Below are 72,089 nucleotides of genomic sequence, written 5' to 3'. Positions count from 1 at the left end.
AAAAACATTCCGGGCTTCAAACACTTGGAAGGACAAAGCATGAAGCAGATTGTGTTTCATTGGATAAAGGCTCAAGGGGCTCGTTACTTTGTGGCCGAGTTTGTATCATAACCAAGGAAACCCCATACTATTGCAGAAACCTTAATTGTGAATTGTATAAAATCTTGGCCACTATCCCATTTGTTCACTCTTTTGTGTGCTGAGACACTGAGGTGTATAATATTCTCTGCAATGTCCATGAGAAATGAACAGAGTTTTCAACAACGCATGAGTTGCCTCATAAACAGTGAGGATCTGATAATTACTCATGGGCTAAGCTTGGATATCTAGCAAACATTTCCAGCCATCTGAATGAGCTGGATACTAAAATACAGGGGAAATCAAGTTAATCCTAATTATTACAGATAAACTTCAGGGTTTCAGGTCAGAACAGGGCCTCTGGCAAGAGATGGTGACAGGGGGTCACTGGAGATCTTTTCACTAGTATCATCAGCAACAGACACAGCTGTGAAGACTCACAAGCCCAGGTTCCAGCATCTCACAATTCTTCCAGAGAAGGCTGAATGCTTCTTTCTCTCTGCAAGTATGAGTAAGACTTTGACTGGAAATGCAATTGTTCAGTTCACTTTATTCGACCCATCATAAAAACTGACAGTATGGATTTTCAACACTGGCATATGAAAGCCAAACAACATTAGGAAATGCTTGTCAGCAGAGCAAGCATTTACACAGCCTTTGCACATGGGCCTCTCATTGATTCCTCTCCAGGGCTTTTATTTTTGCATGCTATACACACTTTAGTAAGACAGTGACCAAAGGACTGTAAATATAACTTGTATGGGCTGGAAATGCGGGTGTCCTATGGAATGGTCTCATTGAGATGTGCCAGGTTACAACACTGCTGTAGATACCTAATCAGCCAACGAAGGAGAAAGTCCACACACAGAGGGAGCTCATCACAAAAATCTGTAGACTCAATCTATTTGAGTATCATCTGTCAATTGTTGCACCCGTGATCAGGAATTTTTAACCTTCTTTCACCTTAATAATAATTAATTCCCTTTCAGCACTAATTAGAATGTGTGGCTCTTTGTAATTATTGCTTATATATCATACAGATAAAGTATTTTAAACAAACCTCTCTCTCTTCACAACTCAAATTTACTTGAGTTTGGCAAATGTGTTAGAACTAATGTTTGGCAGTCTAAAGTTTCTTTTTCTAAATTCTGGGCCTAGATAATTAGTTTCTCCTGGAATTATTGAAAATGACAAGCTTGATCATATTTCTTGTTAATCATGAAATGAGAGTTTCAGACTCTTTCGTTTAAAATTCCACTTTTCCGCTGTTGAGCCTACATTGGAGATATTTTTCTATATTTCATCTCCCAAAACATTCACCTTTTTTATTATTTTTGATCACAATTCTCATCCTGGGTGACATTAAAACTAATTTTTTATCCCCTCTCCACTCTGTTAATTCTCCTACTTACTCTATGTGGAATATTGGAAAAATATGGAAATAAAGGGAAAAGTAGGTAAATAATGCAAATTATGCATAATGATTTATTATGAAAAATGAAATGTCAAATGGCTAAATTTTCTGACTTTTTTTCAGGATATTGCAGCAACATGTACCCTTTTTCTAAATAAAAATAAATTAAAACTTTAAATAATAAAACTTCAAAGAGAATATTATATTTTACAGCCCCCATATATGAATAATTGTTAATTAGAATTTGAAGTCCAAATCTCAGTGAAAAAAAAAAACTAAATAAGGAAACAGGATGTACAGTTACAGTATGAGAAGGATTGACTTGCATGTTAGAGGGATGCTGAGATTTTTGGCAAATAGTGGAGCCTCAAGAATATGTATCCCACCGCTGCTTAGTGTATATTTTAAGTCCCCAGTTTTTTTAGAAATCTACTATAAAAATTATGATTGAACTCTATATTACGCAAATCCAACTCTTTTCTCATCTCATTAATAACCACAGTCAGTTAATTTTTTTCATCAGTCTAGAAACCCATGCTTGCCTTAAAAATTAGGAAGAAATATATCATGCTTGCCTTTCATAAAGTGAGTTTGAGTGTGGGTGATGACTTCTGAAATAGTCCAGTTACATTCCTCTTGATACCCATCCCACTCCATTGGGATAGAGTTCATCTATAAAGATGAGAAAGGAGCTCGAAGCTCATTTTCTTTTATATCAATAATTGCACCAAAAAAAGATGTTCTTAATAATGCTTAATCATGGCTGTCTTCTCATCTGACTTATTACTTTTTCATTATTTCTTCTACCATTTGCTTAGTGACAGGCCACGCTTATCAGCCAATAGCCACGGTTGACACTGGTTAGGATAAGGATCTACAGTGCAGACAGGGCCAGCCATTCTTTCCACAATATGGACTGAGTTATGGACTGTCTCTCTTTATGTGATTTACCAATTTATAGCGGTATGACATGACAGGCCTCCCTCACTATCTATTCTCTGCGTCTAGAACCATTCACTGACAGGCCTGTTGCCACTCCTGACTCCGATGTGGTGTTTCAAGGCTGCCATTGTTGCCGTGGGAACTGCTCGAGGTCTGTCAATTTCAGCCAGTGCCAGCTTGTAAAATAAACAAAAGCAGGCCTTTACACTCATTTAAACTGTTCCATTAATCTCTTTCTCCAGGACAAATTTCTAGTTATTATCTGGATTTTGAATTTGCTCCTCTTATAACTTTTATAAGGTTTTATTTTTATTGTTTTCACTTGTGATATGAGGGACATGCGAGTGTAGATATTTTTTATTGCTTTTTCTTTCAGCAATTGCTAGTTATTTTCTTTTCATTCTGTGGCCACCCAGTTTGGAACTGCCAAATTGCTGAGAACAAATGCGCTTGGTTCTGATAATGGATGGATAGCTTACATACAAAATGTTATAAATTTGAGTAGAGTATAAATTTGAAATCATGTTTAAATAATGCTGAAGTGTATAATGTATCGGAAAAAAGGACCACATGATGAAACCAGGAAAGATAATACTGTATGCTGTGTTATTTTGGTTAAGTAGGAGACCTTACATTACCTACAGTATGTTCTTTAGGCATCTGTATAAGTGATTTGGCTGCTGTCTATATAGAGAAGTCCTCTTGACTACTAAAGTATCCAGGAGGTACTTTAGTCTAATTGCTCCAATCTACCCAGCACTCTAAATAGGAATAATAACCTTTGTCGGGTCTGGAACCCATTTTCAGTGTCTGACACTGTCAGTTTAACACCACAAGACCCACGATAATCTCCAGTCTGATGAACTTATGGACTTAATATTTACTTATGTAGTGAACTTTTAATCTTGGGCCTCTAGTCCTAGTTAAAATATTAAAATTAATTGATTTCACCAAAGCATGGATGGAAATTTGTTCATATCGTGGATATTTTTAATGACTCATGTAGGCTGGTCCATAAATAATCTACAGTACACTAAATACATAATACATGACAAAACATGGTTTGCTTTTGAGTAATGAGTCCATTGTTGGCAAACATTAAATGTGAATTATTTAAACTTATTTTGAAAAATTGAATTTTAATTCTCACATAACACCATAAATTGTTGATTTCTATTCCTTCTTAATATACTTTCTTTGGAAAAGAGACGCTATTTATCAAGAAATGTATCCAATATGCCTGTTGTCTCTCAACATATCATTCATAAGTATAGTGTATTCTGGGCTGCTCACGTTTCATGGTAACATCATATTTGTTTGTTTTCGGATTGTACAGTACATGCTGTAATAGATAATCACTCAAAACTCTTAAAGTCAACATGATTGTGCTTTAGAAATTCCATATCCAATATAAATGTAAGCTGTATCTTCCTTTTTAATCTTCTTAACGAGGAAACACCACTATACTGAAAAGAACAGCTTTGACACAACATATAAACATTAACAAAACTGTGATGATTATGGTCTTTGCTTATCACAAAATAATCAGGAGTCATCACAGCACCAGACTGATAGAAAGCAGCTGTGTCAACAGAAATAGCATTTCCATCAACTACATTTTTACCTTTGATAAAAAAGCATAAAAATACTAATAATCAAATGTGAACTGTTTTGGCACCAAGAGAACCTTGCAGTTTCCACTGCTACAAAATAATGTCTTTAAAACTTTAAATACAACAAAATAATGTCTTTAAAACTTCAAATACAACAAAGTACACTCAAAATAGTAAATTATTTCATTTTTTCACACCTCACCAAGGTTCATTAGTTCTAAAATTTAATTCACTCAGGTTGTCTGGTTGTCTCATTTTCTCAAAGGTTAAAACATGCCACAAACACAGTGAATTAAAATAATATGAAAATATGACCACAAATGGTAAGGTGCATGAGACTGCAGTGTTAGTCATCATCAGAAAAGTAAATTGACTCAGGGATTAGCCTAAGTACTAAATACTATTTGTGTACTAATGCTAATTAACATGGCAAGAATCTAATTCGGGCAGAACATGTATTTTAAGAATACGAAAGTGTTTTATCTTTTGGTTCCACATTAGGCAATCAGCCAAACTTATCATTTTAACATGAGCTTTAATAATACCTTTCTTTTTTTTTTCATGAGATTCGAATACATTGCACTTTACTGTACAATAGAAGTTGTACATACAGTATTATCTTTAAAAGCTTGTTGTGCATTGAGTCTTACACTACAGACAGAAGGGGCATGCCTATTGTCATGCCAGTGTATACAATTACTGTAAGCAGTTTCAAGTGCTTAGTGGGTTCAAAATACCTCCTATCTCCACTCCCCATAATAAACACACAATGAATGACACGAGGAATCATGAAAGCATAGAGAAATATGAACAATGGAGAGATATCTATCAATGCTATTAAAACAGATGAGGCAACAGGTGTTCTAATAGGGAATGTTAACATTTTTCAAGAATGTTGCAATTTTTTTAAGCGAAAAGGTTTTACATACTACATCAAATTAAGTTGAGACCGTAGATGGGCTGCTGACCTTTAGGAAACTGCTTCAAGGGATTTTGAGCAAATTAAAAACCCACCAAGGCCTCCTCAATCAAGTATTTTTCAAAAGTCACTACTGTTAAGATATTATTCTTTGTACACATGCTTAGAACAAAATATGTCCTATACAGAAGAAAATATGGTTTATCATTACACAGACATCACAATTTATCATGGCAATTTACTTTGTTATTGTACTCTGATCATTTGTCTGTTATGGTTCATGGTTTATCTGTAAAGCACTATATTAAACTGTGTCCAAGTAGTTTTTAATGACATTTCTCCTCAGACAACCTCTTTAATAGAATGGATTCAGGATTCAGATGATATTCTGGAAATGTGACAGAAATGCAGCATTTCTTTAACTGTGCACAGCAAAATCACACATAACCTGAGCAACTTGTGTGTCTTTCCTGTAACTAGTTTTCATGCAGTTCTCATTAACCTCTGAGTATGCTGGGTTAAAACCTATTTGATCACACTCACAGTGACAATATGTGTGTGTGGCACACGGATTTGCTACTTTCAATCACACTGCAATGATGCCAGAGAGAAAGAAGGAATGCAATCTGAGAACTTTGCTGGAAGGAGTGTCACAAGGTGAAGTCATTGGGGCATTCGAGATCAATTTATGAACCATTACCAGACACTTTCAGCAATATTAACTCACAGATAGCACGAGGGATCAACTCAGATCTATTCTTTTTTGATTATCACAGCAACCCATCAATTTTGTCTCTCTCTTGTCAACAACTACAGCATCTTACATGGCCAGCAGTTTTGGAAGACCCAAAAACCAGATTGCAGGCATCCAAGAACAGTAGATTGGGTGTGCATGTCAGCCATCAAAGCCCTTGGTAACAAGTGGTGTTTTGTGAGGAACTTTGATACTTAGGTGGTGGTTCAACACATGTGTATTATAGAAACTACAACAGGTCCTGTTTGATCTATTTGTGGCTGTACTCACCAAAGCTGACTTATTGTTGTCACTGTTGATCTCACTGTTTTTGTTAAATGGATCACACTTTGTGTGCCCATGCTGATCCATTGTTACAGTAACGTAAAATCCTTGCATAATCCTTGCGTTTTTTAGCTTGATCACAGTAATCGGCACAGAACAAGGCTCACTTACTGTAAGTCTTTCGCTGTCTGTAATTAAATACTGGCATGTTATATTGCCTTATTGTCACCCAATCAAGTGATTACAGGATAGACTAGGTAGACAAGTACATCAGTTACCAGCAAATAATGACACTTATCTGATAGTTGCTTTTTAATGATGAGATACAACTCTGGTGCATACAGTATGCAATGTCTCTGCTAGTGACTGTCATACAATCTGCATGCTTGTGCTCAAGCTGAAGGTGCACACACCAGGCATTGATCACGTACACAGAAACGTGTTTAAGAATTATGAAATGATGTTACCGCCAAAACTAATATTTATCTGGAATCTTAAACTGCATTACTTAATTGTTTCAGTGTGTTTTCTTCCAGGATGGAAGGATCTATAAACAGTTGAAGAATCCAATTTAACATATACTGTACAGTACCAAGTCAGAAAATAATTCATAAGAGCCATCAAAGTTGAATTCAGTACAATCAACACATTTTCATTTCTCAAAAATTGATTGTTTGCAATTTGGGTTTGGCCTAGACACCACAAAACTAAATCTCAGTAAAAATATAAATAAATTAACTGAGGTCCTAAAAGGACAGCATAGGAATCATTATTTCACAATTTGAAATGCATTCTCTCCAAAGTAACTGTAAATTGTGACAAATCCAAATTAACAATAAAGCTGATAATACGAATAAGGGCTGTTTATAGTTCAGATTAAAAGCAAGTGGGTGTAGATTTAAAGCTAAGGAGCACTTTCATAATTCGTTCAAATATATGCTGTACAGTATATATCCATGACTGTGGTTCACTCAGAAAAATAAAAAAACGGATGTTTTTTCAACATTGGTGCTTTGAAAATTAGGATTCAGGATTCATTTAATAACATTTCATTTAAAACCATTCGAATGAGCTACTGTGTGGGTAGCATCCCTGTTAAAATACAGTTCCTCCTTCTATGTCACAAGGGTGACACCTAGCTAATTTGGTTTAGGATAAAAAAACATGAGGACTTGCCATGTCACAGCAGGATGAATCATTCCTGCCATATTTAACTAAATGAACAGAATGACTCATCACTGCCATATTAGGTTATACAGTAGCTTGGCATATCACTTGTATTTTAAAACTAAGTGGATATTTTGGCTGTAAAAAGTGGCTGTTATTTAAAGTTTGCACATGGAAATATCTCTGCAATTCAATTCTGTTCCATTTCTTAATTTCAAGCTTATCTAAAGTTTCTGGGAATCTTAGAAACCAAACTCATCAGCTCTCACCATTGTTGTATACAAAAAGAACTGAACAGTGGATTTAACTGTAAAAATTGAAAAACCCAAGTAAGATGAACTACAATTTTAACTCTATAAATGTATCACATATACAGTACAGTAGATTCTCATCAGTACCACAGACAGTGTACTGTATAGCAACAATACTGCACAACTTATTGGTAAGAGTCCAGAAATTAATCTTTAATGATTTATATGCAAGATGGAACATGCAGAGCAATGAACATGAAAATTACATTCTTAAAGCATATTTCTAATGAGAAAATCCTGTTAATGATCATCTGGCCATTATGTTTCATTAAAGGACAGCTTCTGCTTTCTTTGTGTATCTGCGTAGGTTTTCCCCCATGTAATGGCACAGCTGGATCAGGGACAAACAGCTGTCAGTACTTGTCTCAGGGACAATCTAGAACAGTAGATTCTAGGATGGACGATCTTGGCACCCTGGAGCTGCTTGCACCACTCCTGGAGGTGTGAGAGGCCCTTTCTGGGGGTGCAAGACACGCCGGATGTTTTAATAAGTAAATCAGTTTATACACACGTATAAACACAAATTAGGCCCAGGCATGAAGGTACAATATAACTACTTTGTTTAATCCAATCTTTGTGTTTCAAGGTAATCTTAAAAAAGGGTGTAATTTTTCATGTATTCTTAATTTTACTTGCAATATTAAAATACATAATTTCATCTCTTTCATTCTGTAGTTCTAAGGTTTAAAGAACTAATCTTATTCATTGATTTTTGATAAGGGGTACAAGAACGTATTTTGAGAACACAAGGGGTGCTGGCTGCAGTAAAAGTTAAGAGCCGATCTTCTAGAGAACAAAGGGCACTCGTTAGCACGAGATGGTTAGAGGAATGAAATTCTGCTGATACTCAGATTCCTCTATAAAAAGGTTCGTCACACAGGAAAGGTTATCTTTTCTTTTCACGGAAATAGATTGTGGGGGAACAAAGCATGGATGGTTAAAAGGTTCAGTCTCGTGGTGAGACCAAAATGACACAAAGTTAAGAGACCGAAATAGTTACCCAGCTGCTGCTGTGTCGGGTGCACAGATATTGGTTCCCTGGCCAAACAGGACTGGCTGGTTGGTTTAGTTTTCAGGTTAAACGGCAGTCAGAAAGGCCAGCGGGTCACAGACTATAATAGGAAAGTTATTACAACAGGTGTAGTCCAGCTTCAGGCTTGGTTGTTTTTAGGCTTTGGGGGACCTGACACCTTGCTAGCTTTCTTCCCACAGTCTAAAAACATGCTGTCCAGGTTGACCAACCATCTCTTAGTTGTGGCCCATATGAAGTGGTGCTGTACGCCTGCCGAGCAAGACTCGTTCTCACTACTCCTGTGATCGGGAGGGTAAACACCAGGATAAAATGGATACTGAAAATAGGCGCTTGATTTAATTTACATTTTTCTGCTTTCTCCATACAGGAGAGCTCAAAACAAAAGCACTACAGGAAATGACACATAAACAACACTGTGCCCGAAAACATCTCCAATTCCCCACTTTGTGGTGCCTACAGTACGCTGTGTTCAGTCAGGCAGGTAGAAATTTTCTGAAGAGAATCAGTGGTGTGCCTACGTAATGTAATGGGAGAAAAATACAAATATCTTGTATTTGGCTCTGACTTGATGTGACTACTGTATGTGCTTACCTGTACTTAAAGGGCACTGAACTCGGAGGCTCGTTGACCCTGCCTTATTGTGCTGTGGGAAATGTCTAGGAGCTGTATTATCCATTACACTACTATGTCTCCCTCCGGAGATGCTACATCAGGCATGAATAAAGTGTAAATAAATATTTGGCAGAAGGTTTGAAATTGTTGTGAGCTGACCTACCTACGTTTTATCAAGTAACTTGTTTTTAGTGTTACGTGCAGAATATGTTATAATCATAAGTGAACATAAGAAAAAGTTCTGCTAGTTGCCTTCCGGTGTCTAATAGCCAAGGGAACATGGCACAGTCTCTTGCAGTCAGGGTAAATATCGCTTTCAGAAAAAAGAGAAACAGGTACAACTAAGAACAGGAGAAAATCACAGGGTCCTAATCTGGGTACAGAAGGAAACAAAACGCACACTACATTTAAAAAGAGGAAAATCAGTATTTATCTCAGATCAGACAACAAACAGGACTGCATGAATACTGTCTGCAAATAAATAAAAAAACACAAATGCCACACAATACTTCTGCCTTAAAATAATCACAACTCCAACGATGATTATCTAATATAAATTCAGCAATCTATGAGAAATTGATTTAATCAAGTCTCTTCAACTGTGCAACACCTCAATGAACAAACATTATTAACCTCCCTTCCAAAAAAAAGGAACCTTGAATAAAACTAATTTTCGCTTATGTTAGCGATATTGATGCTGTAAAGGACCTTTTCATGCATGCCTCCCAAGTTGCTTATAAGATTAGAATAAAATATCACATGAAATACACCGGTACAAGGAGAAAGGTACTGAATGTGTCTTTGTACATTATGGGCATGTAAAGGAAAGAAGGCTCTCACTCCAGCAACTGACGTTAAAAGGGTGAGACAAACAAGCATTAAGAAACATGAGCTTCTTATGTACCGGTTTTAGTTTTACTTTATTCATAATTCCATTAAAAAAACATTTCCCATGTTAAGAACCTGTCCAAGGCAAAATTGCAACAATTTCTATTTCATGAAATATTCTGTTGAGGGATCAGTGCCCTAAGTGGGAAATAATACTACCTTAATAATAAATATCTGTCCTTTGACAAACTATGTATTTTTCCAAATGTGTTGATAAGAACGGTTTAACAAACTCATTGGAATAAAGTAAAGTAAAGTGCATTTACAATTGTGTTAAATTAAATTTTCACACAGTTGTACAGGAAAAGTTAAATAAACACCTATCGGTATCTACAGCACTATTTATCTATATTTTCAACAATGGGAAAATTAATTATAACACAATGTTATGGTGCCTAGGTTAAAGAACTTGTTGTGAAAACACATACTTGAGCTTATAAAAATAAAATTGTTTATAATATTATTGTTATGCTGCACAATTTACGTAATTTAGATTTCTGATCACAAATGAACAGCTATATACATGTATCACTTCAGGAAAATCTAATTGAAGAGGAGGGTTTTTCAACAAAGTAGGTTAGAAGACTTCTAACAACCAACAAGAGGTCTCAACAGGTCTGAGCCCACATGAACTTGCCATCTGTCTGTGGTAATACTAAGCATGAGTTTAAAGTTGGGTGGCCTTTTCCAGATATTGTCAAAATTCATTTTCTGCATGCGAAGAGCACAACATTGGTTCAAATTCATCGCTAAGTCGTGGAGGTTGACAGACCACAAATCATATCATGGCCACAGGTGCCGGCATTCTGCAGTCCCTTCAATAATGGCAGGAGGAAAATTCAAGATGCTTGATAGGCCAGGTATCTAACCATACAGTAGGTCAGTATTAATTCAACATACTGTTATGAGTAAATGTGTGGATTTTCTTTGTGAAGTATACTGTAGATGCCTATAACCTGGGGATGGAGTGGTGGCTCTGTGGCTAAGGATCTGCGCCTGTGGCTGGAAAGTTGCTGGCTCAAATCCCACAGCTGGCAGAGGAATCCTACTCTGTTGGGCCCCTGAGCCAGGCCCTTAATCCCAACTATTCCAGGGGTTCTGTACAATTGCTGACCTTGTGCTCTGACCCCACATGTGTGCCACATGGAGAGCAAGCTGGTGTATGTGCAAAGACAAATTCCTAATGCAAGAAATTGTAAAGGGTTAATAAAGTGATGTTATTATTATTATAACTTACAAATCAGGCAGTGCAAAATCTATATGCAAGATTCCTCATACTGCCCAAGCATTGTTCACAACAAATATTGAAATGAATTTTAATGCTATCATGGTTACACTTACAGAATCTACTATTATCCCTAAAGGAATTCCAAGCCAGTACACAGAGATTAGGCTGTGACATATGCAAGACCCGCTGCTCCAGAGACTGTGGGCAATAATGGTTAAATAATAATGCTTGGAACTCTGATCAAATCCAGGCGCTCATGTGTCATATTCATCCTTGTGCACTTCCATCGAAATTTCACGAAGGCTGAGATTTGTTTAGAAGCAAAGCCACCTTGTCATATAAAACGTGCTTATATATGAGATTGCAGAACTCTTATTCTTGTTATCATTATCAGATCAGCAACTAACAGACCATGTTATGGGTTTTAAATTACTTGTAAAACTGAATTGATCCATCTGAATTGAATTAGTTTAGAAAGACTCCCAAATGTATATAGAAAATAAGTACTTTCTACTGCTTTTGAAGCACATTTATATAACCTGCACTTTCTCCATTGTGAATACTACTACTACCACTACTTCTACTAATAATTGCTTACATTGTGTTTTTCTTTGCTTATATAGTGCTTTTCTGGACACTCCACTCAAAGTGCTTTACAGGTAATGGAGACTCCCCTCCACCACCACCAGTGTATAGACAGCCATAGTGCACCAGTACACTCCCCACACACCAGCTATCATTTGGAAGAAGAACAGTGTGATGAAGCCAATTCATAGATGGGGATTACTGTATTAGGAAGCCATGATTGGTAAAGGCCAATGGGAAATTTGGCCAGGACACTGGGATAACACCCTACTCTTTTCGATTAACACCCGTGGATTTTTAATGACTACAGAGAGTCAGGGCCTCGGTTTTACGTCCCATTTTTGACAGTATAGTGCCCGTGTCACTATACTGGGGCATAAGGATCCACACTAACTGCAGCGTTAGCGCCCTCTACTGGCCTCACTAACACACTTCCAGCAGCAACCTTAGTTTTTCCCAGGCAGTCTCCCATCCAGGTACTGACCAGGCCCACACCTGCTGAGCTTCAGTGGGCTAATACTGTCAGTATGAAAAAAAAAAGTAGTAGTTACTATGATAATTTGGTTTCTTATGAATTTAACATATTTCATCATAGATTCTGGGTATGATCAGGTTTAAAGCAATATGTAAATATGGTCTTCACCTCCCTTTTCTATTTTGCTCTCAATTTGCAAAATAATTAATTGAGTTTCAGTGTCTTCTCTCCCCTGGTCTCCATTAATCAGCAGCTTTTCACAATTTATATAATTCTTCAGCATAGCTGCCCTGATTCACACATTCCCCAAAGCAAAAAAAAAACTGAGCTCCAGGTTTTTATTCTGCATATAACCCTCCCACAATGAATCAGCTTCTCAGGCAGCTGTGGGGTAGTACTGTATTTTCCTGCCTACGAAATGTATTTCACTAGTACCACACATAACTCAACTATTTTTCTTTACATTTTTAAAAAAGTTGTGTAAGGAGATATATTTCATAGAAAATATTTCAACATGCCAAGGGTGTTGAAACATTCCCTTTCGGTTCATGTGTTTCCTCTCCCTTTTCTTTAATGTTTAATAAATCCATTCTGTAGAGGAAGACACTGGTGCATTCTGAAAAGTAGATCTCCAAACAAAATATGCTCTCGTAGATGTAATATCTTCCTATTTAGAATTATGCAGAATATTTGTTATGTACTGAAGCGTGCCAGATACATGAAAACAATGATTACATAAAAATCTAACATAACAAAAGGTTAAAGTACAAACATAACATTTGAAATAAAATCTAGAGATATATAAATACAAGTACAATAAAACCTGCTCGGCTTTCATTAGGTGGAACACGTAAAATGTTTTAAAATGTGTGTCTCTTCTTCCTGTCCAAAACAGTTGAACAAGCTGCATTTAAGGAGCTGTCCATGTTTCTCTCTCAGAAAGACCTCCTTGATCCCAATCAGCCCAGATTCAAGCCAGGCCACTCCACAGAGACTTCTGTCAGTCAAAGAGGCCTCCTACTGTGACAGAACTGCCGCTTTCTCCCCTGTGGTGATCCCTCTCAACTCTGTGAATCTCCAGATCCTCCTCCCTTTGTCCTTACCTCTCAGGAAGGTCCTACCAGGTATAATGGAAAGGTGTCGTATGGTTTCTGCATCACAGACTTTTTCAACAGGCCTGTGCTCTCTCCTGGTTTCCTGCTATAGAAGTGTTCATTTATTCTGCTTGTGTGAAAGTGGTAGTACTATATGTATATATCTTTAATGTTTTATTTATATTTGACTTGTGAAAAAGATGTAATATTATTATATGTCTGAAGTCCTGAATTTAAATTAGAAGTACTGTACAAGCATTTCGTTTTAAACAAGAAAAAGGGATATGAGCAACTTTTACAATCTGTAACAAATCTGAAAAATGTTTTAACCCAACACATTAATATATTTCCACAGGAGTGAAACAATTGCAAAAGGATATTAATTGTGTGAAGAGCTAGGAAATTATTTTGATTTCGTTCTTTGGTATTTTTTCCCCATGTGCAGTATTCCAGCCGGGATGGACTTACAAACCTGGGTTAAAAATCATGGTCAGAAAGGTGAAGATGCAGGTAAACTGTGAACTGAAGCATGTAAAGAAATTAGACTAAGTACTGTATGAAAGCAAACAAAAATACTGAGACCTGTGTAGTACAGTAGGATTTACATTGTATAGGGGGTTGTCATGACAATTGAAAAAATATAAGGTTTAATCATTTACAAAACAGATAACCTATTGTATTTCTTACTTTAAATCAATGTTGCTTTGCATTTTTATCATTTACTTAAATTTTTGTCAGACTTTTCTATAATAGGACTTTCTCTATCGGGGCACATAAAAAGGCATCACTTTCTATGTCCAAATGTATAAATAAAATCTATACAAACTCAAAAAAAGTGAAAAGTGAAAACCATAAAATAAAATAAATTAAAATGTGTCGATTTAAATTAATTGAAAAAAGCATTATAGATATGTAATATAAATAAGCACAGTACTAGCATTAATTATACTTTTAAATCATGTAATATTAATTTGGAAAACTTTCATTTTGCAAAATAAGGTAAAATCCACATAAGGCTTGGTGTTTTTAAAACGTGACAAACCGAATCTGAAATCATGCATCCTGGTGTAATATTACAGTGACAGACAACTATCTTGTAGTACTTCACAAAGATACTTCACAATCAGTGTTTGACCTTCCACATCTTTCAGTAAGTGTTCGCAACTGAGTCAGACATAAGTTCATCTCTGCCTCCTTCCATTCTTGAAACCAGCTTAGATGAGAAGAGCCACAGACTAGCTGTTAAAACCTTTAATGGGTTTTATTGCTGTTAGAATACAGTATATTCATCTGCATAACGACACAAAGCTCCACACTGAAGCGACTGCAGGGTGGAGCTTTATTTAGAAACTTTGCATGCATCTAAGAAAAGGCAGAGGGCAATTTTAAATCAGTGACACAACCCCTAATTTGCCTTTGTTCCTGCCCATTCCCAAAATAGCTTAATCTGTCCACCTGCAATCATTAACACTTCGGCTGAGCTGATAGAAGCTGTCTTGGCAATCATTCAAACAACTGTTTGACACCCACCTTCACGAAACGAAATGGGTACATACTGTATACTGCAATTTAAGGTAGTAGTGGGAGTCACTGACATTTTAAAAATACAAGTTTGTGTATGCCTTCACAAAATAATGTTCAAGAGCAGTGAACAGTATTTCTGTGCCTGTTTTATACTTCAGAAGCTCACACTTTGACTTACAGGATTATTCATTATAGGGTTATTAATTGACTAGTGGGGTCATTATTAATTTGTTATTAGTAGCTGTCTCATAATTCTTGCCTGTATGAAATACAGAGAAACAATGTAATTTTAGGTTTATTAGTGTTGTTGTTATAAAGAGAGTCTTGGCACTCCACACCAAGGTGGCTGTATTTCTCTCATTCTGTCTTGGTACAGTATGCCAGGTCCAGTCATCTGTAAGCATTTTCAAAACACTGTTGTCTCACTGTGATGTTGATCTGTCACCCACACTGGAACTTGAGCGGTTGTACTAAACGGGGTGGGGATTGTAGCATAGAGACGAAATACTTTTACAGTATTTGTCCATCCATTTTCTAAACCCTGTCGAGTACAGGGTTGTGGGGAAGCCAGAGCCTAATTGGGTAAGCAAGGGGCACCAGGAGGGTCCATTCGAAGTCAGTTAACCGACCAGTATGTTTTTGGACTGTGGGAGGAAGCAGGGGCACATAACGTGAAACTCAAGGGAATGCCTTGTTAGAGCGCACGAGAACATGCACCACTCCATTACAACTCCACATCTCATTGTATCCTTCACAAGGTCTGGTGTTCATTTTGTTTCAAACAGTACCTGATTTATTTATGGTCAGCTTGTTGGTTTTCACAAAGGAAAACATATTTCTCCACTTCACTGATCTTCTAGATTTTTCTGACGAATGTATTGGCGCCAAATGTCAGCTTACTGCGTCACGTTGGCTGAATGGAGCTCTTGAGTCCATTTTAGGCACATAAGGCTTCTTTCAATATAAAGCACTACCACAGATCATACTAAAGTCAGAAAGAATGACCGCCACTTTGTAATTAAAGAATTACTCATTCTTATTTTCAATTCAGTTTATTTTTATGTATGTTTAAAACTGTCACTCATTGCCTTAAGAAAGACAATCCACTTTCCCACTGGAAAAACCCTGTTCTGCACCTACCCAGATAAATTCTATGCAAACTCCAACATGTAAGGAAGAGCACACACTGTGTAATTATTAGCTATTTTAATATTGATTGTACATTTTACATTTCTAATGAAGAGGAAGGCATTTGGATTGTGCTGGTGAAGTTAGTCCATTGATAACATGTCTTTTAGATTTCTAATCCATTGACCAAGACATCACTGTTCAATTTAAAATCTGTATTACAGGAAAAATAATCTGTTTTATGAAATTACAAAAATTTCAGAAAGGTGCAAATTCTAATTAAAAAAGCTGACCAAGTGCAATGTAATCAATCTTCCATATCTGGGAAATTCCAGTTCTCAACCAGAATTATTTGCAGCTCAAATGCAGTACAGTACAAGTAAATTATGTTCTCAGTCCATTTACCGATTTCAGAAAAAAAAATTGAGATAGCAAATAATTTTCTGTCAAATTTGATAGCTCTTTCACTGGCAAAACCATAGTTCACCTACAGAGCTCTCAAAAACTGACTTTTCAGTCTGACAGGTTAGTGCTGCTGTTGACAGACTTAGATTTTTCAAACACATGCTTGAATTATACTCCCATCTAGTGTCTGCACTCTTTAGAATAAATGTAATTGTTCTGGGCATTATGTTAATGCTGAAATAGGTTTAGTTGTGAAAAATATTCAGTATGGTACTGTAGATCTTTCATACGCTCAAAATTTTTAGCACTTTTTAGGAAATATGTTGATAATTACTGTACTGTATGTCTTTCAGAGAATAGAGCTGAGCTATACATAAACACTAGTTTCACATGGTGGAAAAATTCATCATTCATTTCTAGGGAGGACCAGAAATTGTGTACATATTTTTGCTTCTCTTTCGGTTGTACTCCAGTTGGTCTTTGATACATCTTTTTAAAGCCAAATAAAGTAAAATATATACCTACAGCGAGGACAGACAATTCTTGAGCAAAGTCACCACTTAATGTAGCCACTACCCTCAAACTGTGGCCCTGCTGAGATGATGTTTCTCTTCTCATGTATGTTTACACAATACGTTCAATGTAATGTCATGATTCACAAATATGAAAGAGAAATGTAATAACCTTTTTATCTGTGGTAGTGTGCATGAACTTTTAGGACATGGAAAAATAATCCTGTTTTTTTAACTCCTATGTATAATACAGGTGTATGTTAAAGTACAAATACGGCACTGAAGATTTCACGAAAACCCTCTTTCAGCCAATACAATATTCAATCCTAGAATAAATATTCTGTGAAATCCCCAGTGTCTTATTGTAACACATATGCCACCTATATAGAAAACAATTTAAGATCTTAGTTTCAAATAAATGCATCGGAGCATGATGTAGCTAAATAAAGGTGATAACATGTGATCACATTCACAGCAAGCTAATTCTTCTTTTTGTAACTTTTTATGATGAAAGTTACTGTACCCTGACTAGACATTTAGAGATTTAAACTAGAAATTTAAGCTGCAGCCAATTTCAAATTATTATCTAAATGAAAGCTAAATGTTCTGGTTGGCATAATATGGTGAGAATATATGAGAATACGATGACAACGACAGAATAAATTACATCAGATATAATGTAATGTCCAAATCGTGTGAAACCATTCTCTTTTATAACCTCATACAATGAAAAATATTATCTCACATGCTCTCTTAATATGTCATTTATGAGTCATAAAATCTCGATTTTAGTCCTTCTACAATGACATTCCATAATTAAAATAATGACCAAATATGATAATATTATATAATATATTGTAACGCAACGGGGGCTCAGGTGGGCGCCCTTGCCGCATTACAGTAGGTCGGCCCCATCCCGGCTGAGGCTCGAACCCGGGACTCCCGCGTCTCTCTGCAGTGAGATCTCTCTTTAGCTCACAGGGCTAGGTCACTGCAGAGAGACACGGGAGTCCCGGGTTCGAGCCTCAGTCGGGATGGGGCTGACCTAATGCGGCAAGGGCGCCCGCCTGAGCCCCCATTGCATTACAATATATTATACTATTTTATAACACTACAAATATGACATTAGTAGCAGTATCATTATATCATACTACAGTATATTTTACTTAATGTACATAAGCTACAGTACTTGTGACAATGTGATTTTATAAGGCGATTTTCATCTTCTAAGATAAAAAGGAGAGATAATGACAACACAACCTGCCAGGCCATCCAATTTCTGCTTATCCAGTCAGTGTGTATCAGTGTACATATGAAAGTACAGATTTGTGGAATGTTGTAATAAGATACTTTCCTTAAAAATAAGAAAAAGATACTGAAAATGTACAACTGAGAAAAATCAGTTATGGCATAGAAGAGCAGAAAAAGTATAGTTTGAAAAAGCCAGCAAAGTGAAAACATCAGAACAGTACTTTATAAGTCAAGGGGACTGAAAATGAACACTTATCTGCACAATTAGTATTCATTCCACAGGGACATTAATACAATGGTTATAAAGTCTAATTTTATTCAGTTTGGATTTGTTTAGAGTGCAGAGCAGTGAAGCTCAGTAGTGTTTGTAGGTTTTCTAACCAACTTTTTATACCCACTGGTAAAAACCAACATTAAAGAGCAAATGTTTTTCTGACATCCATTATTTTCACAGGATGCTTTAAAACACAACTAGAACTGGTTTGTTTTTAAATAGAAATATTATATCTGCTGGAACCAATGATATTTTGTTAATCATACCTGTTCAGAATAAAGATGATAGAATGAAGGACTCTACTTGTATATACTGTACAAGTATTTTACACACAGTCACCCTCACCACCTAAATACACACATGTACTTTCACATACCCAAGTCACTTTCAAGGCAGCTAAAAACATTTAAGCTGTTAATGAACGGAATTGTCACTCAATCTCTGTTGAGTGTATTTTCCCGTGTCTAGTTCAGTCATAGTAGGTTTCATTTCCTCAGTCCCTGATGACGTCTTTTGATAACATACTTATTGAAGTAAATTGTGAAGCTGTTGCATAATTTAACTACTGTTTTTCATCCTTTGTGGTGCCCCTGCCCTAAAAAATAACTCATTGATCCCAGGCCTGCCTCTGTATCACCAAGGGTAGCTGCTGATTTCACTGTCAGATGAAGATAAAGAGGCTGAAGAGGAGGAAATTAATGTAAATGCACAGCAGGCTTGATTGTTGGAGGAACCTTTAAATATCCTTTCTTTGCCATTCGTGATCACTAGCTACTGAGGCAGATGATAATGGTGATACATGTAGTAAGTGGGAGTCAGACAGATCATAAATGATACCGAATGTTTGTAATAGGTCTGAGTGGGTTTCCTATCTTGAGGAATTGATTGATTGGTTTCTCTATACAAGTAAAAATTAGGCTAGTGAAAAGAAAGTGATCTTTTCTTTTTTTAAAACTTATTCCAGGCATCTCAGGCATACATCAGTCTTCTGTTCAGTTTTGGTTATTGATCTTTAATGTTAGATTTTTATTAGGTGCCACCACTTTTAAGGAATATTTTCAAACTTTTCAGCTCCTCACTTCGGATTTTCTGAAAGTTTAATATTGCAAACCATTAGAGCAAATGTACATAGGAGCAAATTTTGTATTTTGCGCCTGAAGAGGACAGCACTAAAACTCACCCTGTTGGTCTGTTATGTGTTACTCATTTCTAGGCTGTGCAACTGAATTATACATTTAAGTAGAAGCATACTGAGTAGTTACTTTAAATACCCCAGAGGCACTGTGGCAATTAATTCATATTTTGCCACAGAAATTAGTGAAAAGAGTTTTCCATTACTTTACCATTAGTGCAGGTTTCAAGAAGCAACACTTATCATAATGTGACTGCCCAAATCCTCCTTTATCTTCATTAAATTCCTTAGGGTTTTTTTTCCTTATAATGCACAAATTACTACACAGTGGTAAAACAACTGCTTGAAAAAAAAAACACAACAAAATCCTGCCAGAGCACTAAGAAATGTTCCAGTATTTACTGGACAGCTACTGTATGTTCTTTTCTCCCACTAATTTGTCATTGACTTAGAGTGTTTTAGACACTAGAATATTTCATCTTGTCCGTTTCAGTCAGAAGGGGAAAGTAGATGGCTGGGCAGCATTCCCTGGGGGGAATTCCCTAGCCTGCAAATGCAGGGGTTAATCTCAGGTGCAGGCCATGCCTGTCCCTGCACAGAGCTGTACTGTATCTCCTCAACAACATGGCAGCCAATCGGATTGCCGTTGTGAGACAGGGCTGGGGCTGCCCAGCACAATCTGTTCCTTAGAGGGAATCTGGAGCCTAGCAACAGATATCAGTTCCAGGAGGCCAACACAAGAGGCCTGGGTGCAAACGTGCGATATGGCTACGAGGCAGCACGAGTGGCTGATAAGAAATGGAAAAAAATGAACACAAAACCCATCCATTCTTGTAATGAGAGTACTCAACCAATGTGCACATTTGTTCAAAGTATGGCATGAACACCCTCATCTCTAATCAAATCTCTTCTGATCCACTAATGAACCTCTTTGTGTATGTGAGTTTCAAATGAAGTTTGAAGAACAAAGCACAGAAAAAAATGCACCATACTGCATGATGATGTACGGCACAACAGGAGCCTCAATAACTGATCTGGAGTCATGGTAACTGGGGTGAGCTTTGCTTTTATTGATTAAAATGCATCTGCTCATCCATGCTGTGCTCACACCACCTTGCTGGAGGCAAACTGTACTGGACTTACACAAGCTCTCTTCCTGCTGACAACACAAGCAAAAGCTCATACCATAATTAACTGTTTACACATCTGGAGTGACATTTAACTTTGCATGCATACATACAAGGATGTGCTCAGACTTCATTTCAGTCAAAAAAAAATGCTCACGAGAAGACATTTATCATCAACGGACAATAGATGTTTTTGTTTTTACAGTTGCATCATTGGTCTTTGGTCCTGCCCAATGACGTATCCTCTGGGCACCCTGAAATTTCACTTTCCTGACCAGTATAAAACTCCAGGAGGGAGGCAGTGTGGACAGAGCTGGGTAAGCATGTAGAGGCTGGGAGAAGAGGAAGTAAGTTTAAGTGCATCAAGGTTACAGGATGTTAGTGAAATTGATTGTTCACATTTGTTCATTATTGTTTAGGGTACTATGTACTGTAATATGCTTTCTTTTTCCTGAAAAAAATAAAAATTTTTAAGCCCACTTTAAAATAAGCCACCCTGACATTTACTGTAGATATATGAAAGCAACTCATCAAAAAAATGAAGCATTCACGAACACAGAATGCCATACCTTCCTTTAAAGACAAATCGCAGTAATTGTGTTTTTCACTAGAATGCAATTTAACAAAACATGTTCATGTGCCTTCTGGGTGTAGGATGTTTTCTATTGCCATCACTAGAATCATTTAAATATTGCAGTTATTATGGTAGTACGTTACATGCATCTCCATTCCGTTGAAAGAATTGTTATCAGGATGTCTCATTAAATATGAAGTGAAAATAAACGTTCAACAAGCCAAATAATAAACCAGGACTGGGTTAAATGGAGTCTGGAATTAGTGAGCAATGTTACAAAACAGCCGGTGGTTGAGACATGAAGCAAAAAGCAATCTGCCTTGTTTCCTCAGACCTTTAGTTTTTTTTTTAAATGGGAAACAGAAGTATGAGACAAAGACACATTATCTCCGGAGATGAATTCCGTAGGGGTAAGTGCAAATTGCACCATAGATTCTCTGACCTTTTTTTGGCTAAGGGATCATTCGTGGGGAGACCACCGCTCAGAAGGTTCCCAGTTTAACCACAGTCATCAAATTGAAAAATCAAACTTGCATGTCAACAGATTTATTGTAAGCATTTTCAGATCCAATACCTTGGAGTATTGATTTTGCATACTACTTGGGCTGCTAATACAAAACAATCCATGCATTTCCAAGGAGCCATGAACAATTTCAAAGGATTCCCTGGTGTCTGAAAACCATTTTTGGGAATGACGATGCGAGGGTAATACAGTATATCAACTCATTGACTAACTGCTTTATGCAATTAAGGGTTGCAGGGGAGCCAGAACCTATCCCAGCAAGCAACAGGTGCAAGGCAAGATATGACTTGGTCCCCCACTGACTATATATATATAAATATTACCACCATAAAAATTAATATCATAAACACTCAGCGCAGTAACACACTGAAAAGATGGGAACCTATTGGAGATCAAAGTAGTAAGTGGAGCAAAGTCATTTTAAACTTTTAGGAACAATCATGGTTAATATTTGTAAATATGGTTGGTGCTGCTGGACCAGAATTTCAAAGACCTGAAGCTCCAGTATGGTAAACAGAGACATTGTGTTGCAGGAGATCTGTTCTTCAAACGAGATATTAAAGATCCAGACTGCTTTGCCATTGAAGGTCTAATGGCACTATTCGTGGAGGCTTGAATTCCACTGGGATTGCACATCCTGGCCTACTTACAGTACATTTCCCCTTTATTTAACTTGAGAAGCAGTTTCTCACTTCTCATCTGACGTTTTGAGCCGTGTCAGTGCTGGTGAATAATGGCTATTGCACATCATCCAGGTGGGTGTTCCAATCCAACAGGCATCATCCTGGGGAAAAAACATTCAATTGGTCCAATTACAGAAATACATTTATTAATTGGGGTGTCATGAGTAAAAAGAGCTTTTAGCTTTTAAGGAGAAGAGCTGAGAATACCTGGTATGGTTGGTTAAGTCCTAAATTTTCAACCCCTCTATCTTACCCTATATTTGGAATTTTAAATGCCAGATTTCATTAAAAGGATATGAAATGGCTTATTTTACAAATTTAAACATGATAAAATTATTTTGAGTAAGTCCACTTCTATATCATGCAGAAATTTAACCCCAAGGGAAGAGAGGAGACTCACATCAATCCCTGAACCACGTACAGAATATACAATGTGTGAATTAAACAATATCCACTACCTAAGTAAATGGAAACCTGCCTGAAATGTCATGATCCGTAAAAGTCTATCAATGTAGGATTCCTAATTATTTTAACTGGATTTACGTATGGAGGAGGAGGATAGAAAGTGGAGAATAAGACATTCTCTTATCACCACAGAAACCCAGCACTTTAAAAATAGCTTGGAAAGGCAAAAGTGTCCATGACTTTTGTCAAAATAAGAATGTTTTATAAAGGGAAAAATGTTACTCCGCCATTCCAAACAACAGCCATCGTAAAGTAAGTTATGGTCTTAAAGACTTGACTATCAACGGTTTCAAAATAAAAGCAAAAAAAAAGTTTTATTACTGCTTTATTGGGATGTGTTCATAGAAAAGACAAATAAAAATTCCTATTGCTCTACAAAAGCAGTTTCAAAAGAGTTTCACATGTCTGCACACATACAGCACACTTGCACAAAACAACAACTATAATCACATTTGTCTGGCTTTGAAAGAAAAAGAAAAATAGTGATTTGACGCTGAAGGCTGTACTAGGTAGCGTAGGTTTAAAAGGTTTAAATAAACAAACCTTATGAGAGGAAATAAAGCTGGTACTCATGCAGTAATTAATGAATATTAAAAACAGAAAGGAAGGAAAGATTGTAATTTTGCCCAAAGTGTCTAGAAATGTGCCACACAGTCCCAATATAATTCTCTTGAGTGCAATCAAAGTCATCTTGTATTCAGCATAGAAAATCAATACACTTCAACACACACAGTACCTTTGTCTGCTTAGTGCATGTTTGCTCAGAAAACTAATTTGGTAATATCCAAACGCTCTCAACTTCAGTGACAGTCATGATAAGGAAACTTTCAGAATTTAAATGTGTTTTGTAAGTGAAGGGCTCTTGACTCTCCGCCGTGATCTCACCGCTTTATGGAGATCTTATTAGTGTATGTCTGTGCTCCCAAAAAAATTGAAATGGATTAAAAAATAATGCAGATCCAGTCTTTGTTTTTTAAATTCACTTCTTCTAAAAAACTAATTAAAACAATGCAGTAAGGCACATCCCAGGAAAACTTTTACACTCTTTGCACCAGGTCACAATTTATGTCCTTCAACCACATACAGTATATTAGTCTTAAAATATTTATGTGAAGCTTTTGTTGACGGTAAGGGACAGCTCTTTTAGTGACACTTCGGTTTCTCAATTCAGTGATTAATTATTTATGAAACTCCTCTTTTATTTTACCTGCCTTCACTTTCATCGATGTCCTTCCCTTGTGACAGGGGTGTGATTTGCGTGCTTTTGCAGTTGGCTCTCTACTGCCTTTGAAAGGTTACACTTGCAGTCTCAAGAAATAATTTCTATTCTTTAAAGACAGTCTGCAATTCTAAGTCATTTTGCATGATAGGCGATAGAAATGAATAAACAATGCACTTAAATTTCCATGGTGCCTTTATTTATAGTAGCCCTAACCCTCACATTGCCAGTTCTGCCAAATATACTCTAGACTACTATCTTTAATGCTACCTGCAGTAGCAATCATTTGTCAGTTCGAGACACTCTTAAGCCATGGCAATAGTCACAAAAAGAGACAGACAAACATCCAAAATGATTAGAACCCATCCCTACTGGAAACTACTTATGAAACAAATGAGATCTTCCAAACAGTCTAGATGTTGTCTCTAAAACTAGTTGACAGAAACAATCCTTTTGGAAAATACACAAAAATAACTAGCTTAAGCATAGTTAAATAACCTGTGTTTGAAGACAATCAAGAAAGGAGCCACTTAAGTTATGTGTGCACTTGAGACTGCAGTAATTGTCGAAAGAAGGTATCTACTTCTGCGCCCCCATTTAGGGTCATCACAAATTAATAAAACCACATCCCTGTAGCAACTCTATGACAAGTGCTTACAAAATGTCTCCTGAACTGGATGAGAGTGATTCATAAGGGTGTGTAGCCACTGGGAGAATTCTTCCAGGATTACCAGGTTTTTATTCATGGCATATGTTTAAACAATGTTTATTATTGTGTCTCTTATTAAAATAAATCTCATGGGTCTCTAATGGCTATGGGCGACTTGTTAATATATTTTGGTGGCTTTTTATCCCAGGTATAAAAAATATATATAAATCGATGCAAAAAAATGACAAAACAGTTCAAAATACACTTTGGCACAAAGGTCTAGTCTTACTTTCTGGTAACATTTAACAATTTGGATTTTTAAATAAAATAACATTAACAAGCGCAGTGAAGAGTTGAAAGCCAGGGAAGAAGAAATGGGTCATCCTAAAAGGAAAATGGCCCTTTTTTTCTCTTAAATCTATATTTAAACCTCCCCTCATGCAGGTGCCGCTGCCTGGGTCCAACATTTTTAAAATGGTGTTCCATCCCGGTGAGCCCATCTTGAGGACTTTTTCTTTCTTGACTCTTCCTTTTGTCGCAGCTTCTTCCTCTTGTTATCAAAGTGGCCTGGGGAAAAGATGGCTGATGAAAATACTGTTTGGAGCTCATTACAATGCAGGCTGTCCAACACTGTTTTCGTGGCAAAGAGTATTTTTAAGGCAACTGCTTGATAAAAAAAGTGGTACAATCTTTTTAGGCAGCTAGAGGAAAACACAGAATTCAACCTAGTAATTGTTTTCAATTACATATTCTTTACACCAGATTTATAGATGGGCTGGAGTGGGTATTATAATGTTTCTCTTAGGTAAAAAAAAAAGAATTGGTTAAATTTAGTGAAATTAGTGATTGTGTAAGTGTGGTAAGAATACAAAACTGTCGGTTCAATACTTAACCAGCAGCCGTATCACCCTGCAGCTCACAACTGGCAACCCACAGAAGCTAAGCAATATCTGATTTTTAGTGAGTCAAAACTCAGAGTACTATACATTCCGGAGTTAAAACAAAGCTTCACAGAACATGACTGATATCAACATGATACGTATAGGAGAAATTCAAGAGTTTAAGACAGGGAAAGCTGAACAACAAAGAAATGTTGGACACTGCAATGAAACCATTTCTTGTAATTGCCTTTTCTCTGCTGTACTTTGGTGAAAACAACTGGCTGACCTTCCTGACATGACATGTATTCCAATTATACAGTGCCTATGTAACTGGTATAATAAATTAGGCAGCTGTCAACAACAAGAAAAAATGTATATCACACATTCATTGTCATTCCCCTCTCATTTTAGGAGATAAAAAGGCAACACAGAAAGCACAGATATTGAAAACTGAAAATGTGGAAAGCTAAAATATCTGTTACCATCAACATATCCTTGAATGCTGAACTCAAGACAATTGGAGGAGGTATTTTAAAACCTGTTTCTGTACTCTGTTCTTATACTTGATACCTCTTCTGGCACCCACAAACAACTCTTCCTGCTTGGCCTACATGTGACAGCCTTGGTACACTATCCCATTGGCTGGTGCTTACTCTTCTAAATGAAAGATGACAGATTATTCCAGAAACCTTGTTTTCTTGAAAAAAAAAGTGTACCCTTAGATTCACCCTGTGGCAGAAGGTGAACAGGACTCATGCCAGGACAATATTTCCTTGGGGGGCAGAGATAGGGCACTGCACTCCTGACGTGCCTGTTGTCAGCAGTGCTGGTATACTGTAATTACTCAGTCCACCCAGGGGGACTGGTCTAACTGGCTGGTGTTCTGGTCTGTTTCAGGGAACCACATTATTGGAGTAGCCTAACAGTTCTTTGGATAGTTCTGTTGGTTTTGTGTTGCACTACTGCATCATACTTATTTGCATTAGCAGAAACTTGTAATCCACCCTGTCCTGGTTTAGTATCTCCAGCCCAGAACTTTAAGCGGATATATGGATATATCTCAATTCCTTTTCAGAAAGTTTGCCATTTACCTTCACCTCTTCATGTTACCTTGTGACCAAAACAGTAATTAGATTATCAGACCATACAGGTATATACTATCATATATCCTAACTATATCCGAATATATCCGAATGTGTGAGCCGTCTGTTTAGCACAGTTGTCATTACAGAACTCACCAACCGGACTGGTTTGTTTAAGTGCAGACGAGGGGGGTAAGAGCGATAAAAATCAGAGTAAGCTCAAGAATGTGTCTGGCTGTGAGACTGTCATGAACGTCTGTTGCCCTAAAGCTCTACACAGCAGTCGGGGTCTCTGTGCGCTGGGCTCTCGGCTCCTGCTCTTTCTTCTTCAGGCACGAACGCAACACAGCGCCGGGTTTCACACCTCTGGCGGCTCCGGAGACGATGCCCTGAGCTCCCCGCCCTTCCTCCCCCTCTGTGTGGCCCGAGGTGGTGTTTCTCAGGTAGCCGGGCGCGGAGGCCTGGGCCGGCAGGGCGTTTTGCCTCCGGCGTCTGCGTTCTTGTTCCAGTGCCTCCTCGTTAGCCACTCCTGGGGGATCGACAATAATAAGGGAAACAGATTTTTTAAACTGTAACTTTACTCCAAAAAATGTTCATTATATTAAATGGCTATTCATAATAATTCATATAATATCATAATTAATATGAATACAGCGTATTAATTATATGAATTAACATTTCTATTATTCCACGGTATTTAGTGCTGAGGTTGCATTTTTTGGTTTTAAGGCATTCCAGACCTTATGAAATGTAACTACACTTAGAGAAACCTACCATTTTAAACTTTCACGGTAATTGCACAATCTCACGTTTCACACTCATCCTTGTTTGACCTTGACCTTGTTTGACTGTTTCCTTGACAATGTCAAGCTCTTATTTTGTGTCTCAAATCTACACTGTATACTGAGCATCAAAAGAAATGACATATTCACCAAGCTATGGGGAAAAATTACAATCTTGATGTCCTGTTATTCTTATGTGTAAATTTATTGTGCTAATTACATTTCTCCTCATCAGAGGGTCTACTGTGAAATTTACAGGCTACTAGTATGTGTGGCCTAGAAGCAACACAAGCTGCACGTCTGTGACACTGCTTTGCCAAGGGCTGCATGTGGGTTGTGGGATTCTCTCACATGCCTCTGGTACTGTAGGTCACTGGTCTCTGAGCAGTAGATACCACATGTCATCCAAATAATATAATAATCTGGAGGATCCTTCATGCCATAATAGTTTTCCAGTATGGTAAATAGGGCATCCACAGCACAACAGCACACCTGTCAGATTCTAGTTCCACTGTTACATGGATGACACAAGAAAGGACACTGTCCTGCTGGAAGGTTACCTGTAAGAGCCCATGGGCAGTGTATCAAGTGCGTTTTCAAGTCCTGCGCAGTCAGGTGGCTCTCAGTTATTACAGGTGAAGTTCTGCTGCAACTCCACACTCCTACCAAGGTCACTCTGCACACCCAGACCTATTCACATTCACTAGAGTGATTTACACAAAACCTTAATCAGCTGCTAATGAGAATTTGTCTACTGCTGATAAGTGCAACTGGGGTGTTGCTCCAATGCCACAAAGACATTTTTCCCTAGATAAATGGAGCATATTAATTCCTTCCTGTTTTTCTTCCTAGATTTTCACCAGATTTGAAATTCAACAGGCTACCTCAATGACCTGTGCCCAGTCTGTCACTAATGAAGTTATTTAGTGTTTATGCAACAGGTGCTCTTGCGCATCACAGCCAGTCATGAATGATCCACTAATTACAATGACGCCAAAAAAGAATTAATAAAGATCCCAAATCCTTATTTACTGTATCTCTACAGACATACATAAGTTTCTTTGATGCTCAGTACATGTTTATAATCCTTGTAAAAACATGTTTATTAAGATACATTGTTGTTAATTACAGTAAAGTAGGTTTGAGAGTTAGGAAAGTGAAGGTTGTATTTTGATTTACAAAATAATAGAATAAAACCACCGTTCAAGTGCAAAATTGCCTTGCAAATTGACCATGGTAAATGTAATGGTACAGGCACATATGAAACAAAAAGTAACACTTTATTCAAGCAACATCCACATATACCACAACTGAAAAATACAAGCAAAAAGATATTTTGATACTGTACCTTTTTAGTAGAAAAACAAAATCCAGTAATACGCACTTAAAAAAGCATGATAAAACACATGGAACTTGTTAGTGTCAACATTTCATACAATGCATCTCTATTCAGTTGCTTAACGGCATATTATAAAAGTGCCGACATATAATTCAACATTAAAATTCTACTAACATTTGAAGTGTCCCTTAACCCCCCTATCAGCGCAATACCTTGGCGTGCCCTTGATGTACGGAAATTGAAATGAGAGGCCGTTCAATCATATTCTACACTCTTCAGAAAGCATGTGCATATTTAATATGTGTACCAGTGCACAACACCAAAAAGAAAAGAGTTCGAATGTTGCCTCCATCCACTTTGGTGGCTTTTTTTCATATAGGAATCTTATATATACCATTCATATTTCATATGGTAACATCTCATTGCGATTAGTCATGTAAATAAAAATGAGATTTCTTTATTCCCCTTTTGGTTGGTAATTTACATTTATATTGAATTAGCAGAGGTAGAAAAAAGGAGACTGATTACACTACAAGATTACAGGCAGATAATATCTGCATTGTGTTGTGTAATTAAAGAGGGAAGAGAGAAGAAAGCAGTCCAGATGCTCCCTATCTTGAGCCTGTTTCATTTAGAAAAGGTCTCAGACATCTTTTAAGAATCCTGTAAATATTTAACAGTCAAGTCTTTCAGGAGACATGGATCATTAGAAACAAAGATCAAAAAATGATTTGAGCGTCCATGAATATGGGTCTCAGTGAACACTGAAAGGCAAGAGTGATTATTCTCAATATTTATTCATTTATCTGACATTCCCTAAATCCTTCATATTAAAATATTTCCAAGACAAATAGCAGTTACCCGTTACGCTTGAACTTTTATTTATTTTATTTAACCAACGCAAACAAATTTCCCATCCCACTACAATGACGTGTTAATTCGTATTAATTTTATAGACTTATTTAGATATATCAGTTGAGAAATCAACTGTGATGTCCCTGAGACCTGTTTATGCAGTGGGACATCTACTAGATTAATCTAATATACCTTGTTCGAGGGTACAATATGCATCTCTGTTGTACCCACGATCCTCTCCTGACTCCAGGTCAGGAGTCCTAACCATTCCACACTGCTGCCTTCAAAAGTTTGTTCCTGCTCTAGCGAAGCCAAAATACCCATATCAGTTCATTAACCTGTAACTGATCACTTGAAATTCTTAAACATCTTAAATATTGATGATTAATTTGATTACAGATGTTTCAGGTTATTACTATTTAATTCTGCAGCTTTTTCTGATAATTGTTGGACAGAATGCTTAATAAAGCAATGTGGCCATTCATTTTTTTAAAGACATCAGGTTCAGTCTTACAGTGCAAATCACACACTGTAAGAAACGTCCCACTTAAATCCTCAGAACTAAGGAAGGTAATCTAGACTGCCAAAAACAGTTTGGATCTGAAGGACAAAGGAAATGACAAACAACAAAGGCTGATGGCTGAACACACAACTCTAAAAGTATTTAAAAATGTGTCAATCCCATGTGTTGGTTTTAGAGGTAGCCATTTTAGTAAGGCAAGCAACACACAGAAGTGTTAAAGGCTTTTCTGTGTATCCTGGAAGTTTGTTAAAATAGTAAACCAGAGCAATCTGCCTCTTTTATTTATGAATGCTAACAATGAAAAGCAGTAAAGAAATGGACACCCCTCATTTTAGTCCCCTTTTCACTTTGAATTGCAAATAGCGGTTAATCATGCTTGAAAAGCAACACTGAAGATAGAGATACACAATATTAATTTAAAACACACAAAAGTAATTCTCAGTTGCTTGCTACTGCGATGAGACGAGATGCTTGGCTGTATTCACATTGCTAAAACAGCTCAGCTTTTCCAATCAATATGCAGTTTCTATTATAAGGCCGTTACCTGAGCGATAAGACTAATGCCCCCAAAACAACACAAAAAAGCAGCATAATCCATTATCATTTAATTACTTTAAACAAAAAAGGAATTCAAAGTGCGATCCATGATAATGAGATCTTTTAATACTCATAAAAAGGCTGCCTTTTATTTTCTAGATCAAAGACCGTTTTAATTTAAACTACAAAATGCAGGCTAATATCCAAGCATCATTATCCATGCATGAATTTAGAGCCATTGTTGTGATTTGTCTCAATTTTTATTTCCTAAATGAACATGCATTAGAGTAGAATGAGAAGTGTTATTTAGGGTTATATATAGGCTTGGGCCACATGTTTTTGGGTAAATGTGCCCCTTCATTTTAGTGAATGGCTCTGAAGAATGACTCGCGTTCTTTTATACTGAGCACTTCAACCACACTAAAGTAAATGTATTTTTCAGGAGAGGACAAAACCTACCAGCGCAGTTTAGTACTCTCGTATATACTGAATGGTGGCCCTAGACGTTTAGCTCAAAGGGTGAACAAAGTCTGCACAAACCTGAACAGGAATTTAAACAGTAGTGCAGAATGCAAAAGTAAATGGCATTTAAGAAAATACTTAAGTTTATTTTAGGTCTGGTTGCGATTTGGTTCGGTCTTCAGCAGGAATGACAGAACGCGTGTATTGTGTTTCACATCAGTTACTATTCTCATCTACAGTGGTTCCATGTATACCTTGCCTCTAGAAACATTCCTTGTATGTTTTACACACATTTGTCACTTAATAGCAAAACGAAACAATAGCAGCACATTGATATCAATGACAGCCATGGACTAGTCTGTCTTTTTCCACTGTCTTACATTAATTCTATCATTCTTCCCAGGTTTGTAATAGTGTACTGTAGTTGTGTAAACATTTAATGTTAACAGCGATAATGTCTTCACAAATTACAGTACATTCTATTGACTTTGAGCTTGTATCCCCCACACTCAGCAAAAAACACTGACAGATTTAAAAACTTGTTTTAATGTAAGAAATATTAGTTTAAGCCACAGAAGAGCTTATCCCGAGAAGAAGAAGAATGAAAGCTTCCGGTTAATCAGAGTTGTTTTCCTGACAAAATCATTTTGGTGGCCCCCCCTTTCAAATAATTAAAAAATGTAATTGCTCCGTGTTCGTCAACTACCTTCTTGCTTCACTGCAAACTGTCCATCTTCTCAGCTCATCACTGCCACCCTCGCAGCAGCACAATAACATGAGAACTGCAAATGCTTTTCTCCATAATGCCCACTTGTTAGAGCCATTCGCCATCTTAGTCCAATGCAGTGCATCAGGAATTAACTCATGTCCACCCAAACCCAGTAGTGATTGATGAATTCTGGTCACAGCCAAGTAAGGAAACCAGCTTCAAACCAGTACTATAGGTGTCTGACTATAAGCTGTACTTGTTAAGCCATTCCAGAAATCCTGTATATACATTTATTTGTATGTACAATATGCAATTCATGCACAGTTACCTAAAGGTAGCATACATTTTTTATAGACCGAATTATGATCTGTGGACAACGCATGAGATAAACATTTTTAGCAGGCCTGTTAATGTAGCATGGTAATTAAGCTCTCATCCTGTCTGATCACAATGTGCTAAAAATGCCTCTGCGGTAGTGGAAGACAGTTTGACATCCAGAGCATGTAATTACTACAGTAAAAGGACAAATCAATGAGAGATTAGGCAAACCTCTTCACACACAGTATTCATCGGTTTATTTTCTTTTATTAAACTAGTTCAAAGGTTCTGCAAGGCGAAATTTTAGAACGTAATATACGAAATATTAAAATATGATTTGCTGACAATGTTTAGAACAGCTAATTCACTAATCCTGGAGCCTCCCTTACCTACCCAGAGGTTTGATGAAGCCAGCACCTAGTTTTGCACCTCTTACAAAAAAATTTAGATTTAAAGATTAAAAAGCAGGTTCCGGTTACATCAAAATCCTTTACAACTGGCAAGATGATCGTGAAGAGACTTGGGAAAAATGAGTTTCATCATATACAGTATGACTTACAGCTATGCCAATCCTGTAACATCAGTCCAGCAATAAGTATACGGCCAACAATTTGGATGGTACTGTATAACTGAAATGTTGCTCCTGTAGGAAGGGAGCAATAAGGAATTGCTTGCTTCAGTTTGCAGTTTACATAAAGTAGAGCATAGAACAGCACAGCTTTTCAGGTAACTCTTAACCTTTGGGAAGCTTAGACTTGAAACAGTAGATCAGATCTGCAAAATGAACTCTAATCTAATGAGCTTAATGGCCTGGAAGCAGCAGAAATGTAAGGAGGCTAAGAAAAGTGTCGAATGCACAGTGTTTGTGCTGCATTACTTAATGATGTGTAACAGTTTTTACCAAAATGGCCACAAGGGGGTAAGAGGGAGGTGCTGTTTTATAAGATAGCAAGTCATTGACGAGCACTCCACTGCTCACGTCACCAACAGCATAGAACACTTTCCCTAAATTAAGAACAGGGAAAAAAAACATTTTGAAAGATGTGAGGGGCAGCATGTGGGTGGGTTCACACAACTATCTCTAATCTGCCACTTTCAACCGCTGCCACAGCACATGAATCAAATGAATGGGCCCTTTCTAAATTTGGGAATAGCGAAGGCTGTCTTTTCAAATGTTGTTGGCTGGACTTTTAATACCTAGCATGAATGTACACTAACGCCTACAGATATTTTTTCAGCATAACAACGTAAAAGCATTAACTGATGTTTCCTGAGGGGTGAAAGAAAAGAGCAAACTTTACATTTTTCACAGGTAGATTTTGTACTCCTTAAAACATCTCTTAACTTTATTTTACCAGAGGGTTTTCTATATTCATGTGTTAAGACGTAGGGCCCACACAAACAGGAGTGAGTGGTGGGATAAAAGTTTCTTTTAAAAATAGTGAAACTTCTGTGCAACTTTTACAAATGAACATGTGTGTGAAAAATGAATGAATGGAATGATGTAGTAGAAAATGTGTGTTTAATTTTCAGAGTGCTTCTATATATTATAGATTTCTTACTGGCAAGTTGAAATGCTTCTATACTTTTCAAATGTGCTTCTGGTTTCAATATAAATGCGTTTACAAAACAAATCAGAATACAGCAAAACTGTACGCTAAAAGCTCAAGCAAAAAGTTTTGCTTTCAAGCAAGTGACAAAAACATGTAGTTGCAGAATTTGTAATGGACCTGGGCAGTGAGTACTGCGCTAGAGAAGGCTCTCTGGCCCATGATGTGGAACCTGGTCTGGACTTGTCTGTGGTAGAGAAAGCACTGTCTGGAATCTGAGGATCTCAGATTAAGAGATGGACTATACTCATACATAATATAAATACAACATGGAGTCAGACCATTCAATGCCTTAGAGCTGACAGACGGCATTCCTCTTCAAATTTCAAAGGAAGCCAGTGGAATTTGTAGACAGTAGAAAGGAGCAGACAGAGTAGACATAGCACAAAGGCCAGAATTCAGGACATTTTTTAGCTTAGTAGGTGACCCACTTTGGAAGGCATTACAGTAGTCTTATCCCTAGGAAACATAGCTATGCCTGTTGATTATTTGATCATCTGATTATAGAACAATTGTTCTATTGCATGAAAGAAAAAGTCACATAGCACATGTAACGGTCTTCAGCAAAGCATGCCATTAGGGATTAAAAAGCTGGGCAACAGCTCATACAGAAACAGCTGAATCAGAATGGGGCAAAAGTGATAAAGGCTCATTTGTGTAAGGCATTACAGTGATCTAATGTATATGAAATACAGATGTGTATTAGCATTTTAGCGTTCCCAGTATAGTGAAGAATATTTTACTAAGCGTTGAAATAGGAAGTGCAACTTAAACATGCATGTTTACAAACTCATTGAAAGAAAAATCACAGACCTTTTACTTACTGTACATAACTACACATAGGTAATACTACATTTTCACACACCTGCTTCTTCCTTTTCATGCTGTAGGCAAAATCCTTTCATAATTAGGCCGGTTTTTCATAGGCTGCTTAAACAAGCCTTTTACGCTGTACCCAACTAATCTCAGTGCAATAATGAGAAAAGTGGCACAAGAAGACAATGCATTCCTCAGTATAGGATACAGCACTTGCTTTGGGAAATTCATTTTTATTTATTCTCTCTCTCAAGAGAACAAAGCAACAATGGGGATAATTAATATCTGAAATAAACGGCCGTTTTAAAAAAATCTATGTGACGCTTGCCGGCACTAGCCCCAGGACAGTTTGTGATGTAAAAGTCCAGTCATGCACTGAAATGTGCCTCAGGCTACACTTCAAAAATGTACTATTGAACAGTGAACATGGTAACAAGAAAACCAAGATATTTCAGTTCCATAGTGCTACAAACCCTGTCCTCCACATGTGATGAGTTTGCAGAAGTCAGATGTGGAGTTCGGGCTTTTTTTTTTATCAGAATCTGTCCATTACACCACCTCATAAACAACGTCTAAAAGTTACATTTCCTTACTAGGGCATGACATGGAGATTCTTGAAAGAAACATTACAGCATAATCAGGCTAAAAGATCGGGTTTGAGATACAGTACCTCTCGTATTTCTTTATCATTCAGGTAGTGCACTGGTCATGAATAAAACATAGATTGTGATTATTGCATAAAAGAAAATGAGGTCTGATAGCACATATCACTGTCTGTAGCATTCCACACAGCTCTCACCTCCATCTATGAAACGTGCAGGCTGCTGCACTGTTGGCTTTGTTTGTAGACACCAAAAATAAAGGACAGAACAGATCACGTTAGCCCTTGCCCTCAATTTTAAGTTTATTAAGCTGAATTAATGCCTTGAGAGAGAGAGGCACCTGAAGAAATAAGCCACCTTTTCTGGACATCTGTTTACTAGGCAGAATATTAGAAGCTTTAGTAAATAGCGTGTCATAGTCCTGCCTGAGGGATAAATTGGATCGTCTGCACTCAGTGCTTGAGCCAGTAAAGGATGTAAGAGTTAGGAAACAATGTGTACTGGAACATCTGACTGAGGCTGGAGCAGAAACAGTAGGGAACAGACAGCTTTGCTGTTATCAGACCTCTTCCTTGAAACACAGATAGAATATATCACCAGCAACTCGGAACTTTACAGTTATGGTGTGAGATCTGAAAAAAACAAACCTTGACAGTGTGCTAGCACCCCTCATTAAATTTGCAAACAAAGAAGGTATAATGCAGTACAGTACTGAGGGTTGTTGAGACATCATGATATATTCACTTGTTGACATTTTCTATCTAAATCCATAGAGTATTCATAAGTTTAAGGAAGACTGCAGTTCAATGAGTGCAGTGTTGAACAAATAACTTTACCAATCAGAATACTGCATTAAGATTGCAGTATTATTACATACAATTCTGAGCAGTAGGGATCCTAACACTTCCTGACTGTAGTTTTCAGAGTACATAAGATGGTTCAAAATTGCCAGGACCTTCTACCATATTAGCACCAGTACTCAATTAATCATTAGTTAGAAGTCATTTGGAACAATTCTGGCACAGGATATTTCCATATAACTGCTCATTTTAATAAGGCAAAATCAACTGTATGTTATTTAGTACTAAGTGTGAAATAGTTTCCAGTGGATCAATATAATAGGATCACTTTGGTGATAGCAATGAAACAAAATGATAAATATACTGCCTTGCTTAATCCAAACCATTCACTGAAAGGAAAAACTCAATTACATTTGTAGATCTGTACTATTTTGCAGCACATACAATATTTGCATTTGTTTCTTTTTCTGCTAATTGTCATCTATTTTCTGTGATGGAATTAAATTTTCCTATTTGAGCACAATCAAAAAGAGCTAAATTATTTCTCCAGCAGAGGGGGCTACAGCACCACCAGATTATTTTCCGGAAATGATCACAACTACACAGACATGCAATATGCTTTCATAGTATTAGTACTGATGATATTAGAAGTTGCAAAACTACTAAAATGGCAGTGGAGTATCTTTAATGAACCATCATTTGCAATAAAAAAATTGAATCAATTGTTGAAAATTCTTGTCAGTATTTGAACTATTACCAGACATTTCACACAGAGTACAGCTACTTAATGATAAAGAAAACAACAATAAGCACCATCAGCACAGAAACAGAGATTGCTAATATATTACTCATACAGATTTTACATATTTTACAATGGAAAGTTAATACATTTATTTCAATAATACACATTTTCCCATTTGTTAACTGTCACTATCCTTTTGACTTACATTACTTAATTTGTCATTAGTGGCATAGTTTAGAATGTAATTTACCAGGAATACCTTTCACAGGAAATAAAATAAATAACTGAGGCATCACACAAGGTGTAATGAGCAGGATGTAACAGCAGTGTTGCAGTCACCTACAAGGACATTGTTGCAGTTTTTTTTTTGTTCGCATCAAAGGTCCAGGTCTAGTTTTCCCTCTCAGATTAAGAAACCACAATGCTTTAGGCTTAAGATTCAAAACCACTCAAAAGACCTGACATTACATAGCCCTATATTACGTCTTTCTAAATATACCAATACCAGTAACAATACAATTATTTATTCCATCCACTCCATTCGTTTCCTAACTGCTTCTTCCAATTGAAGGCAGGGATCCAGAGCCTATCCTGGCAGGCACACCCCAGGAACTGAACCCAAGGCCCCCAGCGTTGTAAGACAGCAATCTCTTAAATTTTATCAATTTAACTTTGGATTTTTGAAATTACATTTTAATAACGCATCAAACAGTACATAAAAGGAAGAAAGTCTGAAGAAACCAAATATTGACACACTGTCCCACTTTATAAAGAGGAATTAATATAACCACAAAACCCAAACTGGTTTAGAAGAAAAACTATGTCTTGCATCCACATTTTTCCCTTTTGGTCTGACAACACCCTCTGGCGGTATACTGCCACATAATTCACCAAAGATACAGGACCGGAGGAAATAAAGCGAGATTCCTGAGCTTAGTCCTGAATATTCCCTAGAACCACAGCTCCTCAGCTTTCACATTTCGTGGGAAATAAACGTAATGCTTATGGGAATAAAACTTAATAAATGTTAATGCTCTCCGATTCCAAGGGTACTTCATCTCTCGGCAACCTAGGCAGCACAGAGCTATCAACACACACTCGCATTTCATCTGAGGTGCGACAAAATAAGCGTCACAGCTGTGATTTTCTGACAATGTTTTATTTAGGCTGCATCACATCTCCATGTCTCCCATCCATCCATTTTCATTATCCATTTCGGACGGGGTCACAAGGATGCTGAAGCCTATGGATGCAGCCATATCACCCTGCAACTCACAACTGGCAACCCACTGAAGCTAAGCAGGTGTGAGCCTGGTCAGTACCTGGATGGGAGACCTCCTGGGAAAAACTAAGGTTGCTGCTGGAAGAGGTGTTAGTGGGGCCAGCAGGGGGTGCTCACCCTGTGGTCCATGTGGGTCCTAATGCCCCAGTATAGTGATGGGGACACTATACTGTAAACAGGCGCTGTCCTTCGGATGAGACGTAAAACCGAGGTCCTGACTCTCTGTGGTCATTAAAAATCCCAGGGTGCTTCTCGAAAAGAGTAGGGGTATAACCCCGGCATCCTGGCCAAATTTCCAATTGGCCCTTACCAATCATGGCCTCCTAATTATCCCCTTCTATGAATTGGCCACATTACTCTGCTCTCCTCTGATGTGTGGTGAGCGTTCTGGCGCACTATGGCTGCCGTCGCATCATCCAGGTGGATGCTGCACATTGGTGGTGGTGGAGGGGAGTCCCCATTACCTGTAAAGTGCTTTGAGTGGAGTGTCCAGAAAAGCGCTATATAAGTGTAAGCAATTATTATTATTATTATTATTATTATCCTGGCAAGCAATGGACCCAAGGCAAGATACGCCCTGGACAGGAAGCCAGTCCATCACGGGGTACAGACAGACACAGACACGCACACGCTCACACCAGGACCAACTTCAAGACAATTAACCTACCAGTATGTCTTCAGACTGTGGGAGAAAACCAGGCACCCGGAGGAAACCCACGCAAACACTAGGAGAACATACAACCTCCATGCAGATAGCAGCCCAGGTCCAGAATTAATTCCCCAGCACTGTAAAGCAGGGAAGCTAACCACTGAGCCACAGGCTGCCCCCAGTCTCTTCCAATAAATCCAAAAAACTGCCTGTCAAAAAAGAAGCTATGATCCAAAATCAGCCTTGATCACTGAAAACATGTTTTACATTTAGTCCAAGAAGGGTTATGCTTTGAATAGTGGTACCAGAACACAACACCTTCAAAGGCTGTATATAACATTTTGAATCATTAACCAAGAAGAAAGAACACATGATACCTTAAGATAAACAATTCTCCCGTTAAGGGTTTTCTAGTACATTTGAGATGCTGTTAGCACAAATTATAAAAACAGGGTCATTAAAACAAATTTCATTTAACACACCCAGGTAAGGACAGCTTAAAAAAAACAAATCGCATTCAACAAGAAACTGTCAGAAATTACGTATGGAAAATCATAATTTATGCATAGCAATATTTGGGTTTAGTTATTGCAATCTCAAACAGACCAATGACAACAAGAAACAATACCCTCCCACTGTTGGGGCAAGTTAGTCCTCACAAGTAAACGTCCAACTTGTTTGACTATTTACGGGAAGTAAAAGCTCTGGTTGCGTCAGCAGCAGTAGCAGTCAAAGCCTCCACTGTTCCCCCACCAAGCAGTAGGGGTGTCATATAAAGGCTCTTAAGTCAGGCCAGCATGTAACGATGCCCGAGGAGGGAACACAGTGACAGCCCCAACGCACAACTAACCTCTTGGTTTCAAGAACATTTTTGAAAAATACCTGGGCTCAGGCGTCACAACCTCGTTCCATGGTTATGTCACTCTCCGGTGTGACTAGACTTTTTACAGGGTCTAAAATTCTTTATTAAACACCACTACTCGGAGAACAGAGGTAGGGGCTAATATAAGAACATTAATCAAATGTAATTATCCTAGATGCCACAAATATAAAAGTCAGCACAGTACAGTAGTCAATACCATATTTAGCTCACTAATTGATTTTGAGGTGCATTTCAATGTTTTACCTTGAAAATTGTCATATGCAAGAAAAGAGCTCTTTTCCTGAAGCAAACAAGTGTGATAAGCAAGCACATGAGCATTTTCTTAAAGCAGCCGTGTAATTTGTAAGGTGGTATTAAAAGCCGTGGATATTTAACCAAGGGGTGCAGTGAAATCAAACTTTTGTGAAGGTTAACTAGAATGGGTTGATATTTCCCCTTTAGAAGCGATCAAGTGAAAATTTCAAAACACATTTCTAGCTCACAGTAAATGTCGCTAATGAAGTGATTCCTTTATACAGACTGGAACAAAATTAAATTAGAACATCAATACAGCCAAATAAACAAACTCTTAAAGATTTCTGGGGCAATAATGTGAGTAAAGCTGTCAGGATTGGCATGCTTCTTTACTTCCAAATCATCACACAGACTCCAAAACTGCAACATTCCAAAAAGGATGTAACACATTTATTGAATCCAAATGGTTTTACAAAGTACACAAAAATTCCCCTGCATTTTTGTTATGTTTCCAATTAATGCCTGGTTAAGCAACAGACAGTAACATTAGGAGTATGAACAGCAATTACTGGCAATCATGCAGAAATGAATTTAAATGAAAAAATGCACATTAATACCATTAATTCATTAACAATCTACGGGCATGTACAAAAGAAAAAGTACTAACAAAGGTTAAGAAGTTGAAAAACAGGTTTTTCATATGAAAGCACGGTTAAGGTTTCTAATCCAACAAGTTTACCAGATGAATGAGCCATATCCATGCTTCAGTCAATATACATTTTGCTTTTGCCCCCAACACTAGCTAGAAGGCAATGTGCACCAAGGGAGAAATTGCAATACAGCAAAAGTGCATACAGGAAAAACAATACAACAAAACATAATGGACAAAAATCTTCCGGTTCTAATGTAATGGTCCCAACAAAAGTAAACTTGAATAAACGCAACCTGCAACAAATTTCACAGGGTGCAATTCATAAATACTCTAAAATGAGAAAACAGTCCATTTAAAGATATATTCCAAAACTGACTTACAGAAATCAGCCAAAAACAAAAACAAAAAAAATCTCAGCCTTGCTTAAAGTATTCATTTCCATTCAAACTGTGCCAGGAATTACTTGTTATCCAACCGTAGGAGCTGCTCCTTACCATTTATAGTTAGAGATTTTAACTGCCCGTCTTCTTCAATCTCTACTCGCTCCTGTCCATTCTCTACAATTCTAAAAATGGAGAAAACATTCCATTAAGTTTAACAGCCCTGCAAAATCGAAGCATTGCATGTTCAGGTCCTGATAAAACAAGCATGAACCAGAAATACAGTTCTTTAGTAAAGTAAGTAAATAAGAACCACAGACCCACCAGTGCCCACTAGTGGACAATACTGGAAATTCCATGCACCTCCACACCACACCTCCTTTCCAATCCCGGTTATCAGGACCCCTACTTGTGGTTTTTCTCCTTCCAGGTGGGCTTCCACACTTTCACTGGACCCTGCTCGCAGTTATTTGCTTCCCTAGAGTTTAAAGTGTTCCCAGCTTTTAGGCAGGAGTTCATTCTGAGTTTTAACTCATTCAAATTTGCAAATGGAAATCTCTAAAAAGCAGTGAACTTGTTTTTTTCCTCAGCCTTTTCAAGCCAAGTATGACTTGAACGACAGACCCAGTTTCTTTTCCAGCAGTGCCCTGGGTACCTTTTTGTGGTGACCTTCCTGCCGTTGACAATCTTGGTGGAGGTGGATACCGATCGGAAGTTGCCCATGCCCCCGCCGCTGACGCTGCCGCCGCCGCCCCCGAACGAGGTGGAGGAGAACGAAGCAAATCCTCCGCCGCCCATTTGCCCAAAGGAGGTGAAACCTGTTGAAAGGTCACAGCTGCTTTCTAGTTACCTGTATGTCACACAAAACAGCTTCACTACAGAGAAGAGGACTATTAAAAACCACACATGCAGCACTGCGTCTTATTTGCTATGGCAGAGGAATTCAAGGAAATCAGGAGCCTACATTAGTGATGCTGACAGGCCCACACTTTAAGCCGCTAAAAAAAATCCGTCAAGGCTTTCTTGCACTGAACTCTTTACAGGGAAGCTCATAATAAACTTTTTTTTTTTTACATTTTTAGCAGCCATCTTTCAGTTTGGCATTTTCCCCTTCAGTAATGAAAGCAAAACTGGTTGGACGCATGAGCGGACACAGAACAATGTGCACAAATCAAAAGTGAAGAGAGATTACACACGGAGAGAAGAAAGTTTATACAAGGAGTGCAGCAATTCAAGACTCAAGAAAACAAGAATCTTGTTCAGAGACCAACAATTTCATCTAACCTATTAATTCTCCCATGTCCTCAAACAACATTACTTGGCTGGTTAGTCGATATATCAATAACTGTGTGTAAACAAAGCACTTCTTGTTTGTTAAAGTGTGTTCTCCAAATAGCAAGAGGAGGAAAAAATATATATAGTTTGCCTGAATCGAATCCCGAGAATCCAGCACCAAAAGGAGGAAAGCCACCAAATCCATGGAAGAAGGAACCTCCTGGCCGACTTCTGCTAACCCCACGCTGACCCCTTCTGCTGCCGAAGAAGTCCTCAAAGGGATCGTCTGTTTTATAGGGAAGAACAAATATCTTGTTAATGAAAAGCTGTCTCCATCGCTCAGGTAAAAAAAAAAAAGTAAAAGACTTCTAAAACACTAGAGAAAGCACTGGAAATGTTTGTGACCTTAACAGGTTTAACTTCGGAGTGACCCACATACAAAAACAATCAGAAATTTAGGAATCAATGTCGGGGCTCACCTGAAACAAAGAAACGCATCCCGATTCATTGTTTACCAACCAAATCGGAAGTTTAAAAGGTTCATTTTGGCCATCACTTCATGTCGTACGGACCAGTGCTGTTCACAATTAAGGATTAGATTACAGGGTTCTGGGAGGCATGGTAGCACAGTGGTAAGGACTGCAACTCGCAGTTCTGGGGCCCTGCGCTCAATTCCTGGGTGCAATCTGCTTCTTTCCTATTCCGTTTTCCCAGTCTTAGCAGCTATTTAACCCAGCTTACACTTGCACGTTGACTATGGGTGGGTCAAGGTCATCTCCAATGAGCCATGTGCTACTCAAGACTGTCTTCACACTGCGTAGTGGAAAAAGAAACAGCAAGGCCTCCACTGCTTGCTGGAGGACAGACACCTGTCACTGCCAAAGACAGAAGGGCTCTATAGTCCTGCCAGCCAGGAATCCGTATGCTCAAGTGTTACTAAATCCCAATAACTGGCAACTTCTATTATCTTCTGGTATCCATCTCAACCTAATTCTAAATCTAAAGCCTTTGTGTGTCCACACCTATTATAGTAAATAGGAATGAGTAATGTTAGAAACATGGATTTGTTTTTTAAAATGCCCTTTTTTTAGCAGTGTGTTTTCTCAAAATTGATTTTTATGTAGGTATGTGGCTGGTAAACTCAACAATGTGATACCCCTTTACTTAGAAAACTATCTGGCGAAGGAACACTTCTTTAACCCTACAGCAGGTAATTGTGAACCTATCTAAATTATACCCCAGAAATAAAAAGAGTCCAGAGGAACAGAAAAGCTAAGCCCTGCACCTAGCGGATTCTACTCCCTACATTCAGAAAATCACTCTATGCCATTCAGTGACTGCCTGAATTCCAAACAGAGATCTGCAAGACAAGGTTATTACAGATGATGAGTCACTGTGGAGTTATTCAGTGTCCAGTTCTGGTACTAGGTATACTGAGTTCATACTGGTTTCATTTAACGCGTTTGTGATGCTGTTATAGTAGCTTCCGTAAGAAGTAATAAAAAAAAACAGCAACAGCTGTACTTTAAGTGCAGTTTAAATATAGCAATTACTTCGTATACAGGCCCACAAAGTTTCCTGAAGGCATGTGTTGTTTTTTTAATAGACCTCAATAAATATCCTTATATAATAATGGATAATGAAATGACATGGCAATATTATGATCTACACTCTCCTGCACTGTACTTCAACATTTTTCTTTGGAAATATAATGGTAGAGAGAACCCTAGCCTTAACCTCTGTAGTGTGAAACAGCATAAGGAAAGTAAAGAAAGCAGCATGAAGTAAAGAGGAGAATCTTTGTTCTCCAGGAATGTAAAATGTCCTTTAAAAAGAATGTTTTATTACAACACCTTAGCAAAGTACAAAAGCTAACTATAACTGGATTCTGCTGTACAGTTGATCTAGAAAGCTCATCTGTTTAGTTTAACAACAGTTAATTGTTTGCAGCGATATTCCAAACATTCCAGTGAAACGGCACATTCTTTGTTTCTACAACATGTGACTCTTATTTGGTCCTTTGTGTACCCTATAAGGTGTTCTTTCACTACACAAAAATATGTTCATAGCATTTTGAAGTAAACCCTGTTGCTTGATACCACCACTGCAGCAATTACATTTCTTAAAACAGGGCATATTGTGCACGGAAGCCTTGTTTCACTGACTCCTTTCAAGAAATAGATAACCACACAAAGACTCTGGCATGCAGTTCTTCCCTTAGTTACCGATGCAAAAATGAAAGTGCTTAAATTGTTTTTCATAAAGTCATAATTCTTTCACACCAAAAATAACCTTCAGATACACAAATAATTAAACTGACTAGATATTCACCTAAGAGAATACTATTCATCGATATTCATTTGAGATAAAACTGGACCAACACTGAGAATAAGGTTTGTTTCTGTTTAAGTAACCTGGGAAAATTAAATAATTCATTTTTGCCAACTAGAAATAACTAGAAAATGTCTGGCGAGGCTGCAAAGCTACATAATTTAAATATCAAGAGAAGCCATCAGTATACCGAATACAGACTTTTGGGATTATTTATGACATTTAAAAGCAAGTGTGGTGACAGTGTAACCAGGGCTCTGGGATGGCATAGTGTAAATACAATATAGCAGAGCACTACAAACTTCATGTAGCGAAGGCTTTATGTGTACTGCCAGCTCACTGGAAAACCAATTACCGAAGAAGTCAGCAAAAGGATCTCGTCCTCCGAAGAATTCTCTAAACACATCTTCTGGGTTGCGGAAAGTGAATCCAAAGCTGTCACCATTGTGATAGTGCCCTCCTGTGAAAAAAGAAAAGGTTTGTAAAGACTGATTCGCAGTGGCATTGGTGTGATGCAAGGGACCTAGAAAAATTCTGAAATTGCAGCGGTTAAAAAACAAAAGGCAGGGTAAGGGCTATGCATTTAGAACTAAGAAAATCTTGTCAGTACAGAAGGTCAAAGGGCAGCCTAAGCAGTATTTACAGAAACAGTGACAGGCAATGTATTGAACGTAGGCCATATCATTTCTTTAAAACCGAAAACTGAGGGAACTATGATTTAACATTTCAAACAGTGCTCAATAAAAAAAAAAGTGGTGGAATTCAGCTCCATGACACATACTGTAAGACTATTACAGCTAAATATTGAGCTGGTCTTGGAGGCAACATCCAACTACACAATAAACTCCCGAGAAGTAGTAGCCCAACAGGATGGGCAGTGGATAATAGCCTGCAGTGGTGGGGCTGAAGCCATTGGGCGCCTTTCACATAAAAATCACATGAAGTTCATTTCTCTGTTTGCACCATTGGAGAAGTTTCCCACATGACACATTCCCTCTTGCAGGGTCCACCAGCGCAAAAACAGAGGTCACATACCTCCTCCGTTCCCACTTAAGCCTTCTTTGCCATAGCGATCATAAATATTCCGCTTGTTGGCTGGAAGATAAGAGAGAAAACGCAAGTCAGCACTTCACTACCTGATGAAGTAAACGGATTATATTTACAACGATCCCCCCTAGTGCTCCATATCCTGGCCATGATTTAAGTTACTCCAAATATACCTGTATAAAAGCAGAATGTCTGACTGTGATGCACATAGAGCACAGGTACAGAGCTTCCTTCTCCGGAATGCATACTCAGCACTAAACGAGGCATTGCTGTGTTAAAAGTACACCTTCTGACTCAACATTTCAGCATGTGTAACATTTTACAGCACACTCAGCACGGGCTGTAGTTCTGCATTCAGGTATTATTTATGCTAAAAGCAAAAAGCAATGAAAAATGACACGCAAGCTCTGAGCCAACGAGAGTGAGGCATGTGCATGTTGACTGCACAGGCAGAGCCATTTATAATCACTCGTCAAAAGAAATCTCAAGCCACCTCCATGATAAACCACAGCCTGACCCCAGGATTATCCACTGGCAGTCTGAACAGTCAGTTCATTGGCTTGTATAAAGAATTAATGCATTTCTTCTGTTACTAGAAGTTAAAAATAAACACTTCACAAAATTGATTTTTAATCATATTCTATTGGCTCCGGCTAGCCCCGCAACCTTGAACTGCATGAAGTGGTGAGAAAACGGATGGATAAATGATTAATTTATTTAAGTAATGCCATTACAGACACCCCAATGAAGACTTCGTACATCACTAGCATGTAGGAAACGGGGCTCCTAGGAACACAGCTTCCTTCTCAGGAATGCATACTCAGTGCTAAACAAGGCACTGCTCTATTAAAAGTATACCTCATTTTAATATTTAACTGACTGTGCTTTACAAATGTTTTGTTCCATCTTCCCTTAGTCATAATTCCATAATTTTACAAATTACATGACTGACAGGTAAAGCACCAATATTTTAAATGGGCACATTCACTTACATAATGCTAAGGAAAGTCATGTCATGAAGGGTTCTTAAAACCTTTCTTGTTATCTCTGTTTTAAGCAAATTAAGGACTATGTTATCGCCTGGGGTCACAGGTCTCCACAGAAAGACAGTGTTAGTTTTAGTCCTTACTAAGTTTCACACTCTCAGAAACCTTCATAGAGAAATGTAGTCTATGTTATTAAGAAATGTTGCCCTACTATTGTCACTGAATCACTGCTGTACTAAACAAAGTATTCAAAATACATTTGAATTTTTCATGTACAAAATGATGTTTTCCATTTGAATGGTAAATCTTCCCCGTTTCAAAACGTCAAAGTCACATATAGTTCTAAAAATGCTATTAACATCTCAGAACTGTTTAAACCTTTGTAAATGTAAAACAAATCAGTCAAAACCACCTGACAGAGAAATGTCACTGGGAAAAGAGAAAAATTAAGTATGTCAGCAAAGACCGATGTAAAGGTAAGAATAAAAAAAATCCCAATTAAATGGTTTCACAGAATAACCCATCTTTTTATCTTACACCTACCATTCCTGAGGAAATTTCACTTGCTACAAATCAATCTGTTTGTGCACTCCTGTCTCCCTATCATGAGAAAGTTTTTTGTATCCTTCATTACTTCAACCTCCATGGATTCATCATCACATGATACCGCTGCTCACAAATTTGGAAGTTATGCTCCCCAAAAAAGTTCAGAAAGCCTCATGAACAGTGTTACACGATGTGATATGCCAATCATTCTGATAATACTACCATGGGAAAATCTATTGCATCATTTTACCTCACTAAAAAGAGAAAAGAATAAGTACATTACTTAAAGATGTGCCAGCATCACTGTGATCATGACAAGACGACTCATTAGGGCTGTATAAGCTGTTATTCATTTACCTACCTGCAATTACTGCCTTAACGAACACAACTAATTTGTATTTTAATACTTCATGCATCCTGAGACACTTATTCAGATGAAGAACAAGAAGATCACTTTATTGGCAATATACAATTTCTTTTATTAGGAATTTGTGTCTTACCCCAACTTGCTCTCCATGAGACACAGACAGGGAGAGAAGTTTGGGGTCAGAGAGCAGGGTCAGCCCTTTATACGGCACCCCTGGAGCAGCTGGGGTTAAGGGCCTTGCTCAGGGGCCCAACGGAGTAGGATTCCTCTGCAGGCCGTGGGATGTGAACCGGCAGCCTACCAGCCACAGGCGCAGATCCTTAGCCACAGAGGTCAGATAGAACAGGACCACGAACTCTCTAGTGTAAAAAAACCCTTGATCTTTACATGATGCAGTTTGAAAAAAGATGTGCCATACTGAAATCAAGTCACCAAATTGCAAAAGGTCATTTGCAACATAGAAAAAGGTCAAGGGGTATCAAAAACCTTCACTGAAGTTTGGGTTTCCTATTAAAAATTGACATTAAACAGACAGGAAACCTATTCAAAGCAGATTAAGTACCGAGATGAAATCACACCTACCATCTGACAGAACTTCATATGCTTCTGAAAGTTCTTTAAACCTCCTTTCTGCTTCGTCCTTATTGTCAGGGTTCTTATCAGGGTGCCACTTCAGGGCCAGTTTTCTGTACCTGAGATTTAGAGAACAAAATGCAGGTCACAGCACAGCAGCATCTCTGGATTCTTCTGTAGGCCAGTTCTGCTTGCCAACCCTGTGCCTATAAAGCTAACTGAATACAGGAGTCATATCAGAACATGCAGAATAATTTCTATCACTATTGCATGGAATGAGGTATGATACAGTTACAATATGTTCCTTGTTTGCATTCAAGACTTCATGTACCAAAACAAAGATAGCAACTTAATCAAGGGTAGCATTTCCATATGCAGCTTTGAATTTCTCTCAAATTGATACATTCACAAACACCACACGGCATGCAAAAATGCCCTTCAGACTAGTGAAGTCTGGTATTTGACTTTTACAGCCAAAATAATGCAGATACAGCAAACATACTGCTATGTTTACTATGATTGCTAGACCTTTCATTTTCTGTATCAGTTAGACACTGAAACAATAACCAGACTTTAAAATTCTACTTCATTTAGATTTTTACACATATTGACTCTTATACTAGTGCTAAAGTTAGAAACTATCCGGACAACGAATACAATTTCAGCAAAATAGCTCAATGTATTCAGCAGTCAATTAACTGATTTGGTATAAATTCCAGTAATATCGTACCAATAAAAATGCATCATATTGAAAACGACAGTTATCATAAATGTCCAATATTATATTCATTGTTATGAGTGTTACTGATGTTTTTTGCTGTATAAGCCATTATGTATTGTATTCCAGTTATTTAACCATTTTGCTTAGTAAGAGAAGCTGCCATCTGTACTTTAACTTTCTTTACAGAAGAGTGTAAGTAACAACTTAATTCTTACTATATCAGCTAATTTACTGGTAATGGGGTTGTTGGTGAAATTAAGTTGATGGTACTACCACCATAATATTTGAGGTACATCTCTATGGTAACAGATCATTCAAATGTCTACTGTTTAATATTATAGTTTCACAAACAATAATATACTAACACTCAAACTATATTTAATGCATTTTACAATGTAAGTTTGTTTAACCACTGTATTTAAAAATATTGTATCAAGAATAAACAATTCATAATAAATTTGCATCATTTTGTATCTTTATAATCTGCAAAATGTGTTTATACTGGTCATATAGCAGTCAACATACATACAATACATTTAGATTTATCATAATGAATTTGTGTCATTCAGCAAGTAGCATTTGCAGGCCCCTAAGACATTTTAGACTGAATAATGTGGTATTCAAATTCACAAACGATTATTTGCAGTTTTCCACATCCAAAAACGTGTTAAAAAAAAGTTAAAAAACACTGAAGGTAATTAGCTTTATCAATTTGAAAAATGAAAACAAAAGGTCATTTTGTTTCCATAAAAACAGCCGGGAAATACCACAGACAGCTGTGCTAAGATGGAACAGAGCACGAAGAGTTCTAGGAAAACCACCTGACACCCGCACCCCATCTGAGGTACAAGGGCTACAAGTTCTTAAAACTGAGCTAAGCCATTCAAGGAAAGGGTCCTGATGACAGCTCCCAAGATGTATTTTGCCCTTAACCTATATGTAATAAATTTCTAAGAAAAAAAAGATTAATTTAAATTTGAAATCTATATGTTTAAGTCTACAATGAAAGTGGAACAGAAAGTATTAAATTTAAGTCCACGTTAATCAGATAAATAGCTTTTGTTTCAATTTAAATCAACAAGTGTATCACATAATCAGGATATATCACAACGGTCCCTCTATATCACAGCCAGGTGAAGACACTTTGTCTTTCTGAGGGGGCAACCTTTCACAAGGTTTTATCTATACGCTAGTCTGCTAGAGCTAACCAGAGAGATAACGCAGGTCTGAGGTTGCACCATAGGCCGACTGTCAAAAATCCTGCCACTCGGCGCAATTTCTGTTTGCACTAGCAAACCGCTGAGCCTGCAGAGCGAGGCCACACTGTGACCTGATGCAGGAATGGTCAGGAATAGGAGTACAAAAAGGGATTTGTCTTTTCATATTGCTTTCTTTTTCACTGTCTCTTTTACCACAGGCTGTCAGCAGGTTAAGAACGCCAAGCTTCATTGAAAACATCTTTCAATCCACCCAGCAATGATGACCTTAACAGGTTTGCCTTTTTTTATACACAGAAGAGAGCCTTTGAAGTGGCATAACAGCAGTGGCAAAAAAAAAAACAGACATGCATTGTAATGACTGTGCAAAATCCCCTTTTAGAATCATTTAATGTGCTTTAACAATTGAGCTAAATCCTTTTGTGCTCAAAGACTTAAATGTTGTCCCAGCAGGTAAGCAAATTAGCATGAAAGGTTGCCTATCCCAACAGCACACGGATGAATGTCAGATTTACTTTTCATGCAACAATCTAGACCTGTATTACAGTATGTTGCAACCTTTTACAAGGATTGAAACTGAACTTCCTAGCACACCAATGCAAAAACTAAAAGTAAGCAATAGGTCACCTTTACATAAACCGCAAGTTTTAAAACATGCTACATTGGTAAAAGTTTCAATTAGCATGTCAGTAAAAGCCCAGTACTTTCCATAAACTGAAGAAAATATTTGATCCATTCATTAAGTACCAGATTAGGTTTTATTTAAATATGTGGGAATCTCACTACTGTAAAAAGGTCCCTTAAGAACTCATGTGCAGATGTGTGTAGACACTTAATTTTAGCCAAAAGAAAAGTCTCCAGTCATGAAAAGATAAGCTAAAAAGTACAAATTCCAAGATTCAATATGATAAAAAAAAATTTAATCAGCATGTAAAACGCAAAGTAAGGATATCTAGACAGAGGCTGTGATTAGCGTATTAGACAGTTCGCATAAAACACCTTCAAAACAACCTTCAACGGATCTCTCCTCTTTTAAATTCCAAATATAGAAGCTTTCTACTATTGTTCGAGTGAAAATTTATCATTTCTACATCCATGTTGTTGCTTTACAGATTCACACATTCAAAACTTTTCAGAAAAGAACAAATTTTGCTCTGGACTGTTTTTAAGAGTAACATTGTTATAGTCATGCATATCTGTGCACATTCATATAAGTTTTGAATTAAAACATCACAAGAGTCATATAAGACTGTATTCAGAAGAGTTTAAGACACCCTGCACCTTAATTTTGTATTTATACTGCCTCCACACTCACTTGCGTTTAGTATAAAATTAGGTCATGACATCTTTTGCAACTGATTGATAGTTTTACAAGTGTTAAAAATAGATGCCCTTTCTGGACATAAGTACTTACGCTTTTTTGATATCCTCTTGAGAAGCAGTTTTCTGCACTCCTAAAATCTGGTAATATTCCACCATCTTTCCGTAAAGCCTTTGTTTTAAACTGCAAAACAAGAAAATGCAAGTCAGATAAAACGCCTGAAACTAACAGAGAAAAAGGGTTATTTTACACATTTGTGACCACTAAACACTGAACTGAGTAATTCAGTGTTTCTCAGTTCTTGTCGTCGGGGACCCTTCTGTCTTCCGATTTTGGCTCAAGCAGAGTTCTTTAGTAATTTTAGGATAAGCAATTTCAAAACTTCTATTTGAGACCTATTTTTACATTTCCTTGGGCTCTTACAAGTTGAACAGGATTCATTATTGCTATTAACCCTCTATTAACTGGTGAATTTCAGAGTTATGCTAATGGAGGTGGGTCAACCAAAACGTAAATGTGCTTTTCCTATTGATTGTCATACCCACCCACATTTGTTCATCATAAAAAAAGATTGAAGAGTTAAATAAGGAAGCAAACTTATAACTAGTGCTGAGGAGAGACTGCATACATTTCTGTAAGAAAATGTTGAAACTAACGTACTACAGCTATGTTTTTAAGGTCAGAGTGCAGGAAAAAAATCTAAACAAGCAAATAGATCAGCAGAGGCACCAAGACAGGACAAAAACCAGCAGATACAGCAGTTCTTTGGTACCAGGATTGAAAACTACTATAGTAATGCAAGAGAGCAAAACCATCACATCTTTGGGCACAGTAGCAGTCAGCAGAATATATGGCAATACATGGGATTATATGCTCATGTAACATGTCCTGTATAACACTGGACATTTATCATTATCCTGGGTGACCAAGAAAGGGAAAGTGTTTGTGCTTGTAAACTCTTCATGGGTGAGGGTCACAATGCTCCTGTATATGTATACACTACACACCGGCAAGTAATGGAAACACATTTTTGTGCGGAGTAAATTCAGCTTCAATCCATACAATTCAACATCACTGACATTCCTGCTTTTGAGTGTCCAGGTCAACACATTCAATGAAAAGAGATTCCCCAATAGAGGACATTTATTGCAACCCAAACTACTTACCTTTGAATGTACCAATTCAAAATTAAAGCAAGCATTAATCGGAAGACCGACTCGTGGGAGACTCCACTGAATAACAGGAAAATAACGTTCTGAACGATAACAGGACAACTGATAATGTGAGGGGGAATTCCACTAACTGTATAAACTCGAAAAGCAAACTTATTTCTGTTGAAATGTGCACCTCCAGAGGCTGGAAACTGCTCTGGCAATGGAGTGCATAACATTGGCCAAATTTCTGTTCCATTGCTCATCATACACCACACTTCCAGCTCCTATTGCACACAAGACAAGTAGTGGCTTGACACCCTTCTGTCTTTCACCTCTGGTTTCTTCCGATATCTCTTTCGCTGCAGCTGTGCTGGACTTGGCTTCTAACAAGGATTAGACTTTGGAGTTTTACAAACTCTACTACTAATTTTTTTATGACAAACTTCTAAATACTTTATAAACATCCTATATGCCATTCTTTTTATTCAATCTTCAGGCTACGTTACATAACAGTCTCAACCCTTTGTATTAGAAAGTTGCCACTGCCTTAGTCGCAGTAACACTTGCTCTCCAGTTTCATTATTTATAAGTGTGTGGTAACGCATCTTTATTGAACATGTTCAAGCAAAAATAATTCACACTCACTTCAAGGGGACATTTCAAGCATATGCTTCTTAAGCTGCGTTGATCACAAAAGTGTACAAGGCACGGAGAAACGGAACACACACTTTTCACCAGCAAATGCTCAAAGTGAAAAGTGAAGCCTCCTAAATCACAGAAAGGCAACAGTTCATTAATTATGTACACTTGAGACTGAGCATGGATCACCGGGCTTGAGTCTTCCCCATTTTACTTTGTTTTGGTTTTAAAGATGTAATAAAAGACAAAGGCATGTGCAGGCACACATAGTGGGAACATTTTTCAAAATGAACTCGGACTAGCTTATAAACAAAATGGTTCTTAGCTTACAACAATGTGGTTTCTGACCAGCGTTGGATAATCTTTGAGCACTTATAAATTTAGAAGCACCAGTTATAACAAACTGCCATTAAGATCTCATTCAACATCATAGACTCCTCTACCCACTCAGGAGAGAACGCAACACTCAGACATGGTCCTTCTGTACTCGCAGCTAGAGTCATCTGCACTCTTCAGAAGGGCTATGTCCCTCACTGACCTCACTGCAGGTGCCCAGCAATTCGCAGAGGTCGTTGACTGAAAAGCTGAGAGACACCTGGCCGATTCGTCCTAACTAAGCCCCGGAAGCTCTCTGACAATCACCTGGCCACCGCTTTGGAGAATCCCAGTAACAGGACAAGAGCACAGCCCTAGCTTGGACCAGCAGCGCTCATATTTTTCAATGTCACTTTTAAGTTTTTCACATCATACAAACAATGCGGCGAGTTTATAATGTTGGTTCATCAGGATCAACTACTTTTTCCCCCCCAAAGAAAAATCCTCTTCAGAGCTCACAGTTCACCTTCGTGTTCAGATGGGACTTTCCCCTACTCAGAGTTCCTAAGTACTTGAGTGCTTGTACCTAAGAATAACGGCAATTATTATAATGACATTAGTATTTTAATTTACTTCCCAGAATTTATATTTAGCTCAAGTCTCTCTGCTGGTCACATAACACGTGATTAAAGCACTAAATTCTGTCACTCACTCCCCCAGTTTATGTAAATTCCAGCATCTCATCACCTAATCACAGTGCAAAGAAGCTACTGAAGGCCAGGGATTTTAATGTGCCAGCAGCTGCCGAGAGCTTATCGGGATCTGTACAATGCTGTTACTCTGTGCAGCACTACAAAAATTGTAAGGTACCTTACAGAACGTATTACAGACTTGTGGGGAGAATTTCATTTAGAAGCCAGGCTCAACAAAATTTATATTTTTTACAACTGCAATTGGTCTTCAATGCTTTACAGTTTCGACTCTAGTTTCGGTCACACGTCCGGTCTTGGTCTCAAAGCTTGGTCTTCACCAATACTAATAATGTAGGCTGCAGCCTGTACAGTTAAAGTAGTTGGGCGATTTGGCTCCTCCACAGTTTTTGTTCATGGTGGGAAAACTGGATGCAATGTCTCTGTGCTTCTCCTTCATTATATCATCACTCATAAACGGACTGACTTGACCTGCTCAGTGAAAGGCAGCACTTGCAGTCAAAATCATTCAATAGTTATAACTCGTCACAAAGTGTTCACGCTACAATGTCTGTGAAGTGATAAGTGTAAGTTTAAGTAATCCCCCCAAAATGTTGTAAGGATAGGAATGGTAACGTTAACATTAGCACCAGTGAAGAGACCACCGGCCATATGGAAGACGACTACATTTTAAGCAGTTTAATCTGCCATCGGGACAGAGGCCAGTTTCAGCATTTCAAATGCTGCAGCAGAAACAGCTGGCAATGGGCACTTTCCTTATTTGCTAAAAAATATAATTCCAGTTGATCGATTTATGTAGACCGTTGGATCTAGCAAGTCAACATCAATTTTAGTTTAAGCATCCCTTTTTACACGAAGACAGGTACAAGACAGACCTACAGTATTATTACTACAGAGCTGAAGAAAGAGGAACTTGGTGAGTCAACATACAGGGAGAAGGAAGAAAAACACCCCAAGTCAAAGAAACTTCTAACCAATTACTAAGCTTTCAAATAGTTTAATGTGGGGAAACTTCGGCCAAGAGCAAGGCCTATTTTTGTAATGACGGTTTGAATCTATACTGCTGAATACAGTTTGAATCTATACAATTTCAGGAGATAAACAATGTAGAGCCAGATTACCCACTATTTTAACTGTAAAATGCACACTTTACATCAGACATGTTGAGATGCAAAATAAATGTACAGAGCACAGCAATGGACCCTACCCTTCTGTGGTCCGTTAATCCAAATTGTCACTTCTTAAAAATGAATCAAGTTTCTGGGAACATTAAAACAGTGGTATCCCACTAATAAGGTTCTCTGTTTTACTGTAAGCATCTATCAGGTCCTTAAAGGGGTATGTAATTGTGTTATTTTTGTATATCACTAGTAACTAATGTTGACATCATTGATACCAGAAATTACACTAAACTAAAATGGTTTATTATTGCTCAACTTTAGCTAAAGATGCCCATCAATCAGTTATCTGCAAACTCTTCAGCGTTTACCCCACAGTGTCAACCAGATCGGTGTTCACCAGATCTGTTCTCTCCTAAACAAGTACATATTTTAATTTCGTGCATTGACCAAAATGAGCTTTCGACAAATATTAGCATCTGCAAAAGGTAGCCTAAATTTAAGTAGAAATTGGTGCTTTCATGAAGGGTAACAAGAATCTCAACGCTCAATTTAAGTCGGCCTTTCGAAAGTCTAAAATGCATTCAATGAAGCATAAAACAAAACTGTAAATATTGAGGAATGGCAAAACTGTACTAGTTATCAAAAGAGATCACCAAGCAGCCCAGCTCCAACAGCAAGCTATAATAAGGCAATTCGGTGTTGAGTTCTACAGCTGCATAGTGTAGGTTTCTAGAAAATAATGAGTAATGTCTTTACTAAGCAACATTCTGTCTCTATTCAACAGCCTGGCCCTTGTGTCAAACACAAAATGGGGTCTTCACTAGTTGTTCTACTACTAATTGATAGACTCAGAAGTATTGTAAAAGTATGGGAAACACTACTGATTCTTAAGTTCGTTGGAGTGATTTTGTTAATGCCTTTGAGAAAACTGGTGCCTCTTGTAGTCAGGAGACACAACCTTTGACAGGATGACCAACGTGTAATACAAACCCTGGCTTCTACACTATCAAGGGAAAAAAAAACTTTCTGAGTTTATTTTGTCAACATACAGTAGTTTTAGCTGTAACAGTGAGTGATATCACAGCTGAAGAGATACAGATTATGAAACCGCATAGAAAAGGAGACCGTGACCAAGGGGCCATGTGCAATTTTGTGCTGAAAATGCTGCAGAAGTTTATCTTTACGCGTCTGTGGTCTTAGTAAGTGTCCCCCATTAATCTCAAACTACCATCCATTTGTTAATGCTGGAAAAAGCATTACAAAAAACAGTAACAAAGATAAACTACTTTCATGCACCTTGGACTTTACTTAGCCAAATCTTCCTAGATTTATTGCACTCTCCACTAGCTCTTTTGTTTTCAAAACGTCTCATTTTCATAGCACTGCTTTGCCAGTTTCTTAGTGAAAGTGCCCATGCTGTTTATGTTACATGTTGTTCCTCTTAAAGTTACATTTTGAATCTGTGCTGGCATCATCCTGTGTAAAACCCTTATGGAACATCGGAGGGGGTGAGCCAATGAGCAATACTCTACCCCTCATGGCTCCCAGTGCTGGAATCAGTGTGGAGTATCTTGCCAAGAGTCAACAGATGTACATTAAGACTCCCATTGCATAGGTAAAGATCAAGGTTTCAAACTACAGTTCTTGCCTAACACAACACAAGGTACAATAATAATAATAATAATGAGAATTCTTACACTTGTATAGCACTTTTCTTGACACTCCACTCAAAGCACTTTACAGGTAATGTGCAGCCCCCACCTCGATGATGTGACAGCAGCCATAGTGCACCAGTAAACTTACAACACATTAGCTAGTAATGGGGAGGAGAAAAGAATAATAAACCCAATTCATAGATGGGAATGACATGACACTAGGGTAATGCCCCTACTCTTTGAGAAATACCCTGTGATTTTTAATGACTACAGAGAGTCAGGACCTTAGCTTTACGTCTCATTTGAAGGACAGCGCCTTTTTTTACAGTATAGTATACACCCTGTCACGATACTGGGGCATTAGGACCCACACACACACCACAGGGTGAGAGCCCCCTACTGGCCCCATCTAACACCTTTTCCAGCAGCAACCTTAAGTTTTTCCCAGGAGGTCTCCCATCCATGTACTGACCAGGCTCACACCAGCTGAGCTTCAGTGGGTTGCCAGTTGCGAATTGCAGGGTGATGATATAGCTGTTGATAAAAGGTACTGTATAAGACGAGCCTGTTACCTTATTTGAGGACGTGTTGAGGATTTTGCAGACTCGTGTAGAATAAAAAACATTAAAACAATACATTTTCTAATAAATCAGTACAGTCAGCAGGCAATCAAACTGCAATTCAATAGGTCTCTTTGGTGCCCCTGTAGCTGTGCCATGACATTACCTTTATATGTAATTTGCACAAATAATCTGCATCTATTAAGTAGATTCACATAACTGATGACCTGCATTCTCCAATCAGGTTAAATTGGGTAATTTTATTGTTTTATACAGCATTTAAAGAAGATATGAACTAAGAATAAGTAAAAACCAAACTTCCAATAGCCTAATAATCTCTGACACATTAATGCAAACGTATCCTTCTAAGAAAAGCTAATATTGTACCCAGTATTTTATTTCCCCACTTATAATAACACAATATGTCACATTAAAGTAGCTAAGATGGCTAGAACACAAGCTAGGCAGAACAGTACATTTGAGATCTTTCAAGGGCGACTGAATAACTATTCACAGCCTGCACGGAGAAGACATCCATTTTATGAAGCTTGTAAACCTACCTTTAATATAAAGCCGAGACATCACAACTTTTTCCTTTTGCTTCTGGAAGTGTGCAGCCCAGAGTGAACTCGGAAGAAAAAATTCTAAAGCGATCAGCAACTAAGTCCACCCAGAACTGAGTTGTCTCCTGCTTTTAGCTATTTATATCGCCTTGGCAGCTCAGCGCCCTTTCCAATGTGCGGTATTTCATGCTGCTTCATACCCTTCTTGATCGGCGCTGACCTTATTCAGCGAGGCTGTTGAACAATACGCTTGGTCTTCTCACCGCTAGGTGTGAAAGTGAACCACAACAATGTTATCCATAAATCTGGCAGCAAAATTTATTTGTTTCAGACGGATACTCTAACATCTACTGCAGCTCCCAAAACGCAATGCCCACACCAGCCAGACTGTCCACCGCGCAGCTCTCACTGGTTTGACAGCTGAAGCACGGCTCTCTTTTGGCCTATACTGCCAAAAGAGCACAGGAAAATAATCTTCAGCTACATGAGCCTCCTGGGTTTGAAGGGCCCAATCACAGATCCTGTCGGCCCGACTCAGATCTCCATATTTCTAGCTTCTTACTCATCATGCCAAGAAAAGTGATGAAGCACATATGTGTAAAGGCCAGATATAAAAGGCCAGACATTCAAACACAGCTTTTAAGGGGGTGAATGTAATCCTCTAGTGCTATTTGATGTAAAATCATGAATTGCAATAACCCCAAATGATTTCGCGGCAAGGCATATAATTACACTAAGAACTTAGATTTCTAATAGCCATTCCGTTGCCTTGGCCACACAACTCCAGCAGCTTAGCCTCTGTGTAAAGCACTAGGAATGGAGCTTTAAGAGAGCTCACTGACGGGCAGCATGACCCATGTCATGAACGTAATCCAGGACAACCAAGCGGGGTGTCTGTCGGAAAACATCTGTATTTTCCAGTATGGTACTTACCAAGGGAGACCACCCTGACTAAAACTCTAAGGCGGAGGACGTTGGGTAATCACCCAAAACGCAACCAATCAATTGGGAAGCAGCAGGCGTTTCTAAAGGTAACGCACAGTTCCCTCTGCTCTGCTCCCCTCTCTCAATCGAACCCTGGCCATATGATATTATCGACCACATGGCAGCAACCACTGCAGCGCAAACTTTAATGTAAGATGCCAGGCAAAGAGACAACGAACCTGCGCGTAAACCCAATTCTACCCCCGATTTCTCTTTTTACCCCAAACATGTTCCAATGGATGTTTACTTGTCATTGAGAATGATTAAATACAAGACTGAGGTAAGAAATGATATAGCTGATTGTATATTTAACTTTAATGTTATCAATTCTGTGTAATCCCTAAATGATCAGTATCAAAATCAACCAATTGACATATTAATATATTATTAATATTAACCAACAATTCAAATCAATTATATGATATTATCATACATATATATTATATACATCATATATAATTATATACAATATAGATATCGATGATATTGTATATCCGTACACAGCAACTGGTTGTTATTCCATCCTATTGAGTCCAAATAGCCCTAAAGCACTCTCGCAGACCACTGTTACGATTTCTAATTGCCCAAGGAAATTAAACCATCACGCCACTAGATGTATATATTATATTATAAAAATAACCGACATTAGTACACCGCATGTAATTAAAAATCCATTTCATACAGAAAAGGAAGTTTTCACTCACTGTTACAGAAGAAATAACATCTAGCTACAGACCAGCACAGTCCGAGCCGAGCTGCCTTCACTCCTCCAGTCTGGCAGCAGAGGGAGACTCATGGGAGGAGGTATATTTGCCAAGGAAGGCCAGACTGTGACTCATGCTCGGGGGCTTGAGACTACAGACTGGCACTGGCCACAGCTTTAAATAGGACACGGATATCACCAGTATCGCAAAGAAAGCACAGCAAGGAATGTACTTTCTGCGCCAACTTGAAAAAAAAACGTTAGCATCTCTCCACCAATTCCGAGTCTTGCAGAGCCATTATCGAGAGCATTCTGACTGCCTCTATAACTGAACTGTTGGGTTTGGTCATGCGTCTGCCCACTCCAAAGGGGAACTGTAGGGTGTTCTCCGGTTTGCAGATAGGGTCATTGGCTGACATCTGCCCTCCACCGATGATCTGTATAGTTCCAGAGCAAAGAAGCAAACAGGAAAAAAATGAAGATAACCCCTCCCACCCAGGTATCCAGCTGTTTCATACTTCAGGAAGGTGCTACTTGTCTATTAAAACCAGAATCACTCTGTATTTGAAAAGCCTCTTCTCAAGAACTGTCTTTCTGATTAACCAGAATACCTAGTTACATGTGCACTTCCTATAATTGTGCACCCTTACGGAACCAAGGCAGTGACAGTTCTTTGTAAATTATTTTTCCTAAAAATGATCCATCTGTTTTTCACTTCAATATTGTTGGATACAAGATTTTATTAAAAGGTGAAAAGGGGTCTGGCATGATTTGTCTTGATTTCAGCCTTTACATCGACAACATTTTAATTAAGGTTGTGTAGACTTTTGATATCCACTTTATGTTCAGAGTTCACAGCAGGACAGAGTAAGTGTAGTAAACCATGACAACCAATAGTGCTGATTCAACATTCAATCGACTGATAGGGTGTCCTTTTGATAGAAGGCCATAACTTTTGCTTATGAAAAAACATTTCATTAAACATTCCCCTAAAGAAGCATTTTGTTCCTTACAAAGCTGTACAAAAAGGGTTTTTTCCTGTTTCAGAAAGTGTTAAATCGTAGAGCATGTGTAATTGTTTAGAAATGACTGAGAAAATTGATCCGCACACAGTTTTTCCCCCACACTAATAGCATGAATTTTACGTACCCGTTATTGCGCAGTATGTATTTTCAATGTCTAGCAACCAGTACAGACAAACAGCTACTGCATTCAGGGTCAGCTTTTACTAAAAAAAAAAAGTCAGTCTTTGTGGCAGGTGTTGCCTAGCAACTGGCCAATAAGTCAATAAACCAAGGTCCAATAGGAGAAAAGATGGGAAGGCTTTGTGAGACCAGAGAACTGATGATGCTGATGGTTTAGGTCTTCTAGCCTTCTCTCTAAATGACTGCACTAAACCAACGGGTTCAGAAAACCCAACTGAAATAACAGCTCTGGTCTGGGGATACCCTCTGTGCCGAATGGTATCCATTCAAGTAGTTCACGCTTTTTTTATTTGTCTTTATTTTGCCTCTGCTCCACTTGCTGCAGCTAGGAATTAGTAGCACTCCTGGATTTCCAAATCCCCCTTAAGTACAGTGTGGTTGCAAAAGACAGGTGCTTGGAAATTAAGTAACTGGGTCCATGTGAAACCAGAAGTAGATCAAAAAGCCATTGAGAGCTTGATAGGAGAGAAAAGTAAAATGATCAAGCTGGGATATTTGCTAAATCTCTGCAAATTACACATCTAGAGCAGAGTATTTCTTAAACAAAGGACTAAGTGCTGAAAAGGATTTTAAAACTAATTTCATTTACAAGTGGTTTTCAAGCACAAGACTTTAGTTCTTTGGTTCAGTTTCAAAGGCTAGAGTTAAGGGTTCCTTTTACTTTAAAAAAAGTGCTCAACAAAGAAAACACATAAGGTCAACGAAGCCTGAAAGGAAAACTACAGTGGACAATGTTTCTACTACCTAAAGAATAACCAGCAGTCTCTTTGCTAGGTAATCTAAAACAATATACTTTTGGCCATTTCTGCCTATATTACTATTCAATACTGATTAGTATCACAAGAATTTACGGTTTTCACAGTTTAAGAACAGAGAGCTGACAGGAAAAAAACCTGTACTATAACTGCCTTTTCAATAAATGCTAATATTTAATCAATAAACAAGAGGCTAAACTGCCATAGAACTCTGTATTCTATAAACTACACAAATATAAATAAGAGAATGTATAAAATTAAGATGGATTCCTAAAACAAACCCAATTGCAAACATGGGCTTTTGCACCCTCACTCACCCAATGAGACTGGGTGATTACAGAAAGTCAACTTGAAAAAACATTCCACTGCCTCTTCAAAACATCAGCTTTCAGTCATATCGGTTTCCACTGCAAACAGGCCAACTTACCATTACGCAGCCTCCTAAACTAAACCGACTCAAGGCTGCACGTGCAAGTTGCATTACTAATTGTGGAGCAAGTATTATTGTACCTTTATCAGAATTACAAGAACCGATCATAATAGACTTGGCTGCTTTTAATACCTTAAACTGGTACTTTAGAGTTATTTGGGTTATGGTGCTATAAAGACTTATTTGCAATAAAACTTACAAATGAGACATTTTCTTCTTCCAATCGTTTAAATAACATCTCCCCTTTGCTAGAATGATTCAAGGCAGATTTATTTATAATAATTCCCTACACGTACATAGTGCTTTTCTGGACACTCCACTCAAAGCTCTTTACAGGCAAAGGAGACTGCCAAACGAGGTGGCCTTGCGGTACTTTCACAGCACATTACGAGATTTGGAACCGTGACGGAAAGTCATGAGGGAATCGTGTAATTAGTCACTCCCTGCGATTGCTAGTCGCATGATTTGACACCCTCAAGGACAGAGAAGGCAGGGAGATTCAGCAACTGCGACTGTTAAATTTGACATGCTCTCGACTAGAAGTCAAGTCATGTCGAGTCCTGCAGTGCGGAAAAGGCTTAAGATTGCCATACAATCCTAAACAGCATGCCTTTGGAAGACCGGACATCCAGCAGGATGCCACTGTTAACATCAGGAAAACTAGCAAACTCCACAACAACTTAAGGTAGCAAGCCAAGTTGGAACTGATCCTGAAACCCTGGAGCTGTGAGGCAGCAGTGCCATTCGGAGAAACTCCCCAGTTTCCAGGCAAACTGATAAAGTGCTTGGCAGGTGTCTTTTGGGTTAAATAAAACAGCTTTAAAGAGTGAGTGACGTTCATGATGGTTATCTCGTGTGCGTGTGGGGGGGGGGGGGGCAGAACTGCACCATTTTCCAATGCATTCAACAGGATCGAGTCCTTGGCAAATAAATGGTGATTAAGAAACACTACATAGTGCCCTAACATCATATGGCACTGTAATGACTTTGATTAGAAAAACACGAAAGTAACTACATTTTTGTCCTGTATTACACTGCAACCTGAAGAACAATTTTAATTCCAGCTTATTGGCAATTTTTCTTCGTTCCTAACATATTTGAAAAGTACCAACGAAGTAGATCACACTTTGTATATAGCTGGGAAAAATATTTTAAAAAAAACTAACCCCGGGCACAGATCTTGCTGTGCACAATGAATGGGTCCTGTCCAGCCATTGGGACATTTACACATCAAAGGACCAAAATCAGAAAAGGCCCAGAAAACAGTAGAGCAATCAAAGCATCACAGGTTCTGAATTACAGCAAAGAAATGGAGACTTTGGTTTTCCATATTTTAAGTTTTAACATTGCGTGCTCTGTAGACCTTGTAGCTCCATTGGTGTGCAACAAACATAGCAATCTAAACAACTTTCAAAATTGCTATGTTAGCAGCTTTTTCTAACTTGGCAGGAGAACGGCCCTGTTTTTCTATATATGGGTGCATGGACTGAGAAAATAAGGAGCTGTAATGTTTCGTTCGAAATCAAGAACCTACAGCTGGCAGAGGCAAAACTCTGCATGCCAAGAGATGTATTGGCTTTGGCTAAAAATCGAAGGTATTTCATCCAGCTCATCTAATTAGAATAAAACGCTAAATGTTTATCGCAAATTTGCATGTTGCAAGATTCATAAATGAAGCTGAATAGCTCACTGAAGTACACTACACACTGTGCACAGCAGGAGATGAATCCCAGTGAGGGTGCAGATGATGAGGTATAGGGATTACTGCCGATAGTCTGATAGAGGGCACCAACCCCATTCCACACCTCTCTAATCTAGAGTTGCTTTGCATTATCACAGGAAACACTTTCAGGAAAAAAGAAGAAAAAGCAGCTCATCTAGGACTCCTTTTCCAGGGCCTAAAACCTATAGTGTAGCGTACGTGCGACACTGCCCTTCATTTTCCACACAAAATAACTAGACAGCAACTATTGTGAAATGTAGAAATTTACAAAAGGTAAAAGATAAACGATGGTCTCCGTCTTCCAACAGAAACCACATTATCTAAAGTATAAACGTAATCACAAGATGGCGGGTGCATTTCTCGCACAAGAACGGTAATAACATTTACACAGAGATTGACTTTTTAGTGGTATCAGCAAATTACATTTATAGGAATGTTTGGAAGGTCCTCCTGTTGCCTTTGAAACGTTAGCTGGCTGGTTTCTATGAGCCACTGTTCCAACTGTGGTGAGAACGTGCTGGGGACAATGTGTATCACAATATGGGGACGGACAACGCGAAACGGAGGAAAACATTGTAAACTCGGATCAGTCTGCCAGCTGTGCACAATTTCCGAAACACTGCCAGGAGACATCACTATATCTATGGAATGAAAAAATGAAAAGGGGGGTGGCGAGGAGTGGGAGGTGCTTTTCCGCTTTGCTCCAGCGAAGGCAGATTCTGACATTCCAATGATTTCAGGCAGTTCAAAGAGTCCCTGAGCAAGCGGGAGTGCATGACTGAACAGATCGGGATCCACGTGGTGCCCATCCCTGGCACAGGCCACTGGTTTTCCTTACAGAGCAGGTCAGTGTGTTCTAAAGAAACTATTCAAATGCAGTGAATCATGCACTACATTTAAAAATAAACTTAAAACACAAGTTATTTAGAGGGAACAACAAATCAAACAAGTTTGAAAGCACATCTTTCAAACAAGTTTTTGAAACAGTGCTTCAATGCCTTATGTTCCTGAAAAACAACACCAGAATACACATTCGAACTTTGTACAGTCTGTATAGTTTGAACATTAATATCAGTACTAATGTATTGGTGTTAGAAAAGTAAACTGTTGGTGCTGTACTTTAAGAAGCTCTACTTTAAAAGGCAGCTGTCTAATAGTGCTAGAAATGTAGAATCAAAAACTTCAATTCTGAAAAATCTTCTGTTGCTTTCTCTTGTTCTGTTTCAGCAGTATATGGGTGCCTGTCAGTTGTTGCAGATGCCAAACATTCAGCATCTGCAAGCTCACCTCTTCTCTCTTCCTGACCATTCAACCCCACCATGTCCCCTAAATCCCATTCTGTTTCAATTGTCAGGCACAGTCACAACAGCCGGCACGTCGCTATCAATGAGACAACACAAACCCTCCCTGTCTGAAGTGAGTCAAAAGTGAGGTACAGCAATGGTATTTTCTCCTAACAGATGTTTTTGCTTTGTTAAGCAAGTCATTTTCACATAATATTTTAATGGATTCCATTCAAAGTAAGCTCACCCACTTGACTATTTTACATTTTACATTTTTCTCAGGTAGAATGTTATCAAGTATATCCTCTCCTCATTAAAGTAAAATTTATTTGCAATATGGTTTTATTACACCATTTTAATGCAAAAAAAACATTCAAAAGTTAAGAGCCAACTACATTGGGAAACCATTGCTTTTTAAAAGGTACATTTTAACTGACTCTCTCAACTTATAACTTTAGACTACTGCGTGTTGCAGATAGAAGACTACTACGCGGTTATCAAAAACATTGCCCGTCACAAGGCATACAGTTTAGCACCAAGAATTCAAACATTTAAAAGTAAAGCTGAGCCATGGTTCTTACAACAAAACATGGACCAACTTGCCATCCAGTTTTCTCCCCCATGAGAGTGGAAACCAAAAACATTTTTGCAGTGACTAAGCTGCTCTCTCATTTTAATTTCAACCCAAAAAAATTCAGTTGCATCAAAGACTATTAAAATGTCAGACGAAAACCAATCTATCCAGTACAAGACATTCAAATGCCATCTAAATGACAGAACATTCATGTAGATCAGATCCAGCACGTGACATTCTAATAACATTAAAAGTCAATTTCCCCCAACTATTTTAAAAAACATAGCAAGCCTGGCCTTGAGGAGAAACGGTTATAAATCAACATTTTTTGCCTACCTTTTTTGTCCAGTGTTGAGAAAAGTTCAGGCTATGATGTGCTGTGAAGCAAGAGGTCTTCATTGTAGAAGAGTAATTTTTAATGTTCAAACATGTCATTAAATAAGACATCTGGTTGCCAGTGTATTGCAGGTAATTAAGAACAGCAAAGGAAAAGAAAAGCAAAAAAAAACGTTTAAGTATGTTCTCAGGCTAAATGTTAAAAACGCAAAAGCGTCCTCTCTTTATTTTTATTATGATTTACCCAAACTGACTTAAGAAGAATGAACTAAGATTAATCCAATCACAAACAATATAAAACAGTTTTTTTCTGCTTATTACACAAAACCGCTTTAATATTAAAGTTCACACTTTAAGCATTCTGTGAAACTTAAATCCCATATTAAAAAACAATAACGTCAAGAACAACCATTTCTGAATTCTGGCTACAGAGAACTCCAGGGGGACAAGCTGAAAATCTCCCTACAATCAGAGCCTCTCTGGTTGGTTTGTCATTTACCTACAATAAAAATAGCACTGGCCACTGACATCTAAAGAATGAACGGGAATGTTAGCAGACTGTAAAGAGCCGCAAACGAACCAGCGGTTTAAAATCCGCTAAAGCGCATTAAGAATGCATCATACATGTTGCATCCTGAAGTGGAGCACAAAGAATTGTACCGTGTGTGTGGTCTGTGGCAGATTGAAGCTGCCGAGCCTAATTACTTCGTTCTGAGAGCTGATTCACTTGGGCTGATAAATTGGCTAACGGACTGGCAGGAGGATTCAGGCACAAGGCTGATCTGTGACTGGGCAATCATACAATTAGCAACTCAGCTGGCAGCCCTGAAATGGGATGTGAAGTGCAGCCTAAATCAATCCTGGGTTTTGAGAATGAGCATCCACACGCACGTTTTGCACTACTTTTGTACTTTGAGCGCCACAATCAGAATAATGTCTTTCCTTTCAAACTCAACCAGTGAATAATCCAAGGGCTTGTGTGGCACCCCAACGCCACCGCACTGCAAGTTGGGGTTTCAATGCTTTTCAACCCACAATTTTTGCCAAACCGATTATCACTTAGACCTTGCAATAATTATAATAGTGACAGAGTAGGTTGAGCAAAAGCATAATCTTTCCTCACGATTTGCAGGCATGGATGTGTTAAGGTGGCTATAATATTTGCAGTGAGCACTGACTCCAGGACCAGGTTCATGCTAATAGATGAATAACGAAAGATGGCAGGGAGAGTGAACAGCTGGACAGGGCGGCAAGTGAAGTAATTAATCTACCAGTATGTTGATGGACTGGGGGAGGAAACCAGAGCACAGGGGTGCAGTGGATAGCATTACTGCCTCAGTTCAATTCCTGCCCTAGGACATTATCTGCTTGGAAAACTGACAGATGTTCTCTAGGTGTGAGACTGTGTCTGTGCGTCTGCCCTGTGTCCCAGTCTAAGTGTACCTTGCCTTGCACCCATTACTTGCTTGGGTCAGCTCCTTCTCCCCCTCAACACTGAGGTGGGAGAAATAGTGAGAAAATGGATGGGTGGACAATGGCTAGACCGCTGCAATGTTAAGCAAACACAGGCGTCCCCCGCTTTTTGCGGCTTCCGTCTATGCGAATGCGCTTTTACGCGACTGACCCCCTTAATGCAAAAAAAAATTCATTTTTACGGGATCTGTGGCGGTAGAGCAAATTCCCGCGAAACAAGCTATAGACCTGCTTCTTCCCGCCAAAGCCTGCCCAACGAGTCGCTCCTCTTTCAGTCACGCACTCGCCACCGCGGTTTGCGGGTCTGAGCTACTTATGCGGCGCGTTTGCCATTTCCATCTGTTCCTGCTATAGCTGCTGCTGTTATTTTGGAGTCAAAATCAGCACCCACATCTCGGTCCCCTGAGCCTTACGGTCTGCCTATTTTGGCGAGCATTGATTTATTTTTAGTTAGAATAATGTGTCAAATAACATTTACGTTAAGTTTAGTTTTAATTCCTAATGTATGTCAGCATGTATTTGTATGATCCAAATGCATTTGGAACACTACATTTAACACCGTTCCACACAACCCCTTTTTCCCCCCTGCAGGGTTAAGGTACCGCTGATGCGAGGTTTTCGTGGAATGTAACCTTCCCATAAAACGGGGGACGCCTGTACAAGTCCAGCCCCCCCTCATGTTAGCAAGACAGATAAGCAAGGTCAGTTCTGTACTTCAGGGCTCACTCGCTTATCTGCTTCCAACTCACAGTGTCCAGACAACGATACAACAGTACAGATAAGCAGTAGCCCACGCTAATGTCCACCAACCACTTGTGTAACATGTCCAACACATAATCCCTCGATCACAACGCATGGATTGTGACATCAAAACAGATGCCCCTGAACCAAAGGGATTCCCATCCCTAAAACTGCTGCTGCTGTTTTATTTAACTGGGATGCAAGTCTCAAGATCTTGCGTCAGGACAGAAAGTCTGTACATCACTGACAGAAGTCCAATTAGTTAATGTGATGTAAATGACAGTTCAGTGCAAACAGATCACATACCTTGTCTAAATTACATTTCTGTTTATTCAACAAATGTGCAATCTCAGAATTATACTTCTTAAGTCCATTTCTGCTGTTTCTCCAACATTTTTTTCAGCTTGTTTATAGTTAAGAAATTAAGTAATGCCTCTAAAAGGTAGCCTTAAACACAGGGAAAAAGGTTAAATACGTCATGACATTTTATAAATTATATATAATTAATGACCAAATAAAATAAAAGTTTCTGGGTTCACAATCCTCTTATCTTCCAGACAAGGAAAGAGCAGATCTGGTTTATTTCCTCATGTGACCACTCCATTAATCACGGTGCGCTTTATCATTTCATGAAGGCAGCTGGCCCAACACACAGATACAAAGGCCTCATCTCCAACAGTCCTGAATTACGCAAACAAGAGAGCATCATGCAGGTCAATACGCTGACTTTTAGACTATAGCCTTACTCCCCTGAAACCGAAAGTCTTGATGGAAGGTCCTTCTCTCACAATCCATCACACTGTATGATTTTATGTTAAAAGCGGGATAGGATTAGCGTTTGCAACTTTACCACCATCTTTAGAACTGGTGCAAGACAACCTATCTTTACACAACCAAAACTACCTCTCAAAGATACTGGCAAGCCAGCTACTTCATACGTAGCCAGCAAACTATCTAAGTGTCTATGTTAAAGACATTCAATACACTTTGAAGTGCTTGCTCCAGAAACCAAACACAGATCTCAGAAGCAACACTTTTCAAATGGCTTGAACAGAAATATACCATTTGCTAAGAAACTGTATCGCTGGGTCTCATGGCTGTGTGTGTAATATAGGCACCAGTAACAGCAGCTCTTTCCTAATAAAGCACAGAGGGGACTTTAGAAATGAATCCATAGATTGAGTGCAAACCTGTTGAAAAGTAACACATTTAAAGCACTGTAGCAATGGCTTTTCTGTGCCACATGCACAGGGTATTAAGTGGATTAAGAGGACATCCACAACCGGGAATGTATTCTGGTGTCAACCGCAGCTCACTAAAGCGTACTCCCTCATGCTAATACACGAGCAGACGTTATGAAAATCTTGAAATTTGCTTAAATCAACACAAATGTCCCCTACAGCTATTCAGGTTTTTTTTTTTTACTGTAGAAAAGTCCAAATAGTGACAGCTCAGCAGCAGTTTTACCTAATTTCACACGCGGTGTCAAAACTAGACCGGCACACACATTTTTCAAAAGGGCAGAAGTAACTCTTCCTCGCCCCGGATTCGCACGGAAAGCTCTCCCGGCGTCAGCAAAGGAAATGTTTACAAATCGAAAATAACAACAGCCCTAAAGCCAAAGAGGGAACTGAAAAGAAGAGCCACAAACCGAGGGCCGTGTCTCAGCATTTAACAAATCAGCCCATCACGAAAAGTTCAGGTGGATGCCACTCATTGGTGGTGGTGGAGGGGAGTCCCCATTACCTGTGAAGCGTTTTGAGTGGAGTGTCCAGAAAAGCGCTATATAAGTGTAACCAATTATTATTATTATTATTATTATTATAAGTCACAGACTGTAAACTACAGCCAGCCTCACGTGTACTCTGAGGAGAGGGAAGGAGAAAGTGCCCCATGGACGCAGGGGCAAGACTACCTTCATTTGAACCGGCTAATCCAGTCCAGGGACCAGGGCGACAGGGATACACGGTTCTCGGCGCCTGCCGGTGTGGACAGGGGGGGTCTTTAGTGGGGACGTCCCCACACTCATCCAGACACGCCTCGGTCTTCGGTGCGGATTGAAAACACCGGTGTACAAAGCCAACCGCAGGCGGGCCCAAGCCGTGTAGTACCTCCCGACACCGCTTGCCTCGCAAAACAAAAACACTGGTTACGTCCAGTTTTGCCTTTATGCCCCGCCGACATCCTAAGAGCGGCCCTGTCAACAGCGATAACATTGCTCACAGAGAGCAGCAGGTACTGGCGTTGGTCACTGGCCGCGGTGAGGGGCAGCGACACCAAAAACACAGTCACCCCGGGTCGACCCGGACCTGGGTTCACCCAGTGCGGTCCGTGCTGCGAGGTTTCTCTTTGAGAGGTGTTTTGCTCGAAATGGGGTTCCCAGCTCACGCACGTACTAAATCCAATACTCGCATCTAAGAGCAATTAAGGGACGACGCGACTCTTCAATCATGAAATACTTCACAGCAGAACCGGGGCGGCGGGGGGAGGGAGAGAGAGAGAGTGTCTACGAACCCACCATCCTCGTAATCAGGGGAGACCCCGTGTTTTGAGGGGGACACTTTCCTCACCACTATCCTGGAGGACAAAAGATCCTCCCCCCCCCGCCAATCTCTGCCGTTTTCACGCTTTCGGGGTTCTAGTCATACAGACTCCGGGGACCGACCCCCCCGGATGAACAACCCTCCCCCGATATCGCTGCGACACGCACGGGCATATATTTCTCTGGATCACATCTTAACCAGCTCGGCAAATGTATTCAGAGCACGCAGTATTTGCACTCTCCCTTCGCCATCCTCCACGACGTGCACTCACTACGCACAAACGCAACCGTCGGCGGTCAGGACAACATCAGACACAGACTCACCTCCCCGTTCGGCTACCAAGACCTCCCTTTTGTTGCTGTTGTTTTATACTGTATAGTGTACGTTTTGTACTCTAAAGGCGCCGCACAAGAGCAACTTCTGGTGCCCCTGCTTGTTCCTCGGCACTTGTAACGTCACTTCCTGCTACAGCCAAAGCCGCAAACTCTAATGGGGGGAGGAGGGGAATTTATCTTTGAAATGTTCTGGAAATTTGTGGTTGACGTGAACCGGCGTCTGCTTTGTCGTCTTTAATGTTGTGGTTAATAATATTTATTTTGCCAGATCCCTTCATACACAAAATACAAACGCGCTACCCACATAAAACCATTTCCAGAATGTTCTGTAGTAATCAAAATAGGACGGACGTGTACTGATGTTCTTACCTGTGGTATTTGTGAGGCATTTTGAGATTTTTGGATTAAGAGTATAGAAGAATTACCCTTTATACGTGTGCTTTAATTTGTGTGTTTCTTACGTAAAAAGTATAGCATATTGCAATTTGTGTGTATTACAGCACAACAGTATAGTATTGTGATACACTAGTGTAGTACTATACAATTTACTATAGTGCTCACTACAGTACGTTACTACAAGGCCTACACTATTACAGTCACGTTCTGTAATATGTTGTGTAGTACTATAGTTCTGTGCTTAATAACCACACAGGTTGATTCTTGCATTTGTAGATTGTTTTTCTTATCAAAGGATTGTGGATTGTAAATTGTAGAATTAATCTATATCGATGCCATAGGAATACCATGTATTATATACTGAATACACGTTATATACTTATATAACATGGGTATGTCATATATACTAATACTTTATAGTTTATGGACATAACAACTACTTGCATGGAATTAATCTATATCAATGCCATAGGAACACCATGTTTTATATACTGAATACACGTTATATATTATATAACATGGGTAT

The 72,089-nt window shown here is 38.5% G+C and overlaps 1 protein-coding gene across 4 annotated transcripts; it reads right to left on the bottom strand.

Moving 5' to 3' along the window:
- Positions 1–23,283: 23,283 nt before the first annotated feature.
- Positions 23,284–71,301, bottom strand: LOC102682783 (dnaJ homolog subfamily B member 6). Of its 4 annotated transcripts, XM_015354821.2 has the most exons (11): positions 58,080–58,504; positions 57,432–57,493; positions 51,459–51,548; positions 48,116–48,225; positions 45,623–45,682; positions 44,943–45,047; positions 42,408–42,542; positions 41,637–41,799; positions 41,096–41,166; positions 27,171–27,335; positions 23,284–25,410 (listed from the first exon to the last, which is right to left on the bottom strand). In XM_015354821.2, exons 3-11 carry the CDS (start codon positions 51,521–51,523, stop codon positions 25,313–25,315), a joined length of 972 nt encoding a protein of 323 aa, XP_015210307.1. In that variant the 5' UTR covers positions 51,524–51,548; positions 57,432–57,493; positions 58,080–58,504; the 3' UTR covers positions 23,284–25,312. The 4 variants fall into 4 exon arrangements, with proteins under 4 accessions (XP_015210307.1, XP_006634497.2, XP_069047092.1 ...); XM_006634434.3 differs by lacking the exons at positions 57,432–57,493; positions 58,080–58,504 and adding an exon at positions 71,156–71,301; XM_069190991.1 differs by lacking the exons at positions 57,432–57,493; positions 58,080–58,504 and adding an exon at positions 59,771–59,867.
- Positions 71,302–72,089: the final 788 nt, after the last annotated feature.

This window comes from Lepisosteus oculatus, chromosome 6, assembly GCF_040954835.1.
Source record: "Lepisosteus oculatus isolate fLepOcu1 chromosome 6, fLepOcu1.hap2, whole genome shotgun sequence".
Taxonomy (NCBI): Eukaryota; Metazoa; Chordata; class Actinopteri; order Semionotiformes; family Lepisosteidae; genus Lepisosteus; species Lepisosteus oculatus.
Note: the sequence above shows the minus strand (reverse complement) of the source record. Positions and strands in the feature narration are given on the sequence as shown.

What these genes read in the sequence shown, in the direction of transcription:
- LOC102682783 (XM_006634434.3), bottom strand. Translation starts at nt 51,523, where the DNA reads ATGGTGGAATATTACCAGATTTTAGGAGTGCAGAAAACTGCTTCTCAA. An exon ending in CTTAAGTGGGAACGGAGGAG is followed by an intron (nt 45,048 to 45,622) that starts GTATGTGACCTC and finishes CTTTTTTCACAG; the next exon opens with GAGGGCACTATCACAATGGT. An exon ending in AAAATCTCTAACTATAAATG is followed by an intron (nt 27,336 to 41,095) that starts GTAAGGAGCAGC and finishes TCGATCCCCCAG; the next exon opens with GAGTGGCTAACGAGGAGGCA.